The sequence below is a fragment of the Leuciscus leuciscus genome (assembly GCF_965113295.1).
Source record: "Leuciscus leuciscus genome assembly, contig: HAP1_SCAFFOLD_346, whole genome shotgun sequence".
In the NCBI taxonomy this organism is placed as follows: domain Eukaryota; kingdom Metazoa; phylum Chordata; class Actinopteri; order Cypriniformes; family Leuciscidae; genus Leuciscus; species Leuciscus leuciscus.
The window spans coordinates 3,603-75,691 of NW_028118392.1; the positions used below are offsets into that span (position 1 = coordinate 3,603).

At 40.0% G+C, this 72,089-nt stretch overlaps 1 protein-coding gene and 1 long non-coding RNA gene across 2 annotated transcripts; both read left to right on the forward strand.

Moving 5' to 3' along the window:
- The first annotated feature begins 32,807 nt into the window (after nt 1-32,807).
- LOC309491548 lies at nt 32,808-33,805 on the forward strand. The gene is made up of 2 exons (XR_014203172.1): nt 32,808-33,284; nt 33,615-33,805. It is a non-coding gene; the product is annotated as an uncharacterized lncRNA (long non-coding RNA).
- A 29,064-nt stretch (nt 33,806-62,869) lies between these two features.
- LOC309491547 (putative inhibitor of apoptosis) lies at nt 62,870-65,172 on the forward strand (the record flags this gene model as incomplete). The annotated part of the gene is made up of 1 exon (XM_082190611.1): nt 62,870-65,172. One exon carries the CDS (start codon nt 62,870-62,872, stop codon nt 63,848-63,850), a length of 981 nt encoding a protein of 326 aa, XP_082046737.1. The 3' UTR covers nt 63,851-65,172.
- Between the last annotated feature and the right edge of the window lie 6,917 nt (nt 65,173-72,089).

Consider the following 72,089-nt stretch of genomic DNA (forward strand, 5'->3'; position numbering starts at 1 on the left):
TGCATTGCATTGCTTTGCATTGCATTGCATTGCATTGCATTGCATTGCATTGCATTGCATTGCATTGCATTGCATTGCATTGCATTGCATTGCATTGCATTGCATTGCCTTGTTTTGCTTTGCACTGCATTGCATTGCACTGCATTGCATTGCATTGCATTGCATTGCTTTGCATTGCATTGCTTTGCATTGCATTGCATTGCATTGCATTGCATTGCATTGCATTGCACTGCATTGCATTGCATTGCACTGCATTGCATTGCATTGCCTTGTTTTGCTTTGCACTGCATTGCATTGCATTGCCTTGTTTTGCTTTGCTTTACAGTCATTGCATTGCATTGCATTAACGATCTAACGTTGTGCACTGAAGAATAACATATGCACTTTTCACATTGCATTGCATTGCACATCAGAACTAACTCATTCCCATGTTGATTAAAGACATAACGTGTGGTTGCATTGCATTGCATTGCATTGCATTGCCTTGTTTTGCTTTGCACTGCATTGCTTTGCACTGCATTGCATTGCATTGCCTTGTTTTGCTTTGCTTTGCAGTCATTGCATTGCATTGCATTAACGATCTAACGTTGTGCACTGAAGAATAACATATGCACTTTTCACATTGCATTGCATTGCACATCAGAACTAACTCATTCCCATGTTGATTAAAGACATAACGTGTGGTTGCATTGCATTGCATTGCATTGCATTGGATTGCATTGGATTGCATTGCATTGCATTGCATTGCATTGCATTGCATTGCATTGCATTGCATTGCATTGCATTGCATTGCTCTGCACTACATTGCATTGCATTGCATTGCATTGCATTGCATTGCATTGCATTGCATTGCATTAACGATCTAACGTTGTGCACTGAAGAATAACATATGCACTTTTCACATTGCACACCAGAACAAAATCCTTCCCATGTTCATTAAAGAGATATGTGTGTTGTTTTATTGCATTGCACAAACGATCTAACCGTTGTGCACTGAAGAATAACATATAGGTTATGCACTTTTTGCATTGCATTGCACACCAGAACTGTCATTCCCATGTTCATTAAAGACATAACGTGTGGTTGCATTGCATTGCATTGCATTGCATTGCATTGCATTGCATTGCATTGCATTGCATTGTTTTGCTTTGCACTGCATTGCATTGCATTGCATTGCATTAACGATCTAACGTTGTGCACTGAAGAATAACATATGCACTTTTCACATTGCATTGCTTGCACACCAGAACTAACTCATTCCCATGTTGATTAAAGACATAACGTGTGGTTGCATTGCATTGCATTGTTTTGCTTTACACTGCATTGCATTGCATTAACGATCTAACGTTGTGCACTGAAGAATAACATATGCACTTTTCACATTGCATTGCATTGCACACCAGAACTAACTCATTCCCATGTTGATTAAAGACATAACGTGTGGTTGCATTGCATTGCATTGTTTTGCTTTACACTGCATTGCATTTGCATTAACGATCTAACGTTGTGCACTGAAGAATAACATAAGCACTTTTCACATTGCATTGCATTGTACACCAGAACTAAATCCTTCCCATGTTCATTAAAGAGATATGTGTGTTGTTAACGTTGTGCAATATTATAGCTTATGCACTTTTCGCATTGCATTGCATTGCACACCAGAAATAACTCATTGCCATGTTCATTAAAGAGAAATCTCTCTATGTCTTTAATTAACATGGGAATGAGTTAGTTCTGGTGTGCAATGCACTGCAAAAAGTACAAAACCTATGGTGTTGCTAGGCGGTTGCTAGGGTGTTGCTAGGTGGTTGCTAAGGTATTTTGGTGGTTGCTAGGTGGTTGCTAGGGGGTTCTGGGTGATTGTTAGGCGGTTGCTATTGTGTTGCTAAGCGATGGCTAAGGTATTCTGGGTGTTTGCTAGGCGGTTGCTATGGTGTTGCTAGGATATTTTCAGTGGTTGCTATGGTCTTTTGGGTGGTTGCTAGGCGGTTGCTAGGGTATTTTGGGTGGTCATTAGGGTGTTCTGGGTGGTTGCAAGTATGTTATGGTTGATTACTAGGGTGTTCTGGGTGGTTGCTAGGCGGTTGCTAGGGTATTTTGGGTGGTTGCTAGGGTCTTCTGGGTGGTTGGCTATGGTGTTATGGATGGTTACTAAGGTGTTTTGGGTGGTTGCTAGGGTGTTGCTAGATGGTTGATAGGGTGTTCTGGGTGGTTGCTATGGTGTTGCTAGGCGTTTGCTATGGTGTTCTTGGTTGTTGCTATGGTGTTGCTAGGTGGAGGCTACGGTATTTTGGATGGTTGCTAGGCGGTTGCTAGGGTGTTGCTAGGTGGTTGCTAAGGTATTTTGGGTGGTTGCTAGGGTGTTGCTAGGCGGTTGATAAGGTATTCTGGGTGGTTGCTAGGCGGTTGCTATGGTGTTGCTAGGATATTTTCAGTGGTTGCTATGGTCTTTTGGGTGGTTGCTAGGCGGTTGCTAGGGTATTTTGGGTGGTTATTAGGGTGTTCTGGGTGGTTGCTAGGCGGTTGCTAGGGTATTTTGGGTGGTTGCTAGGGTCTTCTGGGTGGTTGGCTATGGTGTTATGGATGGTTACTAAGGTGTTTTGGGTGGTTGCTAGGGTGTTGCTAGATGGTTGATAGGGTGTTCTGGGTGGTTGCTATGGTGTTGCTAGGCGTTTGCTATGGTGTTCTTGGTTGTTGCTATGGTGTTGCTAGGCGGAGGCTAAGGTATTTTGGATGGTTGCTAGGCGGTTGCTAGGGTGTTGCTAGGTGGTTGCTAAGGTATTTTGGGTGGTTGCTAGGGTGTTGCTAGGCGGTTGATAAGGTATTCTGGGTGGTTGCTAGGAGGTTGCTAGAATATTTTGGGTGGTTGCTAGGGTCTTTTGGGTGGTTGCAAGGCTGTTGCTAGGGTATTTTGGGTTGGTTGCTAGGGTATTCTGGGTGGTTGCTTTGGTGTTGCTAGATGGTTGCTAAGGTACTCTGGGTGGTTGCAAGGCGGTTGCTAGGGTCTTTTGAGTGGTTACTAGGGTCTTTTGGGTGGTTGCTAGGTGGTTGCTAGGGGGTTCTGGGTGATTGTTAGGCGGTTGCTATTGTGTTGCTAAGCGATGGCTAAGGTATTTTGGGTGGTTGCTAGGGTGTTTCTATGCGGTTGCTAGGCTGTTCTGGGTGGTTGCTATGGTGTTGCTAGGTGGTTGCTAAGGTATTCTGGGTGGTTGCTAGGCAGTTGCTAGGATGTTATGGGTGGTCGTTATGGTGTTGCTAGGCGGTTGCTAGGGTATTCTGGGTTGTTTCTAGGCGGTTGCTATGGTGTTGCAAGGCGGTTGCTAAGGTACTCTGGGTGGTTGCAAGGCGGTTGCTAGGGTCTTTTGGGTGGTTGCTAGGTGGTTGCTAGGGTTTTCTGGGTGGTTGCTAGGCGGTTGCTATGGTGTTGCTAAGCGAGAGCTAAGGTATTTTGGGTGGTTGCTAGGGTGTTTCTATGCGGTTGCTAGGCTGTTCTGGGTGGTTGCTTTGGTGTTGCTAATTGGTTGCTAAGGTATTCTGGGTGGTTGCTAGGCGGTTGCTATGGTGTTCTGGGTGGTTGCTAGAATATTTTCAGTGGTTGCTATGGTCTTTTGGGTGGTTGAGGCGGTTGCTAGGGTATTTTGGGTGGTTGCTAGTGTGTTCTGGGTGGTTGCTAGGATATTTTGGGTGGTTTCCAGGGTCTTTTGGTTTGTTGCTAGGTGGTTGCTAGGGTGTTCTGGGTGGTTGCTAGGCGGTTGCCTGGGTGTTGCTATGTTGTTGCTAGACAGTTGCTAAGGTATTTTGCGTGGTTGCTAGGCGGTTGCTAGGGTGTTGCTAGGAGGTTGCTAGGGTGTTCTGGGTGGTTGCTATGGTGTTGCTAGGCGGTTGCTAAGGTACTCTGGGTGGTTGCAAGGCGGTTGCTAGGGTCTTTTGGGTGGTTGCTAGGGTCTTTTGGGTGGTTTCTAGGGTGTTCTGGGTGGTTGCTAGGCGGTTGCTATGGTGTTGCTAAGCGATGGCTAAGGTATTTTGGGTGGTTGCTAGGGTGTTCTGGGTGGTTGCTATGGTGTTGCTAGGTGGTTGCTAAGGTATTCTGGGTGGTTGCTAGGCAGTTGCTAGGATGTTATGGGTGGTCGTTATGGTGTTGCTAGGCGGTTGCTAGGGTATTCTGGGTGGTTTCTAGGCGGTTGCCTGGGTGTTCTGGGTGGTTGCTATGTTGTTGCTAGGCAGTTGCTAAGGTATTTCGGGTGGTTGCTAGGCGGTTGCTAGGGTGTTGCTAGGTGGTTGCTAGGGTATTCTGGGTGGTTGCTATTGTGTTGCTAGGCGGTTGCTAAGGTATTCTGAGTGGTTGCAAGGTGGTTGCTAGGGTATTTTGGGTGGTTGCTAGGGTCTTTTGGGTGGTTTCTAGGCGGTTGCTAAGGTATTCTGGGTGGTTGCTAGGCGGTTGCTAAGATATTTTGGGTGGTTGCTAGGGTGTTGCTAGGCGGTTGCTATGTTGTTCTGGGTGGTTGCTAGGATATTTTCAGTGGTTGCTATGGTCTTTTGAGTGGTTGATAGATCTATCTATCTACTTCAAACTATTTTAAACTTCAAATACTTTAAACTTCAAACTAAATTAAACTTTAAACTAATTTAAACTTTTTAAACGTCAAACTTATATAAACTTTAAGATAATTTAAACTTCAAACTACTAAATTTACTTCATTTTAACTTATTAACTGTAACGCATATAAACTCTGAGTGTGTAAGTGTTATCAAGTTAGTATATGTGTGTGTGTGTGTATATGTATGTGAGTTAATGTGTGTGTGTGTGTGTGTGTGTGTGTGTGTGTGTGTGTGTGTAACCACCTAGAACACAATGGCAACCACTGAGAACAACCTAGCAACCGCCTAGCAACCACCCAGAACACCCTAGCAACCATCCAGAATAACTTAGAACACTATATCAACCACTCAGAACACCCTAGCAACTGCCTAACAACCACCCAGAACACCCTAGCAACCACCTATAATACCTTAGAACACCCTAGCAACACCATAGCAACCACTCAGAACACCGTAGCAACTGCCTAACAACCACCCAGAACACCCTAGCAACCACTCAGAACACCCTAGCAACCACCCAAAAGACCCTAGCAACCACCCAAAATATTCTAGAAACCGCCTAGCAACCACCCAAAACACCCTAGCAACCGCCTAGAAACCACCCAAAAAACCTTAGCAACGACTCAAAATATCCTAGCAACCGCCTAGCAACCACCCAGAACACCCTAGCAACCACCCAAAACAGCCTAGCAACACCATAGCAACCACCCAAAATACCTTAGCAACCGCCTAGCAACACCCTAGCAACCACCCAAAATACCTTAGAACACCATAGCAACACCACAGCAGACACTCAGAACACCCTAGCAACCACCCAAAATACCTTAGAAAACCCTAGTAACTCCATAGCAACCAACCAGAACACCCTAGCAACCTCCTAGCAACACCCTAGCAACCGCCTAGCAACCACCCAAAATACCTTAGCAACTGCCTAGCAACAACATAGCAACACCCAGGCAACCGCCTAGTAACTACTCAGAACACCCTAGCAACCACCTAGCAACAAACCAAAAGACCCTGGCAATCACCCATAATATCCTAGCAACCACCCAGAACACACTAGCAACCACCCAAAATACCCTAGCAACCGCCTCAACCACCCAAAAGACCACAGCAACCACTGAAAATATTCTAGCAACCACCCAGAACACCATAGCAACCACCTAGAAACCACCCAGAATACCTTAGCAACCACCCAAAAGACCCTAGAAACCACCCAAAAGACCCTAGCAACCGCCTTGCAACCACCAAGAGTACCTTAGTAACCGCCTAGCAACACCAAAGCATCCACCCAGAACACCCTAGCAACCTCCTAGCAACACCCTAGCAACCGCCTATCAACCACCCAAAATACCGTAGCAACCACCCAAAATACCTTAGCAACCACCCAAAATACCGTAGCAACCTCCCAAAATACCTTAGCAACTGCCTAGCAACAACATAGCAACCACCCAGAACACCCAGGCAACCGCCTAAAAACAACCCAGCAACCGCCTAGCAACACCATAACGACCACCCATAACATCCTAGCAACTGCCTAGCAACCACCTAGCAACACCAGAGCAACAACCAAAATACCTTAGCTCTCGCTTAGCAACACCATAGCAACCGCCAAGCAACCACCCAGAATACCCTAGCAACCACCTAGCAACCACCCAAAAGACCCTAGCAACCGCCCAAAAGACCCTAGCAACCGCCTTGCAACCACCCAGAGTACCTTAGCAACCGCCTAGCAACACCATAGCATCCACCCAGAACACCCTAGCAACCTCCTAGCAACACCCTAGCAACCGCCTAGCAACCACCCAAAATACCTTAGCAACTGCCTAGCAACAACATAGCAACCACCCAGAACACCCAGGCAACCGCCTAGAAACAACCCAGAATACCCTAGCAACCGCCTAGCAACATCTAACGTTGAGCATCATTAAAGAAACATAGGCTATGCACTTCTTGCATTGCATTACACTAACGAGCTAACGTTGTGCAACTTGAAGCATAACATACAGATTATGCACTTCTCGCACTGCAGTGCATTGCACACCAGAACAAAATCATTCCCAGGTTCATTATGAGTGTTATTGCATTGCATTGCACAAACGTTGTGCACTGAAGAATAACATACAGGTTATGCACTTTTTACATTGCATTAAATTGCACACCAGAATAACTCATTCCCATGTTCAAAGAAGAGATAAAGTGTGTTGTTGCATTGCATTGCACTAAAGATCTAACGTTGTGCACTGAAGAATAACATATAAGTTATGCACTTTTTACAATGCATTAAATTGCACACCAAACTAACTCATTCCCATGTTGATTAAAGACATAACGTGTGTTGTTGCATTGCATTGCACTAACGATCTAACGTTGTTTACTGAAGAGTAACATATAGGTTATGCACTTCTTACATTGCATTGCATTGCACACCGGATCAAACTCATTCCCATGTTCATTAAAGACATAACTATGTGTGTTGATCTGACACACAACACACGATCTGACGTTGTGCACTGAATAACAATATGCACTTTTCGCATTGCATTTAATTGCAATCCATTGCATTGCGGTTGCACACCAGAACTAACTCATTCCCATGTTGATTAAAGACATAACGTGTGTTGTTGCATTGCACATTGCATTGTATGGTATTGCATTGCATTGCACTAACGATCTAACGCTGTGAACTGGAAAATAACACATGTACTTCTCGCATTGCATTGCATTGCATTGCATGGCATTGCACTGCACTAACGATCTGACGTTATGCACTGAATAACTATATGCACTTTTTGCATTGCATTGCATTGCACACCAGAACTAACTCATTCCCATGTTGATTAAAGACAGAAATCTGTGTGGTTGTAACCACCTGCAACCATTGCATTGCATTGCCTTGTTTTGCTTAGCACTGCATTGCATTGCATTGCATTGCATTAATGATCTAACGTTGTGCACTGAAGAATAACATATGCACTTTTCACATTGCATTGCATTGCACACCAGAACTAAATCCTTCCCATGTTCATTAAAGAGATATAGGTGTGTTGTTGCATTGCATTGCAAAAACGATCTAACCGTTGTGCACTGAAGAATAACATATAGGTTATGCCTTTTTTGCATTGCATTGCACACCAAACTGTCATTCCCATGTTCATTAAAGAGATAACGTGTGTTGTTGCATTGAATTGCATTGCACTAACATACGTTATGCACTTTTTGCATTGCATTGCATTGCACACCAGAACTAACTCATCCCCATGTTGATTAAAGACATAAGGTGTGGTTGCATGGCATTGCATTGCATTGCTTTGAAATGCATTGCATTGCATTGCCTTGTTTTGCTTTGCACTGCATTGCATTGCATTAACGATCTAACGTTGTGCACTGAAGAATAACATATGCACTTTTCACATTGCATTGCATTGCACACCAGAACTAACTCATTCCCATGTTGATTAAAGACATAACGTGTGGTTGCATTGCATTGCATTGCATTGCATTGCATTGCATTGCATTGCATTGCATTGCATTGCATTGCATTGCATTGCATTGCATTGTTTTGCTTTGCACTGCATTGCATTGCATTGCATTGCATTGCATTGCATTGCATTGCATTGCCTTGTTTTGCTTTGCTTTGCACTGCATTGCATTGCATTAACGATCTAACGTTGTGCACTGAAAAATAACATATGCACTTTTCACATTGCATTGCATTGCACACCAGAACTAACTCATTCCCATGTTGATTAAAGACATAACGTGTGGTTGCATTGCATTGCATTGCATTGCATTGCATTGCTTTGCATTGCATTGCATTGCATTGCATTGCATTGCATTGCATTGCCTTGTTTTGCTTTGCACTGCATTGCATTGCATTGCATTGCATTGCTTTGCATTGCATTGCTTTGCATTGCATTGCATTGCATTGCCTTGTTTTGCTTTGCACTGCATTGCATTGCATTGCATTGCATTGCTTTGCATTGCACTGCATTGCATTGCATTGCATTGCATTGCATTGCATTGCCTTGTTTTGCTTTGCACTGCATTGCATTGCATTAACGATCTAACGTTGTGCACTGAAAAATAACATATGCACTTTTCACATTGCATTGCATTGCACACCAGAACTAACTCATTCCCATGTTGATTACAGACATAATCAACAAAACAAAACGTGTGGTTGCATTGCATTGCTTTGCATTGCATTGCATTGCATTGCATTGCATTGCATTGCATTGCTTTGCATTGCATTGCATTGCATTGCATTGCTTTGCATTGCTTTGCATTGCATTGCATTGCATTGCTTATTGCATTGCATTGCATTGCATTGCATTGCATTGCATTGCATTGCATTGCATTGCCTTGTTTTGTTTTGCTTTGCACTGCATTTCATTGGCATTGCATTGCTTTGCATTGCCTTGTTTTGCTTTGCACTGCATCGCATTGCATTGCATTGCATTGCATTGCATTGCATTGCATTGCCTTGTTTTGCTTTGCACTGCATTGCATTAACGATCTAACGTTGTGCACTGAAAAAATAACATATGCACTTTTCACATTGCATTGCATTCCACACCAGAACTACATTGCATTGCCTTGTTTTGCTTTGCACTGCATTGCATTGCATTGCCTTGTTTTGCTTTGCACTGCATTGCTTTGCATTGCATTGCATTGCATTGCATTGCATTGCCTTGTTTTGCTTTGCACTGCATTGCATTGCATTGCATTGCATTGCATTGCATTGCATTGCATTGCTTTGCATTGCATTGCATTGCATTGCATTGCATTGCATTGCATTGCTTTGCATTGCATTGCTTTGCATTGCATTGCATTGCATTGCATTGCATTGCATTGTTTTGTTTTGTTTTGCTTTGCAATGCATTTCATTGGCATTGCATTGCTTTGCATTGCCTTGTTTTGCTTTGCACTGCATTGCATTGCATTGCATTGCATTGTATTGCTTTGCATTGCCTTGTTTTGCTTTGCTTTGCACTGCATTGCATTGCATTGCATTGCATTAACGATCTAACGTTGTGCACTGAAAAAATAACATATGCACTTTTCACATTGCATTGCATTGCACACCAGAACTAACTCATTCCCATGTTGATTAAAGACATAACGTGTGGTTGCATTGCATTGCATTGCATTGCTTTGCATTGCATTGCATTGCATTGCATTGCATTGCATTGCATTGCATTGCATTGCTTTGCATTGCATTGCATTGCATTGCATTGCTTTGCTTTGCATTGCATTGCATTGCATTGCATTGCCTTGTTTTGCTTTGCACTGCATTGCATTGCATTGCATTGCATTGCATTGCATTGCATTGCTTTGCATTGCATTGCATTGCATTGCATTGCATTGCATTGCATTGCATTGCATTGCATTGCATTGCATTGCATTGCATTGCATTTCCTTGTTTTGCTTTGCTTTGCACTGCATTGCATTGCATTAACGATCTAACGTTGTGCACTGAAAAATAACATATGCACTTTTCACATTGCATTGCATTGCACACCAGAACTAACTCATTCCCATGTTGATTAAAGACATAACGTGTGGTTGCATTGCATTGCATTGCATTGCATTGCATTGCCTTGTTTTGCTTTGCACTGCATTGCATTGCATTGCATTGCATTGCATTGCATTGCATTGCATTGCATTGCATTTCTTTGCATTGCATTGCATTGCTTTGCATTGCATTGCATTGCATTGCATTGCATTGCATTGTTTTGCTTTGCACTGCATTGCATTGCATTGCATTAACGATCTAACGTTGTGCACTGAAAAATAACATATGCACTTTTCACATTGCATTGCATTGCACACCAGAACTAACTCATTCCCATGTTGATTAAAGACATAACGTGTGGTTGCATTGCATTGCTTTGCATTGCATTGCATTGCATTGCATTGCTTTGCATTGCATTGTATTGCATTGCATTGCATTGCATTGCATTGCATTGCCTTGTTTTGTTTTGCTTTGCACTGCATTGCATTGCATTGCATTGCATTGCATTGCATTGCATTGCATTGCTTTGCATTGCATTGCATTGCATTGCATTGCTTTGCATTGCATTGCATTGCATTGCATTGCTTTGCATTGCATTGCATTGCATTGCATTGCATTGTTTTGTTTTGTTTTGCTTTGCACTGTATTTCATTGGCATTGCATTGCTTTGCATTGCCTTGTTTTGCTTTGCACTGCATCGCATTGCATTGCATTGCATTGCATTGCATTGCATTGCATTGCATTGCATTGCATTGCTTTGCATTGCCTTGTTTTGCTTTGCACTGCATTGCATTGCATTGCATTGCATTAACGATCTAACGTTGTGCACTGAAAAAATAACATATGCACTTTTCACATTGCATTGCATTCCACACCAGAACTACATTGCATTGCCTTGTTTTGCTTTGCACTGCATTGCATTGCATTGCCTTGTTTTGCTTTGCACTGCATTGCACTGCATTGCTTTGCATTGCATTGCATTGCATTGCATTGCTTTGCATTGCATTGCATTGCATTGCATTGCATTGCTTTGCATTGCATTGCATTGCATTGCATTGCATTGCATTGCATTGCATTGCATTGCATTGCATTGCATTGCATTGCCTTGTTTTGTTTTGCACTGCATTTCATTGGCATTGCATTGCTTTGCATTGCCTTGTTTTGCTTTGCACTGCATTGCATTGCATTGCATTGCATTGCATTGCATTGCATTGCATTGCATTGCATTGCATTGCTTTGCATTGCCTTGTTTTGCTTTGCACTGCATTGCATTGCATTGCATTGCATTAACGATCTAACGTTGTGCACTGAAAAAATAACATATGCACTTTTCACATTGCATTGCATTGCACACCAGAACTAACTCATTCCCATGTTGATTAAAGACATAACGTGTGGTTGCATTGCATTGCATTGCATTGCATTGCTTTGCATTGCATTGCATTGCATTGCATTGCATTGCATTGCATTGTTTTGTTTTGTTTTGCTTTGCACTGTATTTCATTGGCATTGCATTGCTTTGCATTGCCTTGTTTTGCTTTGCACTGCATCGCATTGCATTGCATTGCATTGCATTGCATTGCATTGCATTGCATTGCATTGCATTGCATTGCATTGCATTGCATTGCATTGCATTGCATTGCATTGCATTGCTTTGCATTGCTTTGCATTGCCTTGTTTTGCTTTGCACTGCATTGCATTGCATTGCATTGCATTAACGATCTAACGTTGTGCACTGAAAAAATAACATATGCACTTTTCACATTGCATTGCATTCCACACCAGAACTACATTGCATTGCCTTGTTTTGCTTTGCACTGCATTGCATTGCATTGCCTTGTTTTGCTTTGCACTGCATTGCACTGCATTGCTTTGCATTGCATTGCATTGCATTGCATTGCATTGCTTTGCATTGCATTGCATTGCATTGCATTGCATTGCATTGCATTGCTTTGCATTGCATTGCATTGCATTGCATTGCATTGCATTGCATTGCATTGCATTGCATTGCATTGCATTGCATTGCATTGCATTGCCTTGTTTTGTTTTGTTTTGCTTTGCACTGCATTTCATTGGCATTGCATTGCTTTGCATTGCCTTGTTTTGCTTTGCACTGCATTGCATTGCATTGCATTGCATTGCATTGCATTGCATTGCATTGCATTGCATTGCATTGCATTGCTTTGCATTGCCTTGTTTTGCTTTGCACTGCATTGCATTGCATTGCATTGCATTAACGATCTAACGTTGTGCACTGAAAAAATAACATATGCACTTTTCACATTGCATTGCATTGCACACCAGAACTAACTCATTCCCATGTTGATTAAAGACATAACGTGTGGTTGCATTGCATTGCATTGCATTGCATTGCATTGCTTTGCATTGCTTTGCATTGCATTGCATTGCATTGCATTGCATTGCATTGCATTGCATTGCTTTGCATTGCATTGCATTGCATTGCATTGCATTGCATTGCATTGCATTGCATTGCATTGCATTGCATTGCATTGCATTGCATTGCATTGCATTGTTTTGCTTTGCTTTGCACTGCATTGCATTGCATTGCATTAACGATCTAACGTTGTGCACTGAAGAATAACATATGCACTTTTCACATTGCATTGCATTGCACATCAGAACTAACTCATTCCCTTGTTGATTAAAGACATAACGTGTGGTTGCATTGCATTGCATTGCATTGCATTGCATTGCATTTGCATTGCATTGCATTGGATTGCATTGCATTGCATTGCATTGCTTTGCATTGCATTGCTTTGCATTGCATTGCATTGCATTGCATTGCATTGCATTGCATTGCATTGCATTGCATTGTTTTGCTTTGCTTTGCACTGCATTGCATTGCATTGCATTGCATTAACGATCTAACGTTGTGCACTGAAGAATAACATATGCACTTTTCACATTGCATTGCATTGCACATCAGAACTAACTCATTCCCTTGTTGATTAAAGACATAACGTGTGGTTGCATTGCATTGCATTGCATTGCATTGCATTGCATTGCATTTGCATTGCATTGCATTGGATTGCATTGCATTGCATTGCATTGCATTGCATTGCATTGCATTGCATTGTATTGCATTGCATTGCATTGCATTGCATTGCATTGCATTGCATTGCATTGCATTGCATTGCATTGCTTTGCACTGCATTGCATTGCTTTGCACTGCATTGCATTGCATTGCATTGCATTGCATTGCATTGCATTGCATTGCATTGCTTTGCACTGCATTGCATTGCTTTGCACTGCATTGCATTGCATTGCATTGCATTGCATTGCATTAACGATCTAACGTTGTGCACTGAAGAATAACATATGCACTTTTCACATTGCACACCAGAACTAAATCCTTCCCATGTTCATTAAAGAGATATGTGTGTTGTTGCATTGCATTGTACTTTTCGCATTGCATTGCATTGCATTGCATTGCATTGCATTGCATTGCATGGCATTGCATTGCATTGCACTGCACTAACGATCTGACGTTGTGCACTGAATAACTAACCGTTGTGCACTGAAGAATAACATATAGGTTATGCACTTTTTGCATTGCATTGCACACCAGAACTGTCATTCCCATGTTCATTAAAGAGATAACGTGTGTTGTTGCATTGCATTGCATTGCACTAACATACGTTATGCACTTTTTGCATTGCATTGCATTGCACACCAGAACTAACTCATTCCCATGTTGATTAAAGACATAACGTGTGGTTGCATTGCATTGCAGGGTCTTTTGGGTGGTTTCTAGGGTGTTCTGGGTGATTGCTAGGCGGTTGGTGTTGTGTTGCTAAGCGATGGCTAAGGTATTTTGGGTGGTTGCTAGGGTGTTTCTATGGTGGTTGCTAGGCTGTTCTGGGTGGTTGCTATGGTGTTGCTAGGTGGTTGCTAAGGTATTCTTGGTGGTTGCTAGGCAGTTGCTAGGATGTTATGGGTGGTCGTTATGGTGTTGCTAGGCGGTTGCTAGGGTATTCTGGGTTGTTTCTAGGCGGTTGCTATGGTGTTGCTAGGCGGTTGCTAAGGTACTCTGGGTGGTTGCAAGGCGGTTGCTAGGGTCTTTTGGGTGGTTGCTAGGGTCTTTTGGGTGGTTGCTAGGTGGTTGCTAGGGTGTTCTGGGTGGTTGCTAGGCGGTTGCTATGGTGTTGCTAAGCGAGAGCTAAGGTATTTTGGGTGGTTGCTAGGGTGTTTCTATGCGGTCGCTAGGCTGTTCTGGGTGGTTGCTATGGTGTTGCTAGGTGGTTGCTAAGGTATTCTGGGTGGTTGCTAGGCGGTTGCTATGGTTTTCTGGGTGGTTGCTAGAATATTTTCAGTGGTTGCTATGGTCTTTTGGGTGGTTGAGGCGGTTGCTAGGGTATTTTGGGTGGTTGCTAGTGTGTTCTGGGTGGTTGCTAGGATATTATGGGTGGTTGCCAGGGTCTTTTGGTTTGTTGCTAGGTGGTTGCTAGGGTGTTCTGGGTGGTTGCTAGGCGGTTGCCTGGGTGTTGCTATGGTGTTGCTAGGCAGTTGCTAAGGTATTTTGGGTGGTTGCTAAGCGGTTGCTAGGGTGTTCTGGGTGGTTGCTATGGTGTTGCTAGGCGGTTGCTAAGGTACTCTGGGTGGTTGCAAGGCGGTTGCTAGGGTCTTTTGGGTGGTTGCTAGGGTATTTTGGGTGGATTCTAGGGTGTTCTGGGTGGTTGCTAGGCGGTTGCTATGGTGTTGCTAAGCGATGGCTAAGGTATTTTGGGTGGTTGCTAGGGTGTTCTGGGTGGTTGCTATGGTGTTGCTAGGTGGTTGCTAAGGTATTCTGGGTGGTTGCTAGGCAGTTGCTAGGATGTTATGGGTGGTCGTTATGGTGTTGCTAGGCGGTTGCTAGGGTATTCTGGGTGGTTTCTAGGCGGTTGCCTGGGTGTTCTGGGTGGTTTCTATGTTGTTGCTAGGCAGTTGCAAAGGTATTTTGGGCGGTTGCTAGGCGGTTCCTAGGGTGTTGCTAGGTGGTTGCTAGGGTGTTCTGGGTGGTTGCTATGGTGTTCTGGGTGGTTGCTATGGTGTTGCTAGGCGGTTGCTAAGGTACTCTGGGTGGTTGCAAGGCGGTTGCTAGGGTCTTTTGGGTGGTTGCTAGGGTCTTTTGGGTGGTTTCTAGGGTGTTCTGGGTGGTTGCTAGGCGTTTGCTATGGTGTTGCTAAGCGATGGCTAAGGTATTTTGGGTGGTTGCTAGGGTGTTCTGGCTGGTTGCTATGGTGTTGCTAGGTGGTTGCTAAGGTATTCTGGGTGGTTGCTAGGCAGTTGCTAGGATGTTATGGGTGGTCGTTATGGTGTTGCTAGGCGGTTGCTAGGGTATTCTGGGTGGTTTCTAGGCGGTTGCCTGGGTGTTCTGGGTGGTTTCTATGTTGTTGCTAGGCAGTTGCTAAGGTATTTTGGGGGGTTGCTAGGTGGTTGCTAGGGTGTTGCTAGGTGGTTGCTAAGATATTTTGGGCGGTTGCTAGGGTTTTGTTAGCGGTTGCTAAGGTATTTTGGGTGGTTGCTAGGGTGTTGCTAGGTGGTTTCTAGGGTATTCTGGGTGGTTGCTATTTTGTTGCTAGGTGGTTGCTAAGGTATTCTGAGTGGTTGCAAGGCGGTTGCTAGGGTATTTTGGGTGGTTGCTAGGGTCTTTTGGGTGGTTTCTAGGCGGTTGCTAGGCGGTTGTTAAGGTATTCTGGGTCGTTGCTAGGCGGTTGCTAAGATATTTTGGGTGGTTGCTAGGGTGTTGCTAGGTGGTTTCTAGGGTATTCTGGGTGGTTGCTAGGCGGTTGCTATGTTGTTCTGGGTGGTTGCTAGGATATTTTCAGTGGTTGCTATGGTCTTTTGAGTGGTTGATAGATCTATCTATCTACTTCAAACTATTTTAAACTTCAAATACTTTAAACTTCAAACTAAATTAAACTTTAAACTAATTTAAACTTTTTAAACGTCAAACTTATATAAACTTTAAGATAATTTAAACTTCAAACTACTAAATTTACTTCATTTTAACTTATAAACTGTAACGCATATAAACTCTGAGTGTGTAAGTGTTATCGAGTTAGTGTATGTGTGTGTGTATATGTATGTGAGTTAATGTGTGTGTGTGTGTGTGTGTGTGTGTGTGTAACCGCCTAGAACACAATAGCAACCACTGAGAACAACCTAGCAACCGCCTAGCAACCACCCAGAAAACCCTAGCAACCATCCAGAATAACTTAGAACACCATATCAACCACTCAGAACACCCTAGCAACTGCCTAACAACCACCCAGAACACCCTAGCAACCACCTATAATACCTTAGAACACCCTAGCAACACCATAGCAACCACTCAGAACACCGTAGCAACTGCCTAACAACCACCCAGAACACCCTAGCAACCACCCAAAATACCTTAGAACACCCTAGCAACCACTCAGAACACCCTAGCAACCACCCAAAAGACCCTAGCAACCACCCAAAATATTCTAGCAACCGCCTAGCAACCACCCAAAACACCCTAGCAACCGCCTAGAAACCACCCAAAAAACCTTAGCAACGACTCAAAATATCCTAGCAACCGCCTAGCAACCACCCAGAACACCCTAGCAACCACCCAAAACAGCCTAGCAACACCATAGCAACCACCCAAAATACCTTAGCAACACCCAAGCAACCACCCAAAATACCTTAGAACATCTGTTCCCAACAGCGGGGTCGCGGCCCACAAGGGGGCCTCAGCGAGCTCTGTGGGGGGTCGCGTCGTATTTTGAATCGTTTTGAGCAATGAGCATTAAATAAAAGTCCTTCACTTTTTCTGTTCAAAATGTACAAAATTTATATAATGAGCGAGTTCATCATGAATCCATTTTCCAATCCGTGTTTTTGTCTTATCCTAAACCACTATGGTACACCTATAATACGTTTTTACATTGGGACTATTTCACACTGGTTCGGATCGCTGCCGCTGCGGAGTAGCCCAGTACCTGCGTGACTCGTCATAGACGAACACAGAGAGAAGTAGTTCCGGCTACAATGTTCTTCCGAAAGACGCATTATTCTGTTAATAAACGCAAGTTTATTATCGCTCGCTATAGCGCCAAAAGCGTCAAAAATAAAGCCTCACATTGATAAAGCCTCACAAATAACATGCAAGTATTGAGGTCCCAGACAGCAGTCATTTAGTAATAGCCTATATACTTTTTTTTTTTACCTACACACCAGTGTGAATATTTTTGTTATTGCATTTCAAATAGGGCCAATTTATAGGCTACTCCTAGGCTTACGTTTTTAAATTACAAAGGGCCTTCTGATGTTTTTGTTATGGTATTTTCAATATTATAGGCTATTATTTATGCATAAACATTCTGGTTATAGTAAACATACCGTTTGCTTGAAAACAACATATTCTGTCATCCTTGCTGCAAGCTTACAAGAGCGATAATATCATTAAATGTGAAGGGGGGCCCTAAAATATTTTCTTGGGAAAAAGGGGGTCTCAGACATAAAAAGGTTGGGAACCACTGCCTTAGAACACCATAGCAACACCACAGCAGACACTCAGAACACCCTAGCAACCACCCAAAATACCTTAGAAAACCCTAGTAACTCCATAGCAACCAGTCAGAACACCCTAGCAACCACCCAAAATACCTCAGAACAAACTAGCAACTGCCTAGCAACCACCCAAAAGACCTTAGCAACCGCCTAGCAACACCCTAGCAACCACCCAAAATACCTTAGAACACCATAGCAACACCATAGCAACCAGTCAGAACACCCTTGCAACCGCCCAAAATACCTCAGAACACCCTAGCAACTGCCTAACAACCACCCAGAACACCCTAGCAACCACCCAAAAGACCCTGGCAACCACCCAAAATAACCTAGCAACCGCCTCAACCACCCAAAAGACCATAGCAACTACTGAAAATATTCTAGCAACCACCCAGAACACCATAGCAACCGCCTAGCAACCACCCAGAATACCTTAGCAACCACCTAGCAACACCATAGCAACCACACAGAACACCCTAGCAACCTCCTAGCAACACCATAGCAACCGCCTAGCAACCACCCAAAATACCTTAGCAACTGCCTAGCAACAACATAGCAACCACCCAGAACACCCAGGCAACCGCCTAGAAACCACCCAGAATACCCTAGCAACTGCCGAGCAACACCATAACGACCACCCATAACATCCTAGCAACTGCCTAGCAACAACCCAGAATACCTTAGCAACCACCTAGCAACACCCTAGCAACCACCCAAAACAGCCTAGCAACCGCATAGAAACACCCTAGCAACCACCCAAAATACCTTAGCCATCACTTAGCAACACCATAGCAACCGCCTAGCAACCACCCAGAGGACCCTAGCAACCACCCAAAAGACCCTAGCAACCGCCTTGCAACCACCCAGAGTACCTTAGCAACCGCCTAGCAACACCATAGCAACCACCCAGAACACCCTAGCAACCTCCTAGCAAAACCCTAGCAACCGCCTAGCAACCACCCAAAATACCTTAGCAACTGCCTAGCAACAACATAGCAACACCCAGGCAACCGCCTAGCAACCACCCAGAACACCCTAGCAACCACCTAGCAACAAACCAAAAGACCCTGGCAACCACCCATAATATCCTAGCAACTACCCAGAACACACTAGCAACCACCCAAAATACCCTAGCAACCGCCAAAAAACCACCCAAAAGACCATAGCAACCACTGAAAATATTCTAACAACCACCCAGAACACCATAGCAACCGCCTAGCAACCACCCAGAATACCTTAGCAACCACCTAGCAACACCATAGCAACCACCCAGAACACCCTAGCAACCACCTAGCAACCACCCAAAAGACCCTAGCAACCACCCAAAAGACCCTAGCAACCGCCTTGCAACCACCCAGAGTACCTTAGCAACCGCCTAGAAACAACCCAGAATACCCTAGCAACCGCCTAGCAACACCATAACGACCACCCATAACATCCTAGCAACTGCCTAGCAACCACCCAAAATACCTTAGCAACCACCTAGCAACACCATAGCAACCACCCAGAACAGCCTAGCAACCGCATAGAAACACCCTAGCAACCACCCAAAATACCGTAGCCATCGCTTAGCAACACAATAGCAACCGCCTAGCAACCACCCAGAACACCCTAGCAACCAGCCAAAAGACCCTAGCAACCACCCAAAAGACCCTAGCAACCGCCTTGCAACCACCCAGAGTACCTTAGCAACCGCCTAGCAACACCATAGCAACCACCCAGAACACCCTAGCAACCTCCTAGCAACACTCTAGCAACCGCCTAGCAACCACCCAAAATACCTTAGCAACAACATAGCAACCACCCAGAACACCCAGGCAACCGCCTAGAAACCACCCAGAATACCCTAGCAACCGCCTAGCAACACCATAACGACCACCCATAACATCCTAGCAACTGCATAGCAAAAAACATTCTGGTCCAAACTTTCTCAAGCCAACTTAAAGTTTGTCTCGATGAACTTTCGCATCTAAATATTATTACTATTATTATCTTAATAATTCTATTATTATTTCTGGTCAAAGGTTCCCTAAAAAGTTTTTAAACTATGTAAAATTATAGACTCCATCTGATGATAAATATGTCTAACCTCTCCGTCAAAATTTTCTAGTGACGGGTCACATCTAAATTTTTTAAATGGCCCAAGTGCGATTCTTGTTGCAATAGTCTGTTAACATTGGCTCAATGAGAAATACGTCAGACTAATTTAATTTTTTTTACAGTGTAACACAAGAAAGAGTCCAAGAAAGAAAGAGTACTCCTTGGCCAGAAAAAATTTCAGTATGTCAAAAATGGACTTTTGTCAGGATGGAATAACATCTTTAAGGACTCTTTGGCCAGATATATGTTCAGTAGGTCAAAAGCGTACCATTGTAATAACATTATGTGCTTTGCACAAACGATCTAACGTTGAGCATCATTAAAGAAACATAGGCTATGCACTTCTTGCATTGCATTACACTAACGATCTAACGTTGTGCAACTTGAAGCATAACATACAGATTATGCACTTCTCGCACTGCAGTGCATTGCACACCAGAACAAAATCATTCCCAGGTTCATTATGAGTGTTATTGCATTGCATTGCACAAACGTTGTGCACTGAAGAATAACATACAGGTTATGCACTTTTTGCATTGCATTGCATTGCACACCAGAACTAACTCATCCCCATGTTGATTAAAGACATAACGTGTGGTTGCATTGCAATGCCTTGTTTTGCTTTGCACTGCATTGCATTGCATTGCATTGCATTGCATTGCATTGCATTGCATTGCATTGCATTGCATTAACGATCTAACGTTGTGCACTGAAGAATATCATATGCACTTTTCACATTGCATTGCATTGCACACCAGAACTAACTCATTCCCATGTTGATTAAAGACATAACGTGTGGTTGCATTGCATTGCATTGCATTGCATTGCCTTGTTTTGCATTGCATTGCATTGCATTGCATTGCATTGCATTGCATTGCATTGCTTTGCATTGCATTGCATTGCTTTGCACTGCATTGCATTGCATTAACGATCTAACGTTGTGCACTGAAGAATAACATATGCACTTTTCACATTGCACACCAGAACTAAATCCTTCCCATGTTCATTAAAGAGATATGTGTGTTGTTGCATTGCATTGCACAAACGATCTAACCGTTGTGCACTGAAGAATAACATATAGGTTATGCACTTTTTGCATTGCATTGCACACCAGAACTGTCATTCCCATGTTCTTTAAAGAGATAACGTGTGTTGTTGCATTGCATTGCATTGCATTGCACTAACATACGTTATGCACTTTTTGCATTGCACACCAGAACTAACTCATTCCCATGTTGATTAAAGACATAACGTGTGGTTGCATTGCATTGCATTGCATTGCATTGCATTGCATTGCATTGCATTGCATTGCATTGCCTTGTTTTGCTTTGCTTTGCACTGCATTGCATTGCATTGCATTAACGATCTAACGTTGTGCACTGAAGAATAACATATGCACTTTTCACATTGCATTGCATTGCACACCAGAACTAACTCATTCCCATGTTGATTAAAGACATAACGTGTGGTTGCATTGCATTGCATTGTTTTGCTTTGCACTGCATTGCATTGCATTGCATTAACGATCTAACGTTGTGCCCTGAAGAATAACATATGCACTTTTCACATTGCATTGCACACCAGAACTAAATCCTTCCCATGTTCATTAAAGAGATATGTGTGTTGTTAACGTTGTGCAATATTATAGCTTATGCACTTTTCGCATTGCATTGCACACCAGAAATAACTCATTGCCATGTTCATTAAAGAGAAATCTCTCTATGTCTTTAATTAACATGGGAATGAGTTAGTTCTGGTGTGCAATGCAATGCAAAAAGTACAAAACCTATGGTGTTGCTAGGCGGTTGCTAAGGTATTCTGGGTGTTTGCTAGGCGGTTGCTATGGTATTGCTAGGATATTTTCAGTGGTTGCTATGGTCTTTTGGGTGGTTGCTAGGCGGTTGCTAGAGTATTTTGGGTGGTTGTTGGGGTGTTCTGGGTGGTTGCAAGGATGTTATGGTTGATTACTAGGGTGTTCTGGGTGGTTGCTAGGCGGTTGCTAGGGTATTTTGGGTGGTTGCTAGGGTCTTCTGGGTGGTTGGCTATGGTGTTATGGATGGTTACTAGGGTGTTTTGGGTGGTTGCTAGGGTGTTCTGGGTGGTTGCTATGGTGTTGCTAGGCGGTTGCTAGGGTGTTCTGGGTGGTTGCTAGGCGGTTGCTAGGCGGAGGCTAAGGTATTTTGGGTGGTTGCTAGGCGGTTTTTAGGGTGTTCCTAGGTGGTTGCTAAGATATTTTGGGCGGTTGCTAGGGTTTTGTTAGCGGTTGCTAAGGTATTTTGGGTGGTTGCTAGGGTGTTGCTAGGTGGTTGCTAGGGTATTCTGGGTGGTTGCTAGGGTCTTTTGGGTGGTTGCTGGGTGGTTGCTAGGGTGTTGCTAAGCGGTTGCTAAGGTATTTTGGGTGGTTGCTAGGGTGTTTCTAGGCGGTTGCTATGGTGTTGCTAGGCGGTTGCTTAGGTATTCTGGGTGGTTGCTAGGCGGTTGCTATGGTGTTGCTAGGATATTTTCAGTGGTTGCTCTGGTCTTTTGGGTGGTTGCTAGGCGGTTGCTAGGGTATTTTGGGTGGTTGTTAGGGTGTTCTGGGTGGTTGCTAGGATGTTATGGTTGATTACTAGGGTGTTCTGGGTGGTTGCTAGGGTATTTTGGGTGGTTGCTAGGGTGTTGCTAGATGGTTGATAGGGTCTTCTGGTTGGTTGCTATGGTGTTGCTAGGCGGTTGCTAGGGTGTTCTGGGTGGTTGCTATGGTGTTGCTAGGCGGAGGCTAAGGTATTTTGGGTGGTTGCTAGGCGGTTGCTAGGTGGTTGCTAAGATATTTTGGGCGGTTGCTAGGGTTTTGTTAGCGGTTGCTAAGGTATTTTGGGTGGTTGCTAGGGTGTTGCTAGGTGGTTGCTAGGGTATTCTGGGTGGTTGCAAGGCGGTTGCTACGGTATTTTGGGTGGTTGCTAGGGTCTTTTGGGTGGTTGCTAGGTGGTTGCTAGGGTGTTGCTAAGCGGTTGCTAAGGTATTTTGTGTGGTTGCTAGGGTGTTTCTAGGCGGTTGCTATGGTGTTGCTAGGCGGTTGCTAAGGTATTCTGGGTGGTTGCTAGGCGGTTGCTATGTGTTGCTAGGATATTTTCAGTGGTTGCTATGGTCTTTTGGGTGGTTGCTAGGCGGTTGCTAGGGTATTTTGGGTGGTTGTTAGGGTGTTCTGGGCGGTTGGTAGGATGTTATGGTTGATTACTAGGGTGTTCTGGGTGGTTGCTAGGCGGTTGCTAGGGTATTTTGGGTGGTTGCTAGGGTCTTCTGGGTGGTTGGCTATGGTGTTATGGATGGTTACTAGGGTGTTGCTAGATGGTTGATAGGGTGTTCTGGGTGGTTGCTATGGTGTTGCTAGGGTATTCTGGGTGGTTGCTATGCGGTTGCTAGGGTGTTCTGGGTGGTTGCTATGCTGTTGCTAGGGTATTCTGGGTGGTTGCTAAGGTGTTGCTAGGCGGTTGCTAGGGTGTTCTGGGTGGTTGCTATGGTGTTGCTTGGCGGTTACTAAGGTATTTTTGGTGGTTGCTAGGCGGTTGCTAGGGTGTTCTGGGTGGTTGCTAGGCGGTTACTAAATTATTTTGGGTGGTTGATAGGCGGTTGCTAAGGTATTCTGGGTGGTTGTAGCGCCACCTATGGGCTAATCGGTGTCACACTCTGATAGGTTGTCCCCAAATTGAGGCCTAACATCTTGGCCAGGTTTCAAGTCTCTAGGCCTTACGGTTTGTCCTGCACGATGCGTTTTACAAATCCTTACAATTACAATAGGGTTTCAGCATTTCATGCTTGAACCCCTAATACGTTTAAGTACAATATCAGTAAGTTGGCTCTCTTAAGCCAACTTAATAATAAGTTTAAGTACAATATCAGTAAGTTGGCTCTCTCAAGCCAACTTAATAATAATAATAATAAGTTTAAATAGGATTTCAATATGTTGGCTCTCTCAAGCCAACTTAATAACAAACACATGCAAACACATGCGCTTCTTGCCACATGCACACCAGATATAAGTCATTCCCGTGTTCATATTAAAGGGATTAGATGATAACATGTGTGTTGTTTCACTGCATTGCACGAACGATCAAACATTGTGCATTTGTGCATTGCAATGCATTGAAGAATAACAAGCACATGCAAACACATGCGCTTCTTGAATTGCATTGGATTGCACACCAGAACTAACTCATTCCCGTGTTCATATTAAAGGGATTAGATGATAACGTTGCACTGCATTGCACGGACGATCTAACGTTGTGCATTTGTGCATTGCATTGCATTGAAGAATAACAAACACATGCATACACATGCAAACACATGCAAACACATGCGCTTCTTGCATTGCATTGCATTGCACACCAGATCTAACTCATTCCTGTATAAGAAATTATGGTCTGTTCCCAACAACTTCCACTCCAATATATATATATATATATCAAAATGTTCCTTCACTTAAAAGAGCTTAATTATCATATAGAGACAATTACATCCAATCTCAGTAATATGTAAATAGTATCACAGAGGGCAACCAATAACCATCTTGATTACAGGGACTTCAAATAGCTTGTCACCTTAACATTTAACCCGTTCTATTTTAACAGAAGATCAAAGATGTGACCACTACAGATAGATCTTATCACCTTAACCTTTTGCTGTTCTGATTTCACAGAACATCAAAGATGTGGGCACAGAGGAAAGATCCTCAATTTACATTTAAGACAGAGTTTCAGCCTCATGTTGAGAGGGAAGACGAATCTGTTATTCTTAAATTACACTTAAAAACAGAGCTTGATTTACATGTAGAGGGGGAAGCCAAACGAAATAGAGGATAAATGTTTGAGCTGAGAGGATGAGATTCATTCTGTATGACTCCGCTGAATCCAAGGTGCTTTGTGTACCTTGCCACTGCTATGCTGTAATAAACTTCATTTTTGAGATCTTCGACGTCCACTTCATTTTTTCTTACATTGGCGAGCCAGCCAGGAGTCGACGGATTTCCAACAAAAAAGGGAAAAGGTAAGAAAAAGCTGTTTTCTTTCATTTATGCTGTTTTTGTCAAGGAATTCCTCGGTTTAAAAAAAAAAAAAAAAATCTAGAAAAGAAAAATTAAGGACAGAAGAGATCAAATTTGGTTTATTCAGTATTAGCAGGAGGAGTTTTAAGCCTATTCCGTACATTTTTGTTAAAGATTCTAACGTAACTGAATAAGCCCGAAGCAGTGTGGTAGCAGACTTGTATTGTTTCGAAAGTAATTGAAACAAAGTGCTTAAGTGTAAAGTTTCTAAAGTAACTGAAATTTGGTGTTGGTCTCTTATAATTCTGTTAAGATTCTAAAGTAATTGAATAAGCCCGAAGCAGTGTGGTGGCAGACTTGTGTTGGAATTGTTGTTTCTAAAGTAATTGAAACAAAGTGCTTAAGTGTAAAGTTTCTAAAGTAACTGAAATTTGGTGTTGGTCTCTTATAATTCTGTTAAGATTCTAAAGTAATTGAATAAACCCGAAGTGGTGGCAGAGTTATATTAGATTGGTTGTTTCTAAAACAAATGTGTATGTTTCTAACGTACTTGAAACCGATTGTGAAGTTGTAATAATTCTTAGGAAATTCTAAAGTAATTGAATAGACCCGACGCAGTGTGGTCACAGAATTATTTCACAACTATTGTGTGTTATAGCATAGGCTAGACTAGTGAGTCTGGTGTGCCGTGACTTTGTGAAGTTTAAAACAAAGAACCCGAAGCAGTGTGGTTTTGCCCGACGTACTGTGGCATTGTTTTAAAATTCATAAATATAGTTTGAACCCGAAGTACTGATAAGCAAGCTGTTTTAAGAATATAACATAAAACCAGACATAGTGTGGTTTTGTCCGACGTACTGTGACAGTGTTGCATTTCTTAACTGTTTTGCGTAACGAAATTTAAGGACCAATGGATTGTGACTGTGGTTAAGTTTAGAAGCCTCAGGTAGTGTGGCTATTTTGATCATTTGTGTCCGAAGTACTGGAGCTGTGAATAATTAGACTAACGGATATCTTAAAGGAACTAGATAATGTGTAGTCATTTAAATCAGATTTTGTGAATCTGATTAGATCACGAGATATTTTAAAAAGCCCGATAAGACTTTTGAAAATGGAAGAAATTATTGTTAAATACATCGCTAAACACGGTTCTCAGGGAATGTTTGACGGAATAGAGAATATTGTTGATAAACCGTACAAGTGGGCTATCTCTAAGTTTGAAAATGATCCCAAAATGCCTAAGAACAAAAATGGGAAAATTGCTAATGCGCTTCAAGCACTTTTTGCTTCATACAAAGTAACTAGGAGGAGAGTAGATGAGTTAGAGGCTGAAAATGAGCGACTCAGTGTTGGGGTAATTTCTACAAAAAATTACCTGGCTAGTGAAACGATATGGAAAGAAGAAAAGGTAAAGATGCAGAATGAGATTGTACTTCTTAGAACTAACAATAGTATGCTTAAATCATCTGTGGAAACATTGTCCAACAATTTGGAGGAGGCGAAGGCGGCTTGTCAGTTTATGATAAAGAATGGCACAACTGAGAAAAACCCTAGTAAGACATTGTTAGGTGTCACGTTGTGTAACCCAGTTCCAGAAATGCCAGATTTACAGGAAGACAGGACTGAGGGTTTGGAAAAAGTTTCTCAGTCATTAAATAGCCAATACTCTGACTGTAGAGTCAGATTTCCCATGGCACCAGTCCATGCTACTACGACTATGCGTGCTAGAGAAGGAAGGGAAGAACCAATGACTTCTACCATAGTCCGAGGATTTAATCCAACTGAACTAGAAACTGTGATCAAGAATATTGGTAAATTTGATCCTGCCAAACAAGATGCATTAGATATTCTGAAAAACTTGGAGGAATATGCTGAAGTTTACAATTTTACAGATGGTGATGCATGCGTATTGCTAAGAATGTGTTTGCCTGACACTTTGTCTGGAGCATTAACTCAGAAAGTGAAGAACAGAACTGCTACTAAGTCAGAGAGGAAACAGGCACTGCTGGATGTCCTAGGTGTGATGTCAGTTAATTGGGATAGGATATCTGAGATGCAAATGAGAAAAGGGGAACACCCAGCAGCATTCTCAGAACGATTATTGGAGACATTTAAGACTTTCAGTGGCAATCCTGATATTACTAAGAATGATGTCAGTTTCAAGTCTGCCTTGATTAACAAATGTGACCCACTCACCCGGTCTGCTGTGACAATGCTAGTGACACCACTCTCTGAATATAATGACATTATTGCTAAAATGACACAGTTTTACAACAATAATGCTAATGCAAATAGTCAAATGAAAGCTGCCAAATCTAGACATCCAGTTGCTGCCTTTGGCGAGAGAGAATGTTCTACATTGTCTAATGGTTTCCATCATAGACCAAGGAGATTTGCAAGAATAAATTCAGAAGGTGTTATTCTTTGCTATGCATGTGGAAAAGCTGGTCACATTGCTAGACATTGTCAAGACAGTGAGAGACCTCTTCAAAGCTTTGTCTGTCATGCATGTGGAAAGGATGGTCACATTGCAAGGCACTGTTTGGAGAAAAGAAAGGAAGATCAGGAAGTTGTTTGTTCTGCTTGTGGAAAGATGGGACACAAGGCAAGACAGTGTCACTTTTCACACAAAAGAAAGATGGGCTATAGTGGTTTGCTTAAGAAAATAGGCAATTTAGAAACCCAGTTGGCACTGTTGGAAGGAAATAAAGAAGTCATTCACACCTTGTCAAACATATCACTGCACCAGCAACATGACTGTAGCTCAGTCACAAGCAAATGCTGATGCAAATTAGAATTAGTTTTATGATAGTAACACATTGTAGAAAAAGGTTTACTATCAAAAGGGGGGTGATTCTTTATGATTTATGAAACATGTTTTATTAGCATTGATATGTAGTTGTAATGTATAATAAATGTTTTAAATACATTATGTTTAGAAATAATTTTTAACATGTTTTGAGATGAAACTTCTGTGACTTTGATGTTTGAATGTGAAAAGATGCTTGTGGGGGAAAGGGGGGCAACCTCTTCTTTTGATTATAGTTTCAGATATAAGCACCGAGATGTTTGCCTGAAATTTGTAACCTCCTGGAGAAAGGTGATCTGGTCGTTTGAAGGACGAGAAGGAAGTGGAGCCAGGGGGATTTTCTCAAGAAAAAGAAAAGAATAGAGATTTCCAGACCTGCAAGATCCAGAACTCCAGGCCTAAAAGACCTAGAAACCCTGAGACCCACCATGGGATGGAAGGAACTGATGAAGAGGCACAGACTTGAACAACACCAGAGACTGCTTCTTCTAGAAGGACTTGCGCTCCAAGTGGAAAAAGAATGGACAATGAGAAGAGAAAGAAAAGGAGATTTCAGAAACAAACCATTTCTGAGACTATGGACAACAGTCTTTCCACAGAGGGAAAACAAGTGGATAAAGGATGTCCACACTGAGAAAATGGACACAAAATGACACACACACACACACACACACACACACACACACACACACACACACACACACACACACACACACACACACACACACACACACACACACACACACACACACACACACACACACACACACACACACACACACACACACACACACACACACACACACACACACACACACACACACACACACACACACACACACACACACACACACACACACACACACACACACACACACACACACACACACACACACACACACACACACACACACACACACACACACACACACACACAGACAGACACTATATTGTCTATTGATTGTTGATTATTTGAGTTATCAAAACATCACTGATGTGAACACCACTGTGAGAGCCCAACAAGGCCTTGAAGAAAGACAAGATTTTTGCAAAACAAATGCATGATGGAGATATGGCCTATTCTAGTTTACTGTAATTTGGAATGTAACCTTTAAAACGGCTGTATGTGTATGTATCTTTCTTACTGTATTATCGGTCAGTGCATTATGTTATGCTGTATGTGTTCCATGCTGAAACGTAAGATTATAGATAATTCCATGATCAATATTGAATATTCCAAGTGGATATGATGGTTCTTGGTTACCTCGTATAAAAAAAAATAAAACAAAAAAACATTTCATTATCACAAACTATGATAACTTTGCTCAAGTGAAGTAGAGCCATAACTCAGTGTGCAGGAGGCGTAGATCCCGAAGACGGGTAAGATTCTCTGATGGCCATAGATGGGAACAACCTAAGCCAGGGCTACGCCGCCACTGGGGCACCTGCCCACCAGGTTCGGGAGGTGTTATCTACGAAAAGAGAGTGGTTGTGATGCTACTTTGGGCCAAGAGCATCAAAGGGGGGTCTATAAGAAATTATGGTCTGTTCCCAACAACTTCCACTCCAATATATATATATGTATCAAAATGTTCCTTCACTTAAAAGAGCTTAATTATCATATAGAGAAAATTACATCCAATCTCAGTAATATGTAAATAGTATCACAGAGGGCAACCAATAACCATCTTGATTACAGGGACTTCAAATAGCTTGTCACCTTAACATTTAACCCGTTCTATTTTACAGTAACAGAAGATCAAAGATGTGACCACTACAGATAGATCTTATCACCTTAACCTTTTGCTGTTCTGATTTCACAGAACATCAAAGATGTGGGCACAGAGGAAAGATCCTCAATTTACATTTAAGACAGAGTTTCAGCCTCATGTTGAGAGGGAAGACGAATCTGTTATTCTTAAATTACACTTAAAAACAGAGCTTGATTTACATATAGAGGGGGAAGCCAAACGAAATAGAGGATAAATGTTTGAGCTGAGAGGATGAGATTCATTCTGTATGACTCCGCTGAATCCAAGGTGCTTTGTGTACCTTGCCACTGCTATGCTGTAATAAACTTCATTTTTGAGATCTTCGACGTCCACTTCATTTTTTCTTACACCTGTGTTCATAGTAAAGGGATTAGATGACAACATGTGTTTTGTTGCACTGCATTGCACGGACGATCTAACGTTGTGCATTTGTGCATTGCATTGCATTGAAGAATAACAAACACATGCAAACACATGCAAACACATGCAAACACATGCGCTTCTTGCATTGCATTGCATTGCACACCAGATCTAACTCATTCCCGTGTTCATAGTAAAGGGATTAGATGACAACATGTGTGTTGTTACACTGCATTGTGCATTTGTGCATTACTTTGCATTGAAGAATAACAAACACATGCAAACACATGTGCTTCTTGAATTGCATTGCATTGCATTGCACACCAGAACTAACTCATTCCCGTGTTCATATTAAAGGGATTGGATGATAACATGTGTGTTGTTGCACTGCATTGCACGAACGATCTAACGTTGTGCATTTGTGCATTGCATTGAAGAACTAGATGCGAAAGTTCGTCGAGACAAACTTTAAGTTGGCTTGAGAAAATTTGGACCAGAACGTTTTTTTGCTAGGCGGTTGCTAGGATGCTATGGGTGGTTGCTATGGTGTTGCTAGGCGGTTGATAGTGTATTTTGGGTGGTTGCTAGGGTGTTGCTAGGCGGTTGCTAAGGTAGGTATGGGTGGTTGCTAGGCGGTTGCTAGGGTGTTCTGAGTGGTTGCTAAGTGTTTGCTAGGATATTTTGGGTGGTTGCTAGGGTCTTCTGGGTGGATGCAAGACGGTTGCTAGAGTATTTTGGGTGGTTGCTAGGTGGTTGCTAGGATATTTTGAGTGGTTGCTAGGGTATTTTTGGTGGTTGCTAGGGTGTTCCGGGTGGTTACTAGGATGTTTTGGGTGGTTGTCAGGTGGTTGCTAGGATGTTATGGGTGGTTGCTATGCTGTTTTGGGTGGTTGCTAGGGTGTTGCTAGGTGGTTGCTAGGGTATTTTGGGTGGTTGCTAGAGTGTTCTGGGTGGTTGCTAGAGTGTACTGGGTGGTGTGCTATGGTTTTGCTAGGGAATTTTGGGCGGTTGCTAGGGTGTTTTGGGTGGTTGCCAGGCGGTTGCTAGGGTGTTCTGGTTGGTTGCTATGGTGTTGCTAGGCAGTTGCTAAGGTACTCTGGGTGGTTGCTAGGTGGTAGCTAGGGTGTTCTGGGTGGTTGCTATGCGGTTGCCAGGGTGTTCTGGGTGGTTGCTATGGTGTTGCTAGGTGGTTGCTAAGGTATTCTGGGTGGTTGCTAGGCGGTTGCTAGGGTGTTCTGGGTGGTTGCTATGGTGTTGCTAGGTGGTTGCTAAGGTATTCTGGGTGGTAGCTAGGCGGTTGCTAGGGTGTTCTGGGTGGTTGCTAGGGTATTCTGGGTGGTTGCTAAGTGGTTGCTAGGATATCTTGGGTGGTTGCTAGGGTCTTCTGGTTGGATGCAAGACGGTTGCTAGGGTATTTTGGGTGGTTGCTGGGCGGTTGCTAGGATATTTTGAGTGGTTGCTAGGGTATTTTGGGTGATTGCTAGGGTCTTCTGGGTGGATGCAAGATGGTTGCTAGGGTATTTTGGGTGGTTGCTGGGCGGTTGCTAGGATATTTTGAGTGGTTGCTAGGGTATATTTTGGGTGGTTGCTAGGGTGTTTCGGGTGTTACTAGGATGTTTTGGGTGGTTGTTAGGCGGTTGCTAGGATGTTATGGGTGGTTGCTAGGCTGTTTTGGGTGGTTGCTAGTAGGGATGTCCCGATCCGATCATGTGATCGGAAATCGGGCCCGATCACGTGTTTTCAGACTCGATCGGAATCGGACGTTACCTCCTGATCATTTTACATTTTACATTTACATTTATTCATTTAGCTGACGCTTTTATACAAAGCGACTTACAATTGCTATATATGTCAGAGGTCGCACGCCTCTGGAGCAACTAGGGGTTAAGTGTCTTGCTCAGGGACACATTGGTGTCTCACAGTGGATTCGAACCCGGGTCTCTCACACCAAAGGCATGTGTCTTATCCATTGCGCCACCACCACCCCGATCAGGACTCGTATATATATATATATATTCTCATTATGTGTTAACACATCTATAGTTATGCGGTGCCACAGAGTTATGCCGGTTTCACACTGCACGCGAGCAGAGCGTAAGCAGCGCAGGAGCAGCGCGTATGGTGAGCAGGAGCAGGACACGCGCGTTTTGCTTTCACAGGCAGCGTTTGTCACGCGCGGCTGAACCACGGGTTGTGTACAGACAGAGTACTCTATAATGGATAAGTTGGCATTGCTTTATTTCGTTTTCAAATACAATTAAGAGAAAAGACTTGTCAAGAAGCTTATTTGATTAATAATTTCATTTATATAACTTTTGATTCATCTTTGTTTTTATTGTTCTGGCAACAAGTTTGTTTTTGGACATTTGTTTTCTAAAACTGCGGTGTATTTTGGCCATGATCAATGCATAGTCACTTTAATTCAGCGTAAGCGGCGCAGCAAAAATAGACTCGGCGCCGAAACGATCGCGGCACTGCTGCTCTGCTCTGCTACGCACTGCCGCACCGCCTCTGCGTGCGGTGTGAATGCTCGAATCTGTTAACATGGGCGGCGAAAAATCCCATGTTAAAATACTCTGCTAACGCGTGCAGTGTGATACCGGCGTAAGAGTTAGGAGTGCAGTTCCTAAAAGCACATTACTGGCTTTGCAAACACTGTGGCACTTTTATATTTTATTTGTTTACATGCCTGCCGGGTATTTTAAGTTGAGATGCTATTTATTTATATATTAGACTTTTTTTTATATTTACTGTTGCACTAAAGTCCAAAAGTGAAGAATTTATGTTATTTATGACTTGATTGTTCAAGCTACCTCACAGAAGTGCTCTGTTTGTTAACAGAGTTGTTGAATGTTAAAATAAGGTGAATTAAATAAAAAATAAGGAACATCCTGGATCTGTTTTTTCGCTCTTCTTTATTCTTTTTTTATGTATTATAGAAGTATCGGATCGGGACTCGGTATCGGTAGATACTCAAAATCAAATGACTCGGACTCGGACTCGAGGGCAAAAAAACCTGATCGGGACATCCCTAGTTGCTAGGGTGTTGCTAGGTGGTTGCTAGGGTATTTTGGATGGTTACTAAGAGTGTTCTGGGTGGTTGCTAGGTGGTTGCTAGAGTGTACTGGGTGGTTGCTATGGTTTTGCTAGGGAATTTTGGGCGGTTGCTAAGGTGTTTTGGGTGGTTGCCAGGCCGTTGCTAGGGTGTTCTGGGTGGTTGCTATGGTGTTGCTAGGCAGTTGCTAAGGTATTCTGGGTGGTTGCTAGGGTGTTGCTAGGTGGTTGCTAGGGTGTTCTGGGTGGCTGCTATGGGATTGCTTGGCGGTTACTAAGGTATTTTGGATGGTTGCTAGGGTGTTGCTAAGCGGTTGCTAGGGTATTATGGGTATTTGCTAGGCGGTTGCTAGGGTGTTCAAGGTGGTTGATATGGTGTTGCTAGGCGGTTGCTAAGGTATTCTGGGTGGTTGCTAGGGTGTTGCTAGGCGGTTGCCAAGGTATTCTGGGTGGTTGCTAGGGTGTTCTGGGTGGTTGCTATGGTGTTGCTAGGTGGTTGCTAGGGTGTTCTGGGTGGTTGCTATGGTGTTGCTAGGCGGTTGCTAAGGTATTCTGGGTGGTTGCTAGGCGGTTGCTAGGGTGTTCTGGGTGGTTGCAAGGGTATTCTGGGTGGTTGCTAAGTGGTTGCTAGGATATTTTGGGTGGTTGCTAGGATGTTATGGGTTGTTGCTAGGCTGTTTTGGGTGGTTTCTAGAGTGTTCTGGGTGGCTGCTAGGTGGTTGCTAGAGTGTTCTGGGTGGTTGCTATGGTTTTGCTAGGGAATTTTGGGCGGTTGCTAGGGTGTTTTGGGTGATTGCCAGGTGGTTGCTAGGGTGTTCTGGGTCGTTGCTATGGTGTTGCTAGGCAGTTGCTAAGGTATTCTGGGTGGTTGCTAGGTGGTAGCTAGGGTGTTCTGGGTGGTTGCTATGTGGTTGCCAGGGTGTTCTGGGTGGTTGCTATGCTGTTGCTAGGGTATTCTGGGTGGTTGCTAAGGTGTTGCTAGGCGGTTGCTCGGGTGTTCTGGGTGGTTGCTATGCTGTTAGTAGGTGGTTGCTAGGGTATTCTGGGTGGTTGCTAGGATGTTGCTAGGGGGTTGCTAAGGTATTTTTGGGTGGTTGCTAGGCGGTTGCTAGGGTGTTCTGGGTGGTTGCTATGGTGTTGATAGGCAGTTACTAAGGTATTTTGGGTGGTTGCTAGGGTGTTCTGGGTGGTTGCTATGGTTTAGCTAGGGTATTTTGGGCGGTTGCTAGGGTGTTCTGGGTGGTTGCTATGCTGTTGCTAGGGTATTCTAGGTGGTTGCTAGGGTGTTCTGGGTGGTTGCTATACGGTTGCTACGGTGTTCTGGGTGGTTGCTATGCTGTTGTTAGGGTATTCTGGGTGGTTGCTAGGTGGTTGCTAGGTTGTTCTGGGTGGTTGCTATGCGGTTGCTAGGGTGTTCTGGGTGGTTGCTATGCTGTTGCTAGGGTATTCTGGGTGGTTGCTATGCGGTTGCTAGGGTGTTCTGTGTGGTTGCTATGCTGTTGCTAGGGTATTCTGGGTGGTTGCTAAGGTGTTGCTAGGTGGTTGCTAGGGTGTTCTGGGTGGTTGCTATGGTGTTGCTTGGCGGTTACTAAGGTATTTTTGGTGGTTGCTAGGGTGTTGCTAGGCGGTTGCTAGGGTGTTCTGGGTGGTTGCTAGGCGGTTACTAAATTATTATGGGTGGTTGCTAGGCGGTTGCTAAGGTATTCTGGGTGGTTGTAGCGCCACCTATGGGCCAATCGGTGTCATACTCTGATAGGTTGTCCCCAAATTGAGGCCTACCATCTTGGCCAGGTTTCAAGTCTCTAGGCCTTACGGTTTGTCCTGCACGATGCGTTTTACAAATCCTTACAATTACAATAGGGTTTCAGCTAGCAAGGTTTCAGGTTTTCCCTTAGGTTGTATAGGCTTTTGAGTGTTTTTCTTTCCCGGCCCTTTCCTATTGGGTTGAGATTTTAGTACAGTGAACTCATTGTCATGTTCAAGAAACCAATTTGAAATGATTCGAGCTTTGTGACATGGTGCATTATCCTGCTGGAAGTAGCCATCAGAGGATGGGTACATGGTGGTCATAAAGGGATGGACATGGTCAGAAACAATGCTCAGGTAGGCCGTGGCATTTAATCGATGCCCAATTGGCACTAAGGGGCCTAAAGTGTGCCAAGAAAACATCCCCCACACCATTACACCACCACCACCAGCCTGCACAGTGGTAACAAGGCATGATGGATCCATGTTCTCATTCTGTTTACGCCAAATTCTGACTCTACCATCTGAACGTCTCAACAGAAATCCAGACTCATCAGACCAGGCAACATTTTTCCAGTCTTCAACTGTCCAATTTTGGTGAGCTCGTGCAAATTGTAGCCTCTTTTTCCTATTTGTAGTGGAGATGAGTGGTACCCGGTGGGGTCTTCTGCTGTTGTAATCCATCCGCCTCAAGGTTGTGCGTGTTGTGGCTTCACAAATGCTTTGCTGCATACCTCGGTTGTAACGAGTGGTTATTTCAGTCAAAGTTGCTCTTCTATCAGCTTGAATCAGTCGGCCCATTCTCCTCTGACCTCTAGCATCAACAAGGCATTTTCGCCCACAGGACTGCCGCATACTGGATGTTTTTCCCTTTTCACACCATTCTTTGTAAATCCTAGAAATGGTTGTGCGTGAAAATCCCAGTAACTGAGCAGATTGTGAAATACTCAGACCGGCCCGTCTGGCACCAACAACCTAGTGATGTTACGTATGACACTGAAGCTTCAATGCGCATATCACACAAGCGACACAGTTTCTAGTGAAGCCCCGTATCGGGGCGTGTATCGGTTTACTAGAGTCAGGTGATCGATGACAAACGAAGCCTCACTTTCTGTCAAATCACATGCGCAAATCACATGCTTTGGGTGTCAGAAGACTCGAACTCCAGATCGTATTTAACGAGTCATTGTTGCCTCAGTATGGTTGATGTGTTTGTGAGGAGAGTGCTGTACTTTGAAAGTTAATCAATATATTACATTTAAATAACCAACATTTATTTTTCACTATAGGCTATTCTTTTTTGTTGTTTTTGTGTCCTTTTGTTTTTGTAAAATCTTTGCATTTTTTGGTGATTTTAGGTAATTTGGTGTTGGTATTTGGGTTTAAGGTGGGATTAGGGGGGAAGGGATAGGGTGTTGGTGTTTGGTGAAGGGTTTGTATTTAGAGCAATAGCAACAGCCAAAAATAATAAATATAATTAAAAACTTTATCACCTTTCTGTCATTCCTACAGTTAAGCACTATCAGTAACAAGTGTCATAAGCGCATTTAATAACAGATGATCCTATCAGACAATGTCCTTATTCATTTTGTGTGTGTGTGTGTGTGTGAGAGAGAGAGAGAGAGAGAGAGAGAGAGAGAGAGAGAGAGACAGAGAGTAGGCCTACATTAAATCTTGTTGAATCATATAAGCTTATATTATATTTTATTGTCACACTATAATGGGAAAATTAATTTATTTAATGAACAAATCAAACACAAACATGTAAGGCTTTTATTTGTACACATAACATTGAAACTATGGAGTGTGTTGTGGTTGCTTCATCTGCCAGAGCTTCTAAAACAGGCTTCTGGCTGCTTTATTTTAAATAACCACCAGATGGCGCTGTTCTCGACCAGTTCTCGACACACTCGAAGCTTTGAATCTTTTCCCGGAACAGTCAGGGGAAAGCCTCAGTGATTCATGAGGCTTCATTTCCCCATCCCTACAACAACCATGCCACGCTCAAAATTGCTTAAATCACATTTCTTTCCCATTCTGACATTCAGTTTGGAGTTCAGGAGATTGTCTTGACCAGGACCACACCCCTAAATGCATTGAAGCAACTTCCATGTGATTGGTTGATTAGATAATTGCATTAATGAGAAATTGAACAGGTGTTCCTAATAATCCTTTAGGGGAGTGTAGATCAGTCTAGAAATATAGAAATTCCTTCAGCCTTTGACAGAAGGACTCTACCTCTAAGGGACAAGTCCCTTAATAACCAGAGATTAAATTTACTTTTAATCCTTTCAAAAGCATGATTGAAATTCAGAGAAACTCTGAACAGGGATACCGTCTATAGGTACAAGGGAGGAGCTTTTCATGGCTAATATTTCACATTTTTTAATATTAAGACATAGACCTTAGGCATTTGAAAAGAGCTGAATACTTTTAATAGCCTGATGAACCTGGCTGAAGTTTTTTAAAAATAAGGCTGTGTCGTCCGCTAGCTGACTAATTAAAATATTTCTACCAGCAATATGAATCCCTTCTAGTTTACTATCCTTCATGAAATGACAGAAGGCCTGTGCTACAATAAGAAAAAGATATACAGAGACTGGACAGCCCTGTCGAATTCCTCTTTCTAGAAGAAATCTCTGGGTTGTGCCATGTGCTAACTTTACAGAGCTATTTCCTCCTGCATACAAAGTTTCCATGGCATTACAAAAATAGGGCCCGAAACCAAAACGCTCTAAACAGAAAAAAATTAAAGGATGCTCAATAGTGTCAAAGGCCTTGAAAAAGTCAAAAAAAAGAATTAAACTGTCATCCTCGATAAGATCAGAGTAATCAATCAGGTCGAAGACAAGCCTAATATTTTGAAAATATGGCGGCCTTTCATAAAACCTGATTGATGTTCGTCAATAATTGAGTTTAAAATCGACTTGAAACGGCTTGAGAAAACAAGGGCAAACACTTTATAATCATTATTAAGAAGGCTGATGGGTCTCCAGTTGTCTAAGGAAAGTGTGTCCTTTTTAGGCTTAGGTATTAAGCAAATGACACCCTTCTTCATACTTGCTGTAAAGTTGTCTGTTGTGGTGGTGATTAGACGAGATATGTGGTGACGTCACAATCGTACTGCATTGTGGACATATAGGTGCCTGAAGTGTACATATGAAGTAGGCCCTGTCCCAAATGGCACACTTCATGAGCACTTTCGGTCTTGTGGACTTACAATGGCTGCCGCGTGCGCGTGTCCGTTAAGTCCGTGAGACTTAACGGACACGCGCCCCCATGTGGTCGATTTGCGCCCTTGATGCGCACTTTTGCCGTGCCCGCGCTGATGCGGGCTCCACAGCAGACTTCTTCCCGACAATCAAAGCGGCATTACGTCACGAAAGTGCGGAAAGTGCTTAGGGTTCCATTTGGGACAGGGCCGTAGACTCGCTCCCTCTGTCAAAATCGAGGGAACGAGGGTCTGTCCATATAAACTTCCCTCGTCCACTTCGTGGAACGCACTTCAAAATGGCGGCAGGGATTCCCCCGAGGGAAAGTGCTTAGGGAAGTTCGCAAGTCCCTGTCCCAAATGGCACACTTCATGTGCACTTTCGGTCTTGTGGACTTACAATGGCTGCCGCGTGCGTGTGTCCGTTAAGTCCGTGAGACCGCAGTGTGTCCCATTTGTCATTTTTAGATCTCAGAAGGGTGCTCGCGAGCGCCCCCATGAGGTCGATTTGCGCCCTTGATGCGCACTTTTGCCGAGCCCGCGCTTTAGCTAAGCTAAAGTGCTATCAAAGTGTCGCCGCGCGCCAGAGCGATTAAGTGCACGCACTGAGATGAGAGAGGTATGTATCAACTCGTCTTAGTTAAGGGAATAACATAGTTTACAGTAATATGAAAAAACGGTGGAGTATCCCTTTAAGAGGGAGGCAGTTGACTCCCCACAGACAGCTGACATTGACTTCCATTATAGTAAAAAAAATATTATAGTAAAAAAATTCAATGGCTACCATCAACTGTCTGGTTACAAACATTCTTCAAAATGTCTTATTTTCTGTTCAACAGAAGAACGAAACCATACAAATTTAAAACAACATAAGGGTGAGTAAATGATAACAGAAATTTCATTTTGGGGTGAACTATCTCTTTAAGGAGCTACTAGCACAGGATGTGGAGGTCTCACAGGCCACTCAGCGATGACATGCCCTCCAGCTCCCGTAGTACAAACACAGTTGCTGTGATAGGCCTATGCAAGTTGCAACACTGGTTCCTCTGTTTGTTCTGGATGGCAGTTATACAGAGAAGGACCGGGTATCGGTGTTTCCTTTTTGGTTTTGGTTTTTGCTCCAAAATGACAAATGTCATATGAAGAGATCTGTCTACCAACCAACAACACACTGATGTGCTCAACACAAAACATTACTATGAAATCCCATCAGTAAGTTTATACCTTTTACATTGTCAGTGTTACACTGTAGCTGATTGTAAAAGATTGTTACAGTTCTGTATACCTACTCAAATATACATGAACACAAAAATGCAATAACAAAAATAGTTATTTACAGTATTTCCAAAATGCAGTATTTTTGAACACTTGTGTTTTGTATGTAACATTTTCCATACCAAACATGAGAACACTAGAAAAATTCTGAAAGATAAAGGATTCCGTGTATTGAAATGAAAGTGGCTCATTCTTTCAAAAACTAAACACAAAAAGACAAAAACAAATGCAAAATGTTAAAAAAAGAAAGAAATTAGACTGTATACTGTCTCATGTTTTGGTCTGGCCACAGTGGCCAAGTGATGTTCCCCCTAGCTAAACAGTGTAGGAATAGGTGGGAGGAATTTAACTGTGGGTGAACGATGGACTAGTTGCAGACCAGCCCTGTGGAAACTTGTGCTGTCCCAGATCACCACACATCTGGGCTGCTCTGGTCCACCCCTCTGCTTGGATAGAATGAGAATGCCATGTAGTGTTTCCAGGAATGTGAAAAGAAAGGGACCAAGGTTTGCATATTTTTTCCCCCCAAAAATTGGAAAGTGTCCTTTTATAGCGCTACAGCTCTGATTTGTAAGTGAACTTTGCACTTAGTAGAAAAAAGTTACATGATCTCATTAACTGATAAGGTGAGTAAACATTGAAATGAAGTGTTATTTTATATTTTACAAAAGATAATATAGGGGCAGATGTTACTGTTTAATGTTCTCTTATATTGGGATTCTGTTTCTGTTATCTCTGAGTTTTTGTCACTACCATTGAGTTGTTGAGTCTAGCCTGTGGTTAAGTCGAGGTTGGGCCAAAGAACATTGAGACTGTATTTGCTATGTTGCATGTGCTTTATTTTACAATGACAGAGTAGTTGCTGGCTAATAACTGTAGTTTTTTGGCTAATAACTGTAGCTCATACATGTGATAGCTACAAGAGATTTTTGTTTTATTTTTCCACTTAATTCAGTAGGGTTTCAGTACACATTATTACATATTTGAACAGTGTTAGTTTTATAAGACATTTTCTTGTTTAGTGGACTCAAATTAAATAAGTTCACAGTAAGTTTCCTTTGCAATTATAGAGGGTTGGGTTGTGGATCTTTATTTAATGTTCCTGTAAGTCTTTGTCAGTACATCCAGTCCCACAAAACTGCATCATAACCCTGCTAAAAAACATCTTAAACAAGTTTGTTTGCTTGTCCTAGTTGATTTGCCACTAAGCTGGTTACTTACCAATGGTTGGTGTGGTTTGTTGGTTTTACATAGGCATGAACATAAAAGTAATGATTTACATACAAAAGTAATTATTCAATCTCTTGTATTAATACAAAAGATAAAGTGCAGATTGACAGGAAAATGAGAGAACAGAATAAAGCACAAGCTCTGGATTGAAGGTGTAGGAGGGCAACAGCAGCATTGTGCATGGGGTCTCTCATGTAAGACCCTCTTGCTAGTACAGTGGTAGTATCACGGTCCGTGTACGTTTTGATAGTTTGTTTTCCAATTTGAAATGAAATAAGCAGAAATGAGAAAACGGCCCCTTTTATTCGTTTTTTCGTTTTTTCAAAAAAAACGAAAAAACGAGATTTCGGCTTGAGTTTTCGTTTTTTAGTTCACAGGCAAAAAACGAATAAATGACTTCAAAATTAGTTTTCCACATGTGGGCGGCCTGACACGCCCCCTTCCGCCGATTGGTCAAGCAAATCTGAGCATGTGACGTCATCAGGGGCATGTTCAAGTTCAAAACGGTGCGCAACGTTTTGCCGGGGCTGAACGCAGCCCAGTTGTCGCTCAGGGGTGCGTTTCCCGTACAACTATATAGCTCGCTGCTTAACTACCATAGTACGATGCATCGTTGGAGAAATCAACTAGCTAGTCACGACTGTTTCCCGAAACCGTCTGTCGCAAAGTATCGTTCAACCACGTTGGTTTATGACGTCTCGCACGTGGTGGACTAATAACTTATTTTAATTAATCTGTTTGAGATCGAATTAACGCTAGATTTTGTCATTCTAAGTTACAGACATGGCATCTGAAGACCATTTCTAATTTTTCTCAGTTATTTTGCTTTATTACCAGACTCAATATTTGGCTCGTTCTTACATAGTAGAGCACGTTCGCACATGCGCAGTCTTCAAAAACGGTGCTTTAAATCTCTTGACAAACTAAAAGACATAAATTACATTTGTATGTATTCTAAATAAATAACACGGGTTGTACTGAATGTCAGCTTGCTTATTTTGCTAAAGATAAGGATTTATTCAGTCTACATCTAATGTAAACTAGAAACTATGCTTCTAACGACAGCTCGAGAGCTGTCGTTCCAACCACACAAGTTTGCGATGATGTTTGCGAACGTTCGTTTGAACGATGGTTTCGGGAAACACCAAATCGTTGAACTATGCTGATAACGACGGAACTTGCGACCATAGTTGGCTAACGATGCTTTCGGGAAACGCACCGGGGGTGCGTTTCCCGAAAGCATCGTTGGCCAACTATGGTCGCAAGTTCATCGCAATGTCCATTGAACTCTATTGGCAACGAGGGAACTTGCGACCATAGTTGGCTAACGATGCTTTCGGGAAACGCACCCCCGGTCAGGTCTGCTCAACAAAATAATAGTCCTCTACTATGGCTACAGATTCTTAAACTGTACAGGGCAGGTCCTACTGGGCTTTCTTCTGTGCAACTTTACACGTTTCACAGAAATATTTACATCAGAAATATTAATTATTAGTCTGCCACCAGCCCGTTTTATGTAGCTGTGCGGAGTTAAATCTGCTGACAGCGCCGAGCGGGAGACGCTCACTGACCAATGTTCAGTCAGCAGTCAGAACTTTTCTGTTAGACGCTCCGTTTTGCCACGGGATGGTGATTGCAAATACTGTAATGCCAATCGGCTGAGGGTGGGTACCAATGATGGTGAAATACATTTTTACTGAAGCTGTAATCATAGCCGCGACCCGCGAGAATGAGACAGATGATTGACAGGACGATAGCGGAGGCAATTAAAGGCGCAAGATAACTTCTGTTAAGAAAAACATAAATAAATAAAAAGTTTAATATAAGTGACTTTGTCTTTGTTTTATTGGTTTTGTTGGTTTTAATCAAATCATTGTGAACCACAAACTGAGCCTTCGTTTTAAAGGGCAATTTCCAAATATATTTAATTTTTTTTGTTATAATAGGCTATGGGTATTTTATAATACAGCATAAATAAAAACAAACACACGTAATATGTATGCCTATAGGCAAAACACCACAGTTTTTTGGTTTTGTTTGTGTGAACTTTTATCCCCAACCATATTTCTTCATGGGCTCCACGCCAGGGGTCACGCTCAGCACCCCTACTTCCCATGGTAGCCTACTAACTGTAATTATGCTGACCCAGTTTATATGTAAAATCTTTGGTATATGTAATATCTAAAAACACTTTACAGTGTGATGGAAATAAACTTTTCTTAAAGCGTGTTGTATATCACCACAGATTTATTGACACCCTTCTATCTGTGTTGTATACTGAAATAGACAATTGTCCTGCAGAATGATGAGGTTTTTTGTAATAACACAATTATACCATAAAAAAAAAAAAAATATATATATATATATATATATATATAGGCTAAGTGTTTTCTCTAAAAGTGTCGACTCGGCTGCAAAGATGAAGTTGACGATCGCCATCTCCGTGTGAACGCGCTTATAGAGAGAAATGCACATAAATAAGCCTAATGGATTACATAATCAGAAAGTAGCCTTTTTCTTTTTTCGTTTTGAATTATTTCGTTTAAAGACATTTCAAGCTTTGTGTATTTGATGTATTTGTCATGTCTGTGTGAGGCATACGCTGAGTTTCGTTAAGTTAGGATCGCGCGGGCGCCTCCGTTATATTTGTTTCGTAGGCCTATTCATTAAATACAGGCAATTGGTTGATGAAAAATTGATTAAAATTAAGATACAATTTATACAAAACGAAATTCACTTTAAAGAAAGGCTTTCTACAAAACAACTTCAACTTCAACGGTCAAAATCATGTCTGACCCGCTCCATGTCTCATATTGCGCATCCTATCTTACTCGGTCGTGCTGTTCACTTTTCATAAATCAACATAAATGGAAGAAAAAATTAAAATAACATTATAATATTTTAACAAATATGAAACTAAATGCGCTTTTTTAATGGCTACAATAGTACGCCTACATACTCTCTATTTGTACAAATTTCTGCACATTAATTTAATTCTGAATTTTGCAAACACAAGTTGAAAGGCATTTGTTCAAATCAAGTTCACGGATAATTGTGCGTGCATTTATTGATCATTATGATACTAAAATCCTAACAAATAGGCTATGCTATGTACAAAAAAATCAGATGAGCCCATAATATGAACGCATTTACACGTTAAGCATTTTCCTCCCATAGAAAAACATTATCGCTTAATGTGGCTTAATGCAGATTAGAATGTCCCCTTATTATGTCGAAATAACAAGATATTATGTCGATACTAGGCTACTGTGTCCACCGTGGTCTCCTTTTTGATCAGCGGGAACGATTTTTGCTTTTTTGGGATCTGACTGTCCAGCGTATTTGAAAAAGTTAAGCAAACTTTCCTGTCTTTTTGACATTTTTCCCCTGAGTGAAACGATCGAGGCTAACAGCAATCTCAACTCGTACAACAAGCGCGCAAGTCATGTGTCACAAACATTGAACACTACACAAACAGGAATTTTTTTTTTTTTTTTTTTTTTTTTCATTTAGGCAATTAATTTTAGTGACACAGGAGGTGCCGGATCCAATAAAAAAGGTTCCGGATCCAATGTCGGAGGTGACGGAACATGTTCCGGCGTGTTCCGGCTCAAATTAAGCCCTATATATATATATATATGTGTGTGTGTGTATGTATATATGTGTAAAGGCAGGATCACCTACTGGTGGAACCTAAACGGAAGTCCAGTCCTGGCTGTATAATCAAACAATAAAAACGAGAAACAATGCATGCCATCAAGAACATTTATTGATTCCACAGGAACTTGATCCAGTTTCCCCCATTTTTACTAATAACTACTTTGTGTTAATTAACTACTTTCCGTTTGGGTTTCACCAGTAGGTGATCCTGCCTTTACACATATACATTGTTTTATGGTGCAAACACCTTCTACCTTATTTTGTTTATTCTCAGGTTAGGTAAAGTCAGTCGAATTCGTTCTAAACAATAAGTATATAAATTCCCATACTTACAATTCAGTCGAAAGACTGCTCTGTGGTTTAGTTCAGCTCAATATTTTGTAAAACAGAGACTTAAGGCAGGCGAGCTTCTTAATTTCAATTATATGTATTTTTTTATTTATTAAATATAGGTTAACTAGTTTACATGAAAGGTACTAATATATAAAATAAAAATAAAAGCAAATCCAAACCAAATAATTTACAAGCTTTCATCTTCAGGAGGCGCAATGGCAAGGCATCTAACACCGGAGAGGCCGTCCTTGGTGAATCAGCGTCTGACTGGACATGTCATTCCAGCTCTTTTAAAGTCCATCAACTTTTGGACATCTTCAGAAATCTCCTCCTGGAAACTCCCTAAAACTTGTTCATTGGTCACCCTCTCCTGGAAACCCCCTAGGACTTAGTTATAAAGCCTTTGTCTCTCCGTCCTCCTTCTTCTGGACCTTTTCTTCATCGCTGTATCTTCTGTGTCTCGTCCGCAACACATAGACGGTAATGATTGCATTTTTCTTCTTTCTTTGGTAAAGCTCTTTCTAATACATTTTCAATGTCTCTCTACTCTGCCATATGCTTAATAAATGTTTACAACATTCAGTGTGGTTTGTTTTTCTATATAAACCATTTTCTCAATAAATGACTTTACTTCACCAATAGCAGTGTCTCTTTTTTATAAATCATTTTCTCTCAATAAATGACTTTACAAACAACAGTTGTGGTGTCTTTTCTTAATGACAATTTCTTAATAAACATGTTTATAAAAACAAGTCTCAGTGTCATTATTATAAATCAAATAAACAATTTCAAATAAAACATGTCTCAGTGTCATTATTATAAAAATAAAGGGTTTCTTATAAAACTCTTTACATAAACCACGTTCAGGGGTTTCTTATAAAAACCTCTTATCATAAACCACGTTCAGGGGTTTCTTATAAAAACCTCTTATCATAAACCACGTTCAGGGGTTTCTTATAAAAACCTCTTACATTGTTTCCATATATTAAGGTTTCTTATAAAACCCGTATACAGTGTTTTCCTTTACATACAAGCATTGTTATAGTCAATATAAGACTGTTTATATGAGTCATAATAGAATCAATCGCATATTTCACCCAACAACATATACACACACACACACACACACACACACACACACACACACACACACACACACACACACACACACACACACACACACACACACACACACACACACACACACACACACACACACACACACACACACACACACACACACACACACACACACACACACATATATATATATATTTTTTTTTTTTTTTCATGGTATAATTATGTAATCTGCTTATTGTGAGCCTAAATGAGTAAATTGGTATTCAATCATTATCAGGCTGACTTGCCACCAACTACTGGTGTTTTTTTATATATTGAAAGTAGTGTTTCATGTTGTCACTTCACATTTAATAGCCTCTTAGAATGAAATTGCTATGCAAATTCACAGTGCCTCCTTTGAGCTGCATTAGACAGTGTGTAATGTACATCTAAATGCAGGGTCAGATGCTGCCTCTGTGCCACCTATACTGCAAAGCTGGGAGTTTGTTCATACAGAGTTCATCAGACAGCCTAAAGCCTCTTACGTTGTTGATTTATATTTCAAACAACAATTCAACATTTGCTCACAATGTTTTTCTTACAAAAAACCTCATCATTCTGCAGGACAATTGTCTATTTCAGTATAGAACACAGATAGAAGGGTGTCAATAAATCTGTGGTGATATACAACACGCTTTAAGAAAAGTTTATTTCCATCACACTGTAAAGTGTTTTTAGATATTACATATACCAAAGATTTTACATATAAACTGGGTCAGCATAATTACAGTTAGTAGGCTACCATGGGAAGTAGGGGTGCTGAGCGTGACCCCTGGCGTGGAGCCCATGAAGAAATATGGTTGGGGATAAAAGTTCACACAAACAAAACCAAAAAACTGTGGTGTTTTGCCTATAGGTATACATATTACGTGTGTTTGTTTTTATTTATGCTGTATTATAAAATACCCATATTATAACAAAAAAAAAATATATATTTGGAAATTCCCCTTTAAAACGAAGGCTCAGTTTGTGGTTCACAATGATTTGATTAAAACCAACAAAACCAATAAAACAAAGACAAAGTCACTTATATTAAACTTTTTTTTTATTTATGTTTTTGTTAACAGAAGTTATCTTGCGCCTTTAATTGCCTCCGCTATCGTCCTGTCAATCATCTGTCTCATTCTCGCGGGTCGCGGCTATGATTACAGCTTCAGTAAAAATGTATTTCACCACCCTCAGCCGATTGGCATTACAGTATTTGCAATCACCATCCCGTGGCAAAACGGAGCGTCTAACAGAAAAGTTCTGACTGCTGACTGAACATTGGTCAGTGAGCGTCTCCCGCTCGGCGCTGTCAGCAGATTTAACTCCGCACAGCTACATAAAACGGGCTGGTGGCAGACTAATAATTAATATTTCTGATGTAAATATTTCTGTGAAACGTGTAAAGTTGCACAGAAGAAAGCCCAATAGGACCTGCCCTGTACAGTTTAAGAATCTGTAGCCACAGTCAGGGGTGCCGCCAGAAATTCTGGGCCCTATGGAAACCAAAATTTCTGGGCCCCCTACATTTTTTACAGATAAAATTTAACCCAATAAACATGCCCTGTATACTTTAAGATACTTAACACATTGCATAGTTGCATACGAGGTGCAGACAATAAAGCTGACTCTGCATCTGTATAAGTCAAACACACACGTAATAACCATATTATTTTGTTTTCTTAATATAAAATATTAAAACATCTATTTTGTAAACTCCTTATAGCCAATGGTTACTACAGACACATGTTTTATTACATTTTATATTATTTTTTCTGGGGCATTTTATTCATATTAAGAACGTCAAGTTTGACAGCATCGATCGTAGCAGCAGCACTGTCACTTCACAGAACACACGACACACACGGCAAACTGATTTTGTAATTTTTGAAGCGTGTAGATTACTTTTTGTTTTGTAAAGTTATCATCATGTGGCGAACACAGTAGATAAGACGTGTTTAGAGGCTTCAATCTTCGTGAAGTTTCGCGCTCAGGCTCACCTTGTTCGGCTGACTGTGCGTTCACACCGGACGCGAATAGCGCGTCAAATTCGCGCCTGCCGCGTCTGATCACTTTGTGTTAATTCGCGCGTCAAGAGCGAAATTGACGCGCGTAAAAACAAAAGTTTGAAACGAAATTACTACGCGTCTTTGCATGGACTTTGAAATCACTCGCGCCTGACGCGCTATTCTTTTTACTTGCATTTTTTTTTTATATACAAATTTAAAGTACAAACATTTAAGGCAGAAATGAATAATTAAACATTTATGATCGTGTTGATATCACATATAAGAACATAACAAAAAATACAAAAAACAAAAAAAACAAAAAAAAAACAAAACAAAAAAAACAAAGGGGCGAGGGTCTTAGTCCAATAATTTAAACATATCCAAAACAGAGAGGAGTTTTAGGGCATTTTTGTCCATCATCCAATGAAGAGACTTCACAAATAGCTTTAAGTCATTCTTCAATCCATTGAAATGGGGTTTGATTTTTAAAAAACTTGCATCTGTGAATAAAGTGTTTACCTAAAGCAATCAGATTGTTTATCAAAAAATCTGAGTATTTATCACTCAGAAAGACTCCAAATTTAATTGAATTCACATTTAACCCTCTGATGGTCTTCCTTTAGCAGTCACAGTGGGGGCCTTCCCGGTCATAAATGACCGGACACCTAAAAATGAAACTTCCTCCATCCCAGTAAAAACCAATGCAATTTATTTTTGTTCTATAATATTTATTCTTTTTAATTTAGAATTTTGAGACAATTTGATTGAACTTATTAATATTTATGCAATATTTATAGTCCATTTTTTGCCATTGGAAATAATGATTTTTTTTTTTTTTTTTTATAAAAAAAAAAAAAAATTCTATGCAGTATTTTCGGGTAAAATAGAGACTAGGCTTTCAGAAAAAAAAAAAAATTAATCAATTTATTAAACATAAAATTAAATAAAACATGTTATTGCATGGGTTTACCACTAGATGCCTGTATAGCTCTAAATGGAGATGTTTGTGAATTCTAGTTGTTTTTGGACCAAATTACTTACTTTTAAGATGTGGATTGAATGTATTTTTTTAGAAATTCTCAAATAATACTTTTTGCCAAGGTTTATAACATTTTATTAATTATTATTTTAATAATTTTAATAATTATTATATTAATTATATATACATATATTAATTATAATTATTAATTATGTTATGTTTTTCACTCTTGATGTTTTAGAGCTTCACCCCTTCATAGCTGAGCACTTTTTTTCTGCATCGTGGCTGATTTGTAGAGAATTTTTGTGTTTTTGTCAATTTCCCATTCATTTCCTATGGGGGTCATTTTTGACCGAAGACCAAAATCGTGACTAATTTTTTTACGACCACTTAGCATGCTCGGATCATGAACTCAATTTTTTTGTGTGTTCACATACCTAATGCCAGAAAAGTCACCAAGTTTCGTAACATTCTGATGAAGCTGTGATTTTTAAAAATTCAAAACAGATTTTTGTAATCTGAATTTATTGGTGTGTATGTGTATAAACGTGTGTTTGTATGTGTGTGTGTGTGGGTGGGTGTGAATTTTTTGCACTCTTGATGTTGTAGAGTGTCACCCCTTTACTACGGTGTACTTTTTTTTAGAATCGTGTCCGATTTGTAGATTGTACAGACAAAAATTCAGAGAATTTTTGTGTTTTTGTAAATTTCCCATTCATTTCCTATGGGTCGGTCATTTTTGACCGAAGACCACGAGTGTGACTATTTTTTTTACGACCACTTAGCATGCTCGGATCATGACCTCAATTTTTTTTTGTATTCACATACCTAATCCCAGAAAAGTCACCAAGTATCATAACCTTCCGATGAAGCTGTGATTTTTAGAAATTCAAAACAGAAAATTATTCGGTCAGAAATGACCGAGGACCATCAGAGGGTTAAAGGCTGAAACAATATCTCTTTAGATTGCAACCAACTTTGAAATGTAAACCAAAATTCTTGCACAAATTCACACTGTTATGGCAGTTTAATTCACTAAACAATCATCTTTGGCGTAAGAGACAGTCTGGAATCAAATGATCATTAAAAAGTAATTTATTGTCTTGCAAGAGGCCCAATTGCCACACAGAGGTAGACAGTACAGTCTGTGAAACAAGTGCGACCAGGAGGGAGGGGCAGGCCAGTCTTTATACTCTGTTATTGTTATCTTCCAAGGTTCTTTAAACTCCAGAGTAAGACACCACCAGTGATCCTATTATACTGAACTTTAGTTTAGCTTAACTTACTGCCTGCAAGTCCTAAATTGGACAGCCCTTTGACCTTAGGGGTCAGGGCTTCAGCCTTCAAAGCTCTCCCCCTCTTTCTCCTGCTTCGCAGGCGTTTCACATCAATCATTATATCACATAGTCAGCAACACACATAGTAGTCAATCTAGTGTATGTTAATGAAAATCAAAGTAAGTAATGAAAATCAAAAATCTCCCATTACACTCCTCCCTTTTTATCATTCATTGATAATTGTTTCATCAAAAACACTCACACAGTACTAATAATCATAATGAAACGTACCAAGTTCAAGTCTTACATCACACTTCTACTTCTCATTTCTGAATTTCATATAACTGATCATACTCTTAAACTTAGTAGACAAAAAGATTAAAATTAAAACTAGTTTGAAAAAAAGATTAAAATGAAATAAGCTCAGGCTATTTCCCCAAGGATAGGCCCTTAATTTTACAGCAAGCAGATAAAGGTTTATTCTGGAACCGGGCTAGACGAACGAGCTCTGTCATTGCATCCCCAACACTATAGGTCGGACCCTCAGTCATTACAGTATAAACAAGAAAAAGTTTGGATTAATATTTAGTAGGAAAACAAAACATGCTATAAAAACACAGATAAAGTATGATAAGAAAATCCCTCATGTTCAAACCCTGTCCTTGTATGCCATCTCGTAACACGGATGGCTACTGCTTTTAACCCTCTTTACATATCATCATCGTTCCATAAAATAAAAACATCTGAAAAATTAAACAAAAATTAAATAATAAAATAAAAACATAAAGAGAAAACATAAAGAAAAAATTTGCACCAATCAAATCATTAGATCTATATCAATACTAAGCCCTAGTTTGATTTAATCAAATAAAATCCTCAAAATCGTCACAAAACAAATTATTCTGCTAATTAAACTTAAACCATTAGTTGGTCCACATCCTCCTCCAGGTGTGTTGATCATCTCGTTCGCCCCATGGACATTCCGTCTTCACCAATATGACACTTTGCGTGCCGTTGCAATGGGCTTTCCCTCGCTGGCAAAGGAGGTACGTTACAAGCACGTCCTTGATCCCTCACTGCCCTCCGCGTCGGTGCGTGGGGTTGCTGAGGTTGGTTGGTGCAGTCTAAGGTGAGAGGCGTGGATCCAGGTGTCACCCTCTCCAACCACTTTCTGATCATTACAAGATTTTCCTTCAGATCCCGACCGCACCTCCACTATAATGAACCATTTCCTGCCTGCTGTCACCTGTGAATGCAGACCCTAGCTATCTTATTATTGACCGCTTGTCTAGCCGGTCGTCCCTTTTGGTTTTACCTGTAGAATCAACCGCCTGAAACATATTGTCACCAGATAATTTTGCTCACTGAATAGCACTCAGGGTCCTTGTTTTACCTGTAAAACACTCAACCCACTTTGCTCATGTCAACAAAACAATATTTCTACATTTGGAACAGAATCAGTTCTGTTCGACACAATCCATCCTGACATTCTGCCCTGTATCAAAAGTCTGCATGCTCTGTAAAGAAAAACAAATGTTGAGGTTACTGTCAGATAGTAAAGTACGTAGTTTCTTTTGTCTTTTGTTAGGGAGAAGAATGACTTCTTGCAGGGTTTTTTCCCCCAGACATCTTTCTCTGCCTCTGAAACAAAACATTACATTCTTCACTCCAAGCCACAATCTCATCTTCTTATCGAAGTATTTGAAGGACAGCGGCCCTCAGTTTCACCGCATATCCTGCCTTTCAGGCCTGTTGTTTGCTCTCTTAAGTCAGTCATCAACAAACATTTTCCAATGTCAAAGTCATCAATTGTTTCTATCAGGTCAGGTCGTGGTGTACAGACTTGGTCAGTATCAGTCAAACAACATTCTCCTTCTTTGTTCAATTCACAATATTCATAAATGTGAAGGGCTCTCTGGATAAGTTGATATTGCCTTCGCCAATGTGTCACTTTTGTTGTTGCCATCAAATCTGTACCATTTTCTCAACTCATAATGGATGACGATCTGCAACTTCACAGTTCAGATTTACATAAATACTTAAACTGATCCAGAAAGTAATTCAAATCAACACCATAAATGTCAAAAATAATTACTGCCAGACAGAGCTTGATGACTAATCACCTTAAAGATTGCCCCGTGTTCTGTATTGTCTTTTCATCAGATTTTTGGCTTCTTTAAAATTTGTCATTTGCCTTAACGGAATAGCTCCCCTAAACAAACACATACCAAACATGAATTAACACTCATAAAACATACAATGCTGTCACCGCCAAACAAACACACACGCATACCTGACTATGAACCGCTCATATTCTCATATTCATATCTTTTGGTGTTTACTCTAAACATATTTTCTCATACCCAAATCGTCACTTTTTCGTCACTTTCAACCATGCTTCAATATCCGACGCACAAAGCACCCTTTAGCGTCCATATGAGACGCATAACCCTACCACATACCTAGACCTACCCATAACCGAAGCGTCACATATGGACGCTAAAGGGTGCTTTGTGCGTCGGATATTGACGAACTTTCGAAAGCGTCAGTTACATGACGCCTAAACCTACCCATAACCGAAGCGTCACATATGGACGCTAAAGGGTGCTTTGTGCGTCGGATTTTGAAGCATGGTTGAAAGTGACGAAAAAAGTGACGATTTGGGGGTGAGAATGTGTTGTTTTACATGGTCTCTTAACCAGTTTCAAAGCACGTCTGTTCATTATTTTCATTTTCTCTTAGAAAAGTCAGCTGGGTTGTTCTTGTTCATTATCATTATTTTGCTTCAGCTTGCTTTATCAGGCCGATAACAGAAAGACAGACAGAGTACCCTTCCTCCACTCAGCAGTCTCTCTCACTATAAACAAATAATCTTTTCAACAGCCCCCTAAGACTGTAACTAAATAAATCATAGTCTAGAACCCTTAATAGTTCACAAATTTTAAAATACAAATGTTTAACTCAAATTAGTACCATTACAACAATCTAAAATACATTATGCTATGAGCATTTCTAAGGTTATCTTTAGTTTAAATACTCAATTCACCTAACCTTTGTTATCCAGAAATTTCTCTTAACTCATCACAAGCTGTCTTCATCTTTAGCCACCAACATGTCTAATGACCTTCAGGAGTTAAAACTATCTTACAGACATATTATTTCAATATCAACACTTCTATAATTTTCCCTTGCCCATAAGGCAACCAGCATCATGTTCCTGACATAAATTAAGTTTTGTTACTGTCTCCACAACAAATAATGACAGTCCCCTCATGGTCTCAGCTGGCTCTTGAAAGCCCATTCCCATTAGCTCTTAATCTTTAATTTTCTTCTCTTCAGGGTGTTGTCCCCTGGCATAGTTGCAGATACTTGTCATAATGAAAAACAAGCCATACAATGAATGCGGTTTTCTGGTGAGTGGTATATAGAGGAACTCACATTTTCTGGGTCAGGCGTGCCGTAACCTCACAGCCCATCCGTCCTCTCAGTGATCTGCTGATGCTGCTGGCCTCACAGTCACCTGCTCAACTCTAATACCTTTCTCACATAAAAACACCTCCCCATTATGGAGATGCCCAGTGTTTGTGGCGTGACTTCCCCTGTCTTAGGTTGACCTTTGGCCAAAGGATCTTACCCGTCTTTGGGGTAATCACTTCGTACACACTTGGTTACCGCTCTTTCCCATCACTAAATCAGTTTTCCCCAACAGACTCAGTTGTTTTCTGGAGCTTAGGAAAGGCACATTCAAGAGTCACCAGAGCACTCTGGACTGCCTAATAGTGTTAACACAGGCAGACAGGTTAATAACAACAGTATTTAATCACAAAAATCTGTTAAATCTGTCCGAATCAGCAAAATCTCAGTGAATTTTAATCACATCCGTCTATTCAGTGTACTGTTACATCTGTAGCCGGAGCCATTAGCCCTGTTTCATGGTGGAGGCTAAAATCAGACAAAGTTGTTACTGGTCCTGAATTAAACAAGTAAAAAACGTCCCTTCTATCGTTTAAGACTTCTTTAAAGTCATTCAGTTTTACTTTTAAAACATTTACAAACTTCCCTTCAAATGTATGAAATGCCTGTAGCATGATTTCTTTTAACATCTCCATATCTGTGGTTTTCAACTAAAACACTGTGCCTTACTATAAATAGCTTATTATCATTTATGACACAGGCTCAGATAACAGCTTTTAGCTGACATTGAATGAGAGAGAGAGACCCTGAAGCATTTAGGACTGGTACACTGCACTCTCATAAACTTCTAAAATCAAACTTTATCTACCATCTTTTAACTCTAGCCCAGCGTTAGGCATCTTTGCCAGAATTTACATGTATTTTCCAACAACCATATTTTATATTTGTCTTTTGCCCACATCAGGGAATTTAGACATTACAAATTTTCACTCAGATCGTGTCTCTGTCGCACTGGCCGTTTCAGCCACAGCACACACCAGATTCAGATAAGCAAACTGTTTCAGCCAATCCCAAGCTTATCTTTTTAAAGCAAAACATCAGCTCCTAGTTCTTTCATGGTCAACACTATTCCACCCACGTTCAAAACACTAACAAGCTGTTTGTTTAATCAGATGCATTTCTACACATTTTATATTTAGCAACTCATCAGCTCCTTCAAAAGGATTCCCGACTTAAATCTTACAACCTTCTTTTAACCTTCAATCTTCTTACGACTTCCATCTATCCACTTTCCTTTAACTTTCTTTTCTACCTCACTTACTCGTACGTTCTTTTCACTTTCTATAACACTGCGTTCACATTCTTAGTTCTTTCTCAGACTACTTTCAAACACACATTAATACACGTCACTTTCACATTATCACTTTCTTTTCTGAGTGTCCATTTACAATTACGGGCTAAATGGCCCCGCTGACAGTAGTATATATGCTACGGCAAGTGTCAAAATGATTGATGGCTTCCGGTTGTCATTGACCTTCCGGTTGACCTTTCCGGTTGCCCTTCCGGTCCCTATTGTTATGGATTGACCTATTGACCCTTCCTATCCGTCGATCATGTGGTTTTGACAGTTAGTTTTGACCTATGACCCTACCTATCCCCTCGATCATGTGTTTTGACAGGTTGACCTTCCGGTGTCTTTCCGGCATATGTTGTTATGGTTTACCCTATTGACCTTGCTTTGATCATGTGGGTTTGACAGAAGCTTTTGCCCTATTTGAACCTTTTTAGCCCTAGATCATGTGATTTTGACAGAAGCTTTTGCCATTTAACCTTTTTAACCCTAGATCATGTGATTTGACAGAAAGTTTGAAGGAGCTGTTAGGATATGTGTCAGCATCTCCTCCGCATTCCAGAGCTCATTGTGTGCCCCTTTGGAATGAGAGAAGAAAAAGACTGTGTAAGTGTGTCATACTACATTGAAAAACAATTATACAAGCAGTTAAATGTTTATAGAGCGCTGAAGAAAAAACAGGTTGTGGAAATCAGTGTGGTGTCTATCACACAAAAGAATAAATGAATAAGGATAAAGGAATACATCACACAATATATAATATCTTACTAAAACCTACCACAAAAAAGTTGAAAACATATTGTTCTTTAAAAGTATAAATGAAATGGTTGTAAAATAATTTAACTAAAGTTGAAAAACATTCTGTTCTTTAAAAGTATATAAAATAAAAAACTACTGAAACCAATTGTTTTAGTTTTAGATAAACAAAATAATAAAATCACAGAGTGGTTCTCTCTTACAGCACCACCTGACGGTCTCTGACTCCTAGGGTTTATTCAGCGATCAGAATGAGACATTGTGTTAGGGCTAAAATTATTTCAAAGTTTAAATGATATCTTTATAATTTTTTTTTATATATATTTTTAATTAAATTTAATACATTATTAAAAGTCGTAATAATGTTTTAATAAACAATTTTATTAAAGTCTTAATAAAAAAGTCTCTCAAACAGGGGCCCCCGCTCGTGTCTGTCAGCACGTGCTCGTCTATCTATCTCACCAGTAAAGGAGCCACGCGCGTGTCTGTGTGTCTATGCGCGCGTCCTCTACATCCTGACACCCCCCTCCTGCTCCTCCGCATTCCATAGGTAACAGTGAATTTATAAAAGTATATAATGAAATGCTTATAAAATAAATATCTTATTGATCCAATTGTTTTAGATAAACAAAAGAATAAAAATCATATTACATAAAACATTCCGTTCTTTATAAATTAAAATAATTATATTGCTAATTTAACTAAAGTTGAAAAACATTCTGTTCTTTAAAAGTAAATAAATAAATTGCTTATAATATAATATAAAATCACAGAGTGGTTCTCTCTCTCTCTCTCTCTCTCTCTCTCTCTCTCTCTCTCTCTCTCTCTCTCTCTCTCTCTCAGCTCCGTCTGTCGTTCTTTGACTCAGAGGGGCCTCTGTGCATCATGTCAGAGCGTACGTAATGTTAGTCTGCTAACGCATTTCCAGAGACAAAGTTTTGTTCATACTAAATTTATTTCAAAATATAATCCTAAAAATCTTTAAAGTTTGAATACATACGCATCTTCTATTTATCTTTTAAAAGATTACTCTAATGATTTTGTTTAACGGTAACCTAAAGTATCATTGTTATTAAACAATGTCTGTTCAAAAAACTTTAGATGGTTGAAAAACTGTACTTAGTCAATCATAATTGTTTGTCCATGCGGGGGTTTCTATTTTTATGTTGGGGGCTTTCAATAGAATCCATAGAATATTGCATATTCTATCCCGTACACCTAAACACGACCATCGCAGAAAACTATAAAATAAATAATTTAATATAATTTCTAAGCTGTGTTGTGTGCGCACACACGCGGTTCTAAAAAATCTCTATTTTAAATTAAATTATTAATAAATATATAACCAATGAATAATAACATATGTTACTAAAATGTATTTAAAAAATGTAAACAAAGTTTTAGCTAAATAAATATATAAATAAAAACACCTTACATTTCCAGAGAGGCGAAGTAGTTCTTTGCAACGATAAAAAACAATCCAAAAAGCAAATAGTTGACCAGATGAGCCTCGGGGGGACAATGTCACAGTAAATCTAGTCTGCGTTCCAGAGTACATCCAGAGTTTTATACTAAATTCATTTAAAAGCATAACCTTATAAATGAGATATTTTAAAATTAAAAGACTGTTTAAATCAAATCTTTAAAGTTTTATTAAAATCATATCTTCTATTTATCTTCTTAGAAGACCTCTTTTTACTAAACGGCGTCTGTTCAAAAACTTTAGATTTAAATAAAAGCAAAAATTATGCTTAGATCTTATTTATACAAAAATATTTCAAACAGTATTTTTGTCCATACAACATGAAACATGTTGTCAAAGTTTGTCACAATGTTTTTGTTGTTGTTGTTGTTGTTATGTTGTTTTAAGAAATCCAAGGACTCCACGTTGCTCTTATTTAGACTTAGTTTGTATCATTTGGAAAATCACCACACAATTTCAGAGACGCGATGTGTGATAAGTAAAGTTTGTCTTGAGCGAATATTTAATTTTACTCGTCTTAATTCAAAGTATAAGTATAAGATCGTATAAGATCATTTTTACTTGTATCTCCCGAACTATCCTTAATCAGTGTGGAAACACACAAGGTGAAACCCTTTACTGAGAATATACTATCGGTTATCTACTCAAAATATATGTAGAAGTTTAAATCCGGTGTTTAAAATCTGTCTGGTGGTCGCATGAACAGACTTTGGGTAGAGCTATAGCAGGAAGCATGCCCTTTGACCTCCTCAATTGTGGAGATTTTTTTTTTTTTTTGTTAAAGACCCTACTACAAGTTAGTTCTCCCAAAATAATTTCTCCCATCTAGCGGTGAAATTGTATTCTGCATTTAAACAAATAGTGCTCTCTAGCGCCTCGCTTTTTGCAACTGCGTGTTGCAACTGCGGTAGCCGTTATGTGTCAAGAATCTATGACAACATGTCTTCCAATAGCACTTCATCGAGTTTAATTGTACATGTTCTACTGTTATGCTGCCAATATAATGATTTACACAAGCAAGCAATGAAAAAAGCTTGTAATTTAGACCGTAACTTTGACTCACCCGTCGAGAAGAAAGCAGACAACTTCCCTTTCAAAGTCTTTCTCCTTCATTAGCTCTTTCCACCTGGGAGAAGCTATCCCGATATTTATATACATCCCGATAAATTACATTTTTGCTTTTTGGCCACGAGGATTCCTTCTCCTGTGGCTCGGCATAAGTATGATCCAGCATTATATTGTACCGTGCAGTGCCTCCCATATGGTCTAGCGGTTAGGATTCCTGGTTTTCATCCAGGCTGCCCGGGTTCAACTCCCGGTATGGAAAGTCAATTTTTTTTACATTGTCAACAAAATTCAAGTTATTCAATAATCATTTTTAGTAATTTATAGGCTTAGAGGCCTACACGAACTGCAGAAACAAGCAGAAGATATGTAAAAACTCATAAATGCTGTTTCAGTACTGAAACATTTTCACAAATACAATTATATAGAATTCAGAAAATTTCACTATGGAATATTTACTTTATCATAATTTCAATTTTAGTACATCATCATTTAAACTTTTCATCTCATAATTATGACGCATAGTCAATTTTAATGTAAACTTTTTGTTATAATTATTACTAAATTCAGAATTACAATTTTTGTCAGTTTTAATGTAACACTATTTTGATGGTCCTTTTGAATGTGCTGATGACTATACTAGTGTTGATGATGAAACGTGTTGAGTTAGGCTAGCGCTTTTCGTCCCTCTCTGGTATTATAGTGTTTCAAGATGGCGGAACGACACGGAAGCCTCCTTGGACTTACCCGCCCCATGTAAATAAAGATAAGAAATGTTTCGCTTACGAGGATAAGTCAGATCATTGGCAGAGGTCATTTTACACCCATGAGGACATATTTTATGAATACAGACAATGATTTTAGCTAATAAAATAAAAAATTTAAACGAGCGAATCTACACATGAGAGGCCTTCAGAAGTCATAACTTCAGGGGTCAACGGCTTAGGCCCATTGGTTTAGGTATTTGTAAAAATCAAATACTGTATTACACTTTTCAAAGTTACAATAAAAAGACCTGTTGTGTTCTGACACAAGGCCATTAACTTGTTTTTATAAATGTATTTTGCTTATTTCTACAAATATCAACCTGAAAAATGAAAAAAAATGAAAAAAAAGAAAGTGTTTTAAAATACAACTAAACCATGATAATGTTTAGTTTAGATGTTGATGACTAAGCTTCTGGCATATAGTGCGACCACGCAACAAGAAATCTAATATTGGTGTAATCTTTGCGAGGTCTCACTCACGACGCACAACTTTGTAAATAAAATAAAATAAAATATTATGGAAGTCATTGTACTGTAATTTAACCATATTTTATTGATTAATATTATGGCTTCATGTTGATTTAAAGTTTTTAATTGTTATTAACTAATACCTTTATCTTTTAACATCCGGCACAAAATGAAAGAGATGTATTATTAAAAAAAAAAAAAGAAAAAAAAAAGGAATGTTCACAATCACTATGTGTCAAAAACAGTATGTGTGTAAATAGTTGTGCAAAGTTCCACACCCTATGGACTAACTTTAAAAAACAAAACAAAAATACACATAAATAAATATATATAACATACACAAATAATTTCTTATTTGTTTGTAAAAGCAACTGTTTCTTAAATTATCAGACACTCACCGCACCGATGTTAACATCACCATATATTGTGTTTTCTACCATGATTGTAGTAACTATTGTCCCACCATTCTTCTGGGCAATTGTTAAGTTAAGCTGATTAGGGTTCTGAATTAATGGCTGTCCGAATGATGTAGAAATATTATGCTGGCGTCGTTGTGGAAGGTTGTTAGGCTGTTGAACGTCACCATCTGTTAAAAAATGAGCAATTAAATACACAACCAAAACCATGTAAACATTATAGTAAAGCTAATTGAAGATTGAGAAACATATTGACTACTAACAAAGTAAATTATACATCTTTCCTACGTTTGATATTCTTTTTTCAGATTTTTTTCACTATGGACTTGATCCTTTTTAATGCTGTTTTCTCTCCATATTTATTCTGTAGTTCCTCTACTGTGTCTTCCAACTTCCCTGTTGTTCTTCTCCAGCTGTGCTAACCAAAGACAAACAGTTAGAAGAATAAAATGTATGTACAATAGCAAAAATAAAGTTGGTCATTAGTTGTTAGGGTTAGATACACCTGTAGACACATTCATACACCCGTTCGCCTGGTTTCATTTAGCATACACCAGAGTTCAAACATTCACTTTTTCAAAGGCCGAAAGATTGCGCGGTCAAAATTTCTCTTTTTAACATAAGAGTTAAAAAAAGGTACATGAGTCACGACGCATTGCATTATGCACCTGACCTGCCGGCTGATGAAGTATTTATGAATTATAACAGACTGATGGGAAAAACATTATTTTGCAGTTACTTTTTTAAAATTTGTTTTATTATTCAACTATTTCTTTCTTTTTGTTAGTTTTTATTAGTTGTAATTTTATATAAACATTTAACTTTTAAAATAAAGGTTTTACAACAACATCACCATCTTCTGTTATATTTGGGCCTCCATGCTCATCTACTGTACAGTATATGATATTGGTGAAGGGGGCCCGCATGAATATATTTTTTAGGGGGCCCCCCGAATTCTCTAGCTACGGCCCTGTTCACATCGCATCGTAAGCGCATAATATCACCTGCTCAAGAACTTCTTGACGAGTTTCTTCTGTATTAAACAGCGAATCTTCTCAGTCAGATCGTCGCAAGATCTCAGGAATCCTCTCACACTGCTCGTGGTCACGCGCTCCATCGCTAACGATTCAAACTTCCATAAAGCGCGCCAAAACAGCAGCGCGGAGATGTGACGTCACGTGTCGAGCGGGCGCTCCTAAAAAGCACATCTTTGCATTTCTTCTGAAACAACAATTTTTAACATCACTAGCGCAACACTTATCGTATTGCCGGGTGTGATTGTAATGTTTTGTATGGCGTTTTCTTTACACTCTCCCCGGATATCTGTTTCCTACAGTTAGCTGTAATGTTAGTGAACTCTAGGTCTTCTCTTTGTTCATATACGACAGTATTCGCATGAATTGACTTGATTTGATAAAATTATGTTTTAAACCATCATCTTCACTTGAGACATTTACATTATATTATATACCGTCCTATATACCGTTATACCGTCCTAGTTTTTAAATAGCGCTAAAATGTATATTTTAACCCTTTATGCGGATATGCCGCACAAGGTTCTCTGTTCTCTGGTTCTATGTTTTTAAAAATAAAGACAAGGATGCCTCTTTCTATAAGCGACCCTCAAAATCTGTGCATACAACAAAACACGTGTAGGTGTACGATGATTTATCAGAAAATTACTTTTGTTTGAAGAAAAACTTAAATCAGCTGGTGCTTGATAACTATTGAAGTTATATTGAAGTTATGAATTCGGTAATGATGCGATATTTATCACGTTTTAATTTTAACTCAATACTCAAAACATCTTGTTGGTCAAATTAACTTAAAGCCTGCGCAAAATTATTCTTAAAGCACATTAACTTAAAGCATGCGCATCCTAGCTACTTTCTAAAAGTTTGTTACAGAACTTATGGTGAACAATTCACCCATATGTTTTAAACGTGTAATGTTTAATCTGATTTTGTTACTGGATTGAGTGAAAATAATAAACTTCTCTCTGGCGACATGTAGGACTTGTTGGTGATGCAGGAACTAGTTATTTATGGCTTTCCTGTACCCCCCCCCCCCCAACCCCCCCCCCGTACATTCTACACAACAGTGGGGCGGGCTGAGCTGTTGTCCTGATAAATATTTCAGGACATCGCACGCTCTAGCTCTACTCTAGCTCTACTAGCCGCGGACTGCTGCGCTACTGCAACAAAAGTTGAAAGTCCTGTTTGCCTGAACCTGACGCAAACTACGCTTCTACAAGTCACGCTTCTGACCCAAAAACTTCCGAGCATTAACGCACAAACCCTGGACGACTGTGCCGCAAGGACTCAGGAGATTCCAGGAACATTCCAGGAACATTCCAGGAACGAAAAGCTGAAAAAATGGCGACGCAAAACCTGATGGAGAGCGGTACCCCGTTGAGTTCTGACGATGCTGGGCACAGGTATCATCCGGCTTGTGAGTGCGCCACGGGCAAAGAGTGTCCTTTAAGAGCTACGCTAGACTCTATGTTTAAAGATCATTTTAGAGGCCAGATGGTTGGCTTGATGCAGAGGATCATCGATGCTGCGTGTGATATGAAAAACGATTGTGCACAGGATACCAAACGTGTGACAAATCTCAAAAATGAAATGGATGTCGTAAGAGGCCTGACAAAGTCATGGCCTGATGTAACGCCCATGTTTTTTAACGGCAAAGAGCCGAACGGCGTAATCCTCAGAAAAGTTCTGGACGTGTTGCACTCATGTTGCGACGAATTCGAAATTGACGAAATTCTCTGTATATGTACTTTTGTAACAGATCTCTGTGTGTCACTGGTGTCAAAAAATGCAAAAACTGACGTTGGTGAAATAGTTGAAATTCTGGTCAACTACATCCTAGAGCAAGACATGATAGCCTGCAGAGATTTTCTATTCTGGTTAGATCATCTGTAAATGTTGTTTTACTTTATGTACGTAATGCCGGTCTATCATTTTCTTCACTACTTCAATGTATGAAAGTATAATGTTGAAATAAAAATAAAAAATACAAAAATGACTATTGTGGTATTGTCTGAGTTTATAAAAATAGTATTATAATATTTAGAATAATTAAAAATAATACATGATTTAAAAGATTAAATTTTCCAATATTTGTTTTCTGCATTTTAATTACTGTATTCCCGAAGTGGCAACCATTTCCAAGATGTGAATACCTGAAATTGTGTGGTGATTTTTCAAATGATACAACTAATTTGCCCGCTGTGTACAGAACAGAAGAAAGGACATTTTGTGGTGTTGAACAAAATTAGATTTTGTTCTTAGCATCGGGTCCTGGATCATAGAGGGTATTTAATAAGTTTAATAAGATTATGTGAGAGGACGACTAGACACTAGTCATGGGATGTCCGACAGAGAGAAGGGCTTGAGTGGTCACATTTTTATGTCTTCATCCAGAGCCTTCATCAAAAGTGCCTTTTCCCCCGCTTCGCAACGTAGCCATCCTCTTTCCGCCCCTGTGACAGCCGTAACATCGACCACCACGGCATCCGTTTCAGGCCAAACGGAGGAGTTTACTTAAACATGGCATTCAGCAACCTGACCCTCTCCAGCCCCATTTCCTCCCATGGAGTTGAGGATATGTCTCACCAGCGCCCTCCGGCTTGTCACAATCCTGGCATGCGTCAGGAACAGGAACGCCTTGACACCTTTCAGAATTGGACTCTTGCACCAGTAGCTCCGGCCGAGCTTGCCAAAGCTGGTTTCTACTACCTTGGTCAGGGCGACAGAGTGGCTTGCTTCAGTTGTGGAGGCCAGCTTAGCAACTGGGAACCGGGAGATCTGGCAGTATCAGAACACCAGAGGCATTACCCCAACTGCCGCTTCGTTCGAGGTGACCGTGCAGATAATGTACCTTTATCTAGCCTTTTCAATGTATCGGCAATGCAACAGTGTGAAGAAAGGTTGCTCACATTTGTCTACTGGCCCTCAAGAATAACTGTTCGACCAGACCAATTGGCTATGGCTGGTTTTTACTATGTTGGTCGTAATGATGACGTGAAGTGCTTTTGTTGCGATGGTGGACTCGGATGTTGGGAGTCTGGTGATGATCCATGGGTAGAACATGCCAAGTGGTTTCCAAGATGTGAATACCTCTTGCAAGAAAAGGGCCAAGAGTTTGTTCATCAGATTCAAGCAAGATTTCCAAGACTATTTGAACAGCTATTGACTAATGGAGACAGCGACTCAAGAGAATTTGTGAGAGAACAAGAGAACAATCCTGTGGTGAAGTCTGCTTTAGAGATGGAATTTGAGCATGGCCTGGTGACCCAGACAAATGAAGCAGCATCCCCGAGTCAAGATCTTTCAGACTTGTCTATGGAGGAACAGTTAAGAAGACTTCAAGAGGAGCGCACATGCAAAGTTTGCATGGATAAGGAAGTGAACATTGTCTTCATCCCCTGTGGTCACCTAGTTGTGTGCAAAGAATGTGCGCCTTCTCTGAGCAAGTGCCCCATATGTAGAGGCTTGGTCAAAGGCGCTGTCCGTACTTTCCTATCATAAAACGAAGATATTTATCATCCAAGTAACAACAGTTTTTAGATTTAACTTAATAAATAATAAAAACAAAGGAGAAGTTTATTATTTTCACTCAATCCAGTAACAAAATCAGATTAAACATTACACGTTTAAAACATATGGGTGAATTGTTCACCATAAGTTCTGTAACAAACTTTTAGAAAGTAGCTAGGATGCGCATGCTTTAAGTTAATGTGCTTTAAGAATAATTTTGCGCAGGCTTTAAGTTAATTTGACCAACAAGATGTTTTGAGTATTGAGTTAAAATTAAAACGTGATAAATATCGCATCATTACCGAATTCATAACTTCAATATAACTTCAATAGTTATCAAGCACCAGCTGATTTAAGTTTTTCTTCAAACAAAAGTAATTTTCTGATAAATCATCGTACACCTACACGTGTTTTGTTGTATGCACAGATTTTGAGGGTCGCTTATAGAAAGAGGCATCCTTGTCTTTATTTTTAAAAACATAGAACCAGAGAACAGAGAACCTTGTGCGGCATATCCGCATAAAGGGTTAAAATATACATTTTAGCGCTATTTAAAAACTAGGACGGTATAACGGTATATAGGACGGTATATAATATAATGTAAATGTCTCAAGTGAAGATGATGGTTTAAAACATAATTTTATCAAATCAAGCCAATTCATGCGAATACTGTCGTATATGAACAAAGAGAAGACCTAGAGTTCACTAACATTACAGCTAACTGTAGGAAACAGATATCCGGGGAGAGTGTAAAGAAAACGCCATACAAAACATTACAATCACACCCGGCAATACGATAAGTGTTGCGCTAGTGATGTTAAAAATTGTTGTTTCAGAAGAAATGCAAAGATGTGCTTTTTAGGAGCGCCCGCTCGACACGTGACGTCACATCTCCGCGCTGCTGTTTTGGCGCGCTTTATGGAAGTTTGAATCGTTAGCGATGGAGCGCGTGACCACGAGCAGTGTGAGAGGATTCCTGAGATCTTGCGACGATCTGACTGAGAAGATTCGCTGTTTAATACAGAAGAAACTCGTCAAGAAGTTCTTGAGCAGGTGATATTATGCGCTTACGATGCGATGTGAACAGGGCCGTAGCTAGAGAATTCGGGGGGCCCCCTAAAAAATATATTCATGCGGGCCCCCTTCACCAATATCATATACTGTACAGTAGATGAGCATGGAGGCCCAAATATAACAGAAGATGGTGATGTTGTTGTAAAACCTTTATTTTAAAAGTTAAATGTTTATATAAAATTACAACTAATAAAAACTAACAAAAAGAAAGAAATAGTTGAATAATAAAACAAATTTTAAAAAAGTAACTGCAAAATAATGTTTTTCCCATCAGTCTGTTATAATTCATAAATACTTCATCAGCCGGCAGGTCAGGTGCATAATGCAATGCGTCGTGACTCATGTACCTTTTTTTAACTCTTATGTTAAAAAGAGAAATTTTGACCGCGCAATCTTTCGGCCTTTGAAAAAGTGAATGTTTGAACTCTGGTGTATGCTAAATGAAACCAGGCGAACGGGTGTATGAATGTGTCTACAGGTGTATCTAACCCTAACAACTAATGACCAACTTTATTTTTGCTATTGTACATACATTTTATTCTTCTAACTGTTTGTCTTTGGTTAGCACAGCTGGAGAAGAACAACAGGGAAGTTGGAAGACACAGTAGAGGAACTACAGAATAAATATGGAGAGAAAACAGCATTAAAAAGGATCAAGTCCATAGTGAAAAAAATCTGAAAAAAGAATATCAAACGTAGGAAAGATGTATAATTTACTTTGTTAGTAGTCAATATGTTTCTCAATCTTCAATTAGCTTTACTATAATGTTTACATGGTTTTGGTTGTGTATTTAATTGCTCATTTTTTAACAGATGGTGACGTTCAACAGCCTAACAACCTTCCACAACGACGCCAGCATAATATTTCTACATCATTCGGACAGCCATTAATTCAGAACCCTAATCAGCTTAACTTAACAATTGCCCAGAAGAATGGTGGGACAATAGTTACTACAATCATGGTAGAAAACACAATATATGGTGATGTTAACATCGGTGCGGTGAGTGTCTGATAATTTAAGAAACAGTTGCTTTTACAAACAAATAAGAAATTATTTGTGTAAGTTATATATATTTATTTATGTGTATTTTTGTTTTGTTTTTTAAAGTTAGTCCATAGGGTGTGGAACTTTGCACAACTATTTACACACATACTGTTTTTGACACATAGTGATTGTGAACATTCCTTTTTTTTTTCTTTTTTTTTTTTTAATAATACATCTCTTTCATTTTGTGCCGGATGTTAAAAGATAAAGGTATTAGTTAATAACAATTAAAAACTTTAAATCAACATGAAGCCATAATATTAATCAATAAAATATGGTTAAATTACAGTACAATGACTTCCATAATATTTTATTTTATTTTATTTACAAAGTTGTGCGTCGTGAGTGAGACCTCGCAAAGATTACACCAATATTAGATTTCTTGTTGCGTGGTCGCACTATATGCCAGAAGCTTAGTCATCAACATCTAAACTAAACATTATCATGGTTTAGTTGTATTTTAAAACACTTTCTTTTTTTTCATTTTTTTTCATTTTTCAGGTTGATATTTGTAGAAATAAGCAAAATACATTTATAAAAACAAGTTAATGGCCTTGTGTCAGAACACAACAGGTCTTTTTATTGTAACTTTGAAAAGTGTAATACAGTATTTGATTTTTACAAATACCTAAACCAATGGGCCTAAGCCGTTGACCCCTGAAGTTATGACTTCTGAAGGCCTCTCATGTGTAGATTCGCTCGTTTAAATTTTTTATTTTATTAGCTAAAATCATTGTCTGTATTCATAAAATATGTCCTCATGGGTGTAAAATGACCTCTGCCAATGATCTGACTTATCCTCGTAAGCGAAACATTTCTTATCTTTATTTACATGGGGCGGGTAAGTCCAAGGAGGCTTCCGTGTCGTTCCGCCATCTTGAAACACTATAATACCAGAGAGGGACGAAAAGCGCTAGCCTAACTCAACACGTTTCATCATCAACACTAGTATAGTCATCAGCACATTCAAAAGGACCATCAAAATAGTGTTACATTAAAACTGACAAAAATTGTAATTCTGAATTTAGTAATAATTATAACAAAAAGTTTACATTAAAATTGACTATGCGTCATAATTATGAGATGAAAAGTTTAAATGATGATGTACTAAAATTGAAATTATGATAAAGTAAATATTCCATAGTGAAATTTTCTGAATTCTATATAATTGTATTTGTGAAAATGTTTCAGTACTGAAACAGCATTTATGAGTTTTTACATATCTTCTGCTTGTTTCTGCAGTTCGTGTAGGCCTCTAAGCCTATAAATTACTAAAAATGATTATTGAATAACTTGAATTTTGTTGACAATGTAAAAAAAATTGACTTTCCATACCGGGAGTTGAACCCGGGCAGCCTGGATGAAAACCAGGAATCCTAACCGCTAGACCATATGGGAGGCACTGCACGGTACAATATAATGCTGGATCATACTTATGCCGAGCCACAGGAGAAGGAATCCTCGTGGCCAAAAAGCAAAAATGTAATTTATCGGGATGTATATAAATATCGGGATAGCTTCTCCCAGGTGGAAAGAGCTAATGAAGGAGAAAGACTTTGAAAGGGAAGTTGTCTGCTTTCTTCTCGACGGGTGAGTCAAAGTTACGGTCTAAATTACAAGCTTTTTTCATTGCTTGCTTGTGTAAATCATTATATTGGCAGCATAACAGTAGAACATGTACAATTAAACTCGATGAAGTGCTATTGGAAGACATGTTGTCATAGATTCTTGACACATAACGGCTACCGCAGTTGCAACACGCAGTTGCAAAAAGCGAGGCGCTAGAGAGCACTATTTGTTTAAATGCAGAATACAATTTCACCGCTAGATGGGAGAAATTATTTTGGGAGAACTAACTTGTAGTAGGGTCTTTAACAAAAAAAAAAAAAAATCTCCACAATTGAGGAGGTCAAAGGGCATGCTTCCTGCTATAGCTCTACCCAAAGTCTGTTCATGCGACCACCAGACAGATTTTAAACACCGGATTTAAACTTCTACATATATTTTGAGTAGATAACCGATAGTATATTCTCAGTAAAGGGTTTCACCTTGTGTGTTTCCACACTGATTAAGGATAGTTCGGGAGATACAAGTAAAAATGATCTTATACGATCTTATACTTATACTTTGAATTAAGACGAGTAAAATTAAATATTCGCTCAAGACAAACTTTACTTATCACACATCGCGTCTCTGAAATTGTGTGGTGATTTTCCAAATGATACAAACTAAGTCTAAATAAGAGCAACGTGGAGTCCTTGGATTTCTTAAAACAACATAACAACAACAACAACAACAAAAACATTGTGACAAACTTTGACAACATGTTTCATGTTGTATGGACAAAAATACTGTTTGAAATATTTTTGTATAAATAAGATCTAAGCATAATTTTTGCTTTTATTTAAATCTAAAGTTTTTGAACAGACGCCGTTTAGTAAAAAGAGGTCTTCTAAGAAGATAAATAGAAGATATGATTTTAATAAAACTTTAAAGATTTGATTTAAACAGTCTTTTAATTTTAAAATATCTCATTTATAAGGTTATGCTTTTAAATGAATTTAGTATAAAACTCTGGATGTACTCTGGAACGCAGACTAGATTTACTGTGACATTGTCCCCCCGAGGCTCATCTGGTCAACTATTTGCTTTTTGGATTGTTTTTTATCGTTGCATAAAGAACTACTTCGCCTCTCTGGAAATGTAAGGTGTTTTTATTTATATATTTATTTAGCTAAAACTTTGTTTACATTTTTTAAATACATTTTAGTAACATATGTTATTATTCATTGGTTATATATTTATTAATAATTTAATTTAAAATAGAGATTTTTTAGAACCGCGTGTGTGCGCACACAACACAGCTTAGAAATTATATTAAATTATTTATTTTATAGTTTTCTGCGATGGTCGTGTTTAGGTGTACGGGATAGAATATGCAATATTCTATGGATTCTATTGAAAGCCCCCAACATAAAAATAGAAACCCCCGCATGGACAAACAATTATGATTGACTAAGTACAGTTTTTCAACCATCTAAAGTTTTTTGAACAGACATTGTTTAATAACAATGATACTTTAGGTTACCGTTAAACAAAATCATTAGAGTAATCTTTTAAAAGATAAATAGAAGATGCGTATGTATTCAAACTTTAAAGATTTTTAGGATTATATTTTGAAATAAATTTAGTATGAACAAAACTTTGTCTCTGGAAATGCGTTAGCAGACTAACATTACGTACGCTCTGACATGATGCACAGAGGCCCCTCTGAGTCAAAGAACGACAGACGGAGCTGAGAGAGAGAGAGAGAGAGAGAGAGAGAGAGAGAGAGAGAGAGAGAGAGAGAGAGAGAGAGAGAACCACTCTGTGATTTTATATTATATTATAAGCAATTTATTTATTTACTTTTAAAGAACAGAATGTTTTTCAACTTTAGTTAAATTAGCAATATAATTATTTTAATTTATAAAGAACGGAATGTTTTATGTAATATGATTTTTATTCTTTTGTTTATCTAAAACAATTGGATCAATAAGATATTTATTTTATAAGCATTTCATTATATACTTTTATAAATTCACTGTTACCTATGGAATGCGGAGGAGCAGGAGGGGGGTGTCAGGATGTAGAGGACGCGCGCATAGACACACAGACACGCGCGTGGCTCCTTTACTGGTGAGATAGATAGACGAGCACGTGCTGACAGACACGAGCGGGGGCCCCTGTTTGAGAGACTTTTTTATTAAGACTTTAATAAAATTGTTTATTAAAACATTATTACGACTTTTAATAATGTATTAAATTTAATTAAAAATATATATATAAAAAAAAATTATAAAGATATCATTTAAACTTTGAAATAATTTTAGCCCTAACACAATGTCTCATTCTGATCGCTGAATAAACCCTAGGAGTCAGAGACCGTCAGGTGGTGCTGTAAGAGAGAACCACTCTGTGATTTTATTATTTTGTTTATCTAAAACTAAAACAATTGGTTTCAGTAGTTTTTTATTTTATATACTTTTAAAGAACAGAATGTTTTTCAACTTTAGTTAAATTATTTTACAACCATTTCATTTATACTTTTAAAGAACAGTATGTTTTCAACTTTTTTGTGGTAGGTTTTAGTAAGATATTATATATTGTGTGATGTATTCTTTTATCCTTATTCATTTATTCTTTTGTGTGATAGACACCACACTGATTTCCACAACCTGTTTTTTCTTCAGCGCTCTATAAACATTTAACTGCTTGTATAATTGTTTTTCAATGTAGTATGACACACTTACACAGTCTTTTTCTTCTCTCATTCCAAAGGGGCACACAATGAGCTCTGGAATGCGGAGGAGATGCTGACACATATCCTAACAGCTCCTTCAAACTTTCTGTCAAATCACATGATCTAGGGTTAAAAAGGTTAAATGGCAAAAGCTTCTGTCAAAATCACATGATCTAGGGCTAAAAAGGTTCAAATAGGGCAAAAGCTTCTGTCAAACCCACATGATCAAAGCAAGGTCAATAGGGTAAACCATAACAACATATGCCGGAAAGACACCGGAAGGTCAACCTGTCAAAACACATGATCGAGGGGATAGGTAGGGTCATAGGTCAAAACTAACTGTCAAAACCACATGATCGACGGATAGGAAGGGTCAATAGGTCAATCCATAACAATAGGGACCGGAAGGGCAACCGGAAAGGTCAACCGGAAGGTCAATGACAACCGGAAGCCATCAATCATTTTGACACTTGCCGTAGCATATATACTACTACCACAATTAAAACACTCTCTTTGCCTAGTTTGATCATTGAGCTTTCAAACGGCTCCAACTTACTGCACACCCTTGAAGCAGTTTGTCCCCATCAGGAATGTAAACAGAGCCACTGATAAGCAGTTCTCTGTATTCTTTTACAGTCCACCAGTGGCGGATTCAATCGCAATAGCCAAATCATAATCTTCATCATTATCATTGGCAGCACATTAATTTTCATAAGCTGCACAGAAAATCACTCAACATATTCCAAGGGGTTTTCACAATGTTTCTGTTTATCATGAATCACATTTGTCCAAGGAAATGAAGTAGTTGATACCCTGGACCTCCTGTCAAAAAATGATTGATTGACAGGTGCCAGGTCCCGCCGCGTCCGGTGACATGTCCCACCCCTTCCGGTGTCCCGCCCCTTCCGGTGACAGGTGTCCCGCCCCTTTTGGCATAGGATCAAAGGGATCAAAGGGCTTTTGACAGCTAGTTTTGACTTTTGATTGACAGGTTGACAGTTAGTATGACTTTTAATCATGTTTTGACAGCTAGTTTTGACTTTTGATTGACAGTTTGACAGCTTTTGATCATGTTTTGACAGCTAGTTTTGACTTTTGATGTCTTTTGAAGGCTTTTGAAGCCTTTTGATATTGACAGAAAGTGTTATAACAATAATACGTGATGGCTATATGACAGAAAGTTGAAGCCTTTTGAACATGACAGTTAGTGTTTTTTGAAGACACTGTGATTAAACAATATGTTATGGTATCTGACAGAAAGTTTGATTGTTTGAAGTCATTTGAAGCCTTTTGAACATGACAGTTAGTGTCTGTGTACCAACTTCAAAAACACACACACGATCCTCCTATTCCTGAGCGTATCCGGGCTGTACTGTGAAACTGATAAGGGGAAAACTGTGGAAGTTTATCTCACACACAAATGTTGAGAAACCATTCAGTTCTTTTAAAAGAATATAAATGAAATGTTTATAAAGATCTTACTAAAACCTCACTCAAAAAGTTTAAATAAAATGGAGTCACAAAAACAATCGCAATCAGTTAAATGTTTATAGAGTAAAAAAAACAAAAAAAAAACAAAAAACATACAGGTTATGAAACAATCAGTTAAATGTTTAGAGAGTTGAAGAAAAAAACATATAGCTTATGAAACAACGCAATAAATGAAACGGGTTCACGAAAATAAAAAATCATCTCACATGTATAGATAACTAAAGCGCCTCTCCAGCACAGCCCCGGCCTGAGTGGTGCGCGCGCCCTCCGCATTCTGACATCCCCCTCCTTCTGCTCCTCCACATTCCAGAGCACAGTGATAGTGAGAAACAGAGAT